At 43.9% G+C, this 72,089-nt stretch overlaps 1 protein-coding gene across 1 annotated transcript; it reads right to left on the bottom strand.

Annotated features, from left to right (window-relative positions):
• Window positions 1-4,079: 4,079 nt before the first annotated feature.
• Window positions 4,080-54,588, bottom strand: stil (STIL centriolar assembly protein). Its single transcript, XM_079506570.1, has 19 exons — window positions 54,334-54,588; window positions 51,964-52,042; window positions 51,142-51,264; window positions 39,757-39,872; window positions 37,678-37,895; window positions 34,459-34,718; window positions 32,519-32,602; window positions 30,297-30,383; window positions 29,562-29,727; window positions 28,691-28,785; window positions 27,539-27,671; window positions 25,987-26,873; window positions 22,601-22,865; window positions 21,263-21,395; window positions 20,351-20,585; window positions 18,115-18,211; window positions 15,943-16,157; window positions 14,636-14,910; window positions 4,080-6,574 (listed from the first exon to the last, which is right to left on the bottom strand). The coding sequence occupies exons 2-19, from the start codon at window positions 52,038-52,040 to the stop codon at window positions 6,297-6,299; spliced, it is 3,744 nt and encodes a 1,247-aa protein (XP_079362696.1). The 5' UTR covers window positions 52,041-52,042; window positions 54,334-54,588; the 3' UTR covers window positions 4,080-6,296.
• Between the last annotated feature and the right edge of the window lie 17,501 nt (window positions 54,589-72,089).

Here is a 72,089-nt window from a genome sequence, read left to right on the forward strand (position 1 = left end):
GTGTTCAAAAAGACAAAACTCAATGTGGATCGAGACAGAGGCAATGTTGTGTCACCCAAGAACATTATACTCCTTACTGTTTACTCACAATGTAGATAACATAAAGGATCTTGCTGACTACTACGCTCCCTATAATACACTTATGGTTTGGAAGGATGTGAGGAAATACTTGAAGATTCCCAAATTCATGTCAATCTACTCATCACTCAGACTAAATCCAGACTTTCCCGCCCAACTGCAAAACATTGGATTCTCTGATTGGAACGTAAAGGGCATTGCCCACATTGCACACTTATATACGGCTGCAATTCGAAACTGGCCCCTGTAAAATCGGAATCCCTCAAACACGGACGCAAGGCCGACTTGGGGACCCAACACAGCTCCTCCAAGGAAAACAAACAAATTAACGGAGCTGAACGTGAATCCCCCCCACCGCCCACCCCTTTTTTTCCCTCACTGTATATGTTTCTTTTCCCTTTTTACCTCCTTTATGATGAATTCCTGTTCTGTCCTTTGTCTATATAGAAGTGTCTATTTGTACGTCTCTAAATGTTTTTGATGATTTGAACATGGTGGACCCTTTTGGAAACAAGTATAATGCTTAATTGGGTCGTCCACTCACAGTTAACAGCCTTTGTATTGAGTTTGTGCTTGAAATGTACTGTAATTCTGCAAACTGTTAATACATTTTTCAATCAATCAATCAATACCCAGCGTATTATGAAATCGTTTCAACAACTAAAAGAAGAATTTAATCTTACAAATAGGGACTTCTTCAAGTATCTCCAAATCAGACACTTTTTGGAAAGTCAGAGGAGAGAGGGGAAACTACGTTTTGAAATGACAGAAATTGAAGTTATTTATTAGCCCTGATGTCAGTAGAAGGGTCATATTTCAGATATATATCATATACTGACTAATATTGGTACCTCCTCCTATGACTCACTGAAACGAGTATGGGAGGAGGATATTGGGGTGACTTTTGACCCAGAAGAATGGATCTTCATCTGTAACAAGATATTTCCTAAATGTACCTCTATAAACATCCATGAATTAAATTTAAATTTTTTCAACAGAACGTATTACACACCTCTCCGTCTTCATAATATGTTTCCCAACACCTCAGAACTTTGCTTCAAGTGTCATAAGGAAGTAGGTACTATTATGCATGTCTTCTATGTGATCTAATTCAGCAATACTGGAAGAAGGTCCATTTTCACACTTGAACCATGACAGTGGTTTGACCTTGGACCCTGACTCCACCCGTTTATTAGACATGCTGACATATCTTGCTAAAAGATGTATTCTGTTATTGTGGTCCACCCCCCAAGTACCCTCAGCTAAAATGTGGCTTACGTCAAGCCTCTACTTTCTTGCCTTCGGAGAAACTCACCTATGACCTTCACCAAAAGACAGACACATTTTGGAGCATGTGGTCACCCCTATGGAACTACATGGAGCATGGGGTCACCCCTATGGAACTACATGGAGCATGGGGTCACCCCTATGGAACTACATGGAGCATGGGGTCACCCCTATGGAACTACATGGAGCATGGGGTCACCCCTATGGAACTACATGGAGCATGGGGTCACCCCTATGGAACTACATGGAGCATGGGGTCACCCCTATGGAACTACATGGAGCATGGGGTCACCCCTATGGAACTACATAGGGAATTTGGATGCCACAGAAGAGAGAACGAATGAGAATGTCCCACTACGCTAACTGTTATCTTTATTTTGAACGGTGCAAAAACATAAACAAAACTAAAATGTATTTCTGTTAACACAACCCAAGGACCCCCCCCCCCCCCCCCCCGCCCTTTTTCTTTTTTCTTTTCTTTTTACTTTTCTTTTCTTTTCTGTTTGTTTATTATTTCATTTTTAATGTTTTTAGTTATCCTTTGGACGCTGATTTATATGTTGTCTAGATTTGTTTTGGCATACGATGACCAAATTCTGGGATAGAAGACACTTGATGTATGTACTGTATGCTGTCAAAATGTAAAAAATCAATAATAAATTACAAAAAAAGTATTTATTAACAGTTTGCAGAATTACAGTACATTTCAAGCACAACTCAATACAAATGGACGACACCATAAAAGCATTACACTTGTTTACAAGAGGCTCCACCATTTTCAATTCATCATAACATTTAGAGACGTACAAATATACACTTCTATATAGCCAAAAAATGGAAATCATCATAGAGGAGGTAAAAAGGGGGAAAATATATATACAGTGAGGGGAAAAAGGGGGATTCAGAATTTACGGGGGGCAGTTTCGAATTGCAGCCGTCCGTAGGTGCCCTTTGAGAGCGGTTTTGAAGGAGTCAAGGGATTTGCATGTCTTAATGACTGTTGGTAGGGCGTTTCACATTTTGGTGGCATAGGAGCGAAAATAATTTAGTCCCTTGTTTGTGCCGAATCTGCATTGCAACCTAATGCTTGCAAATTCAGTGACTTCTTTTAAATCAATTCTAAAAGCCTATCTCTATGTTACGGCCTTTTCTTATTAGTTTCTGCCTTTGTTGTGAGGTTATTTGTTGTTGCTGTTTATTCTGCTATACTTATTGTTATGCTTACCCAAATACCCATTGATTTTCTTGTGTTGATCTACAGTATGTATGTTGTTTTAACCTGCATTGAAATTTGCTGCTCCTGTAAAGCACTTTGTAACTGTGTTTGGAAAAAGTGCTATATAAATAAATTCATTATCATATCTCACCCCAACATATAGCTCTGTATAGTAAAGAAAAAACGATCCATGTGTGGTCTGGTGATGCAGTGGAGGAGTTGAAGTGGTGCCTCCTATGTACAGACACATCAGCTTCTGTGTGTGGATTCAATAATACCCCACAAAACCATTACAAAATATCCAAACAATAAACCCTATATCACGAGGGGAACTTTTTTTTTGTGAGGGTACCTAGCGACTGGTACCTAGCGACTGGACTGTGTCTTTAACACAACCGATGCCGCCAGCATCTTTCAAAATAGAAGGTGCTAGAGTGCCAGCAGAGATGGAAGATTATACTCTGAAAGGTCCCCCCCCCCCATAATCTTCCGTTCGTACCTCACACTGATCACCTGTGCTGCAGGTTGCAAATCACCCGTGGCTTCCTGTGAGCGAATATTGAATTCATAGGCGACCATTTCCAAACTCGGCTTGTGATTGGTTGTCAGTGGGGTAGGGAGCGCTTAATCCGGTCGTTTTAATGCATCCCTCACCAACCTTAATCCTGCATTTTAACGCATCCCTCACCAACCTTAATCCGGTCGTTTTAACACATCCCTCACCAACCTTAATCCGGTCGTTTGAATGCATCCCTCACCAACCTTAATCCAGCAGGGTAAAACGAGCGCACCCTAGGTAATGCTGGTCGCCTATGAATACAATATTCGCTTCCTGTGAGGAAGCTACCGGGAGAACATGCTAACTCCACACAGAAAGGCACTTTCGCCAAACGCGTCCCCCAGGAAAATCGAACCAAGGGCCTTCAAGCTGTGAGGCGACTGCGCTGCCGCGCCCTATATATGCATTATAAATGCAGTTCAGTTAACCCATTTCGACTTGAGACCAGATTCTACAAATGTCTTCTAAATCATGACAGTTTTCTGAAAATCCTCTCTTTCTATGTCAGTGGTGCTCAAACTATTTCATGTCAAGAACCCCTAGAATTATATGCAATTGGCCGCCAAATATGTTGTTCTAGGGATCCCCGAGAAGCAAGGATTTGAGTTAAAAATGTTCGCTCTGAAAGAATATATATTCAAAGATTTGCACCACATTTTCAGCATTTTTCTAAAATAGAAGATGTACAAGCTCATAGCGCCTCACTCGGTACCACATATGAGCTTATAGATCTTTCATTTTTCAATAGCTAAAGTTTAAAATAAGTGTTAAAACTCCAAAAGGGGTTCCCGTCCAGAATGGGTTAAGGTTTATTGAGTTAATCTGGAAGCTCTTCTAGTAGACAAGACAAATATAAACATATTATGAATATTTGTATTTATTTGAAAAAATCATAAATAAACTGTGCAAAACAATCACGTCACATAAACATGGACTTGGAACATTCAAAAAAATAGTTTAATACTAAAAAATGTCTGACAGACTGTAGAGTATCTTCTTCTGTATTCAGCTGCTTGGTAAATGATAGTATGAAGTATGTCAATAACTGTGTGATAATGATCTAATAAATAAACTGCAAGAATCACTTTACACAAAACATGGAATATGAAACAGAACTGGTTAAAACAGTTATGTATGATTGACAAGCAGAATGTGTGTGTGTGTGCGTGCGTGCGTGCGTGCGTGCGCGCGCGAGTGGGCCAACTCAAACAGGGTTTATGAACCAGGAGGTGAGGCACACACATCAGATTAATAATAATAATATTATGAATAATAATGTCATAATTCACATGACCACAACACAGGTTCGAACCCCAGACAGCCGGTTATATCCTTGTACTTGAACCGCTCACCTGAAAGGACCCAAACGCTCAAACATCAAGCCTAAGTTATGCTCCACAGAGTGCCAAAAATAGAAGATCTACAAACCATCCGTGAAGTCAACTAAGCTGAACGAGTCTAGGGCAGTGATTTTTAACCCCGTTTCTATAAATGCCCATTATTTATTGTATTGGGCATTTGAGCCACGGACCACCATTTGATGACATTTAGCCTCTCAGTCAGACCCCAAACGAAAGAATATTTTGTTGTCGTTTGATACGATTTTGTCCACAATTCCATGCTGTATTGATGAATCATAGGAGAGATTCCAGGCAAACATTGATCAAAATAACAATCATTCTACATTCTCTAATTGTGCAGACTTCTTGTACATTAAATAATGCAGATGTTTAACAATAATTTAACTCTTTGAGACCACATAGACCCTCTATAGTTAGCAAAACAGACCCGAGTTAAACTGTAGCCTACTTGGCTGTGATATTTTTCCACCAAAAATAGCAGATCTACAAGCTCACAACGTGACTCGTATATCCTGTATTTGTATCTATATATCTGCTATTTTTGGTGAATGTCTCCCCCCCAATAGGAATGCTGAGGTTCAAGTATAAAAGTTATTTTCGCAGTATGTCCAAAAATGGAAAAAAAGGGGAGGGGGGGGGGGGGGGATTTACTGTACATATTAACATAGCGTTGATATGACAAAAGGTTCTATAAAGTGACAATGTAATCGAGGACGTGTGTCGCGGATGAAAACAAAATGTCATTTACAGACGTGTTTGAGAACCTCTGGTTTTTGAACCAAGACCCAGGTTCAAAAACCTCTCAGCCGAGACCCGGCTGAACCCGATTAAGACCTGATTCTACAAACCGTCTTCGAAATCCTGACACACTTCTGAAGAACGGATGTTTCTATGTCAGTGGTTCTCACACCTTTTCATGTCAACAACCCCCAGAATGGTATTTGGCCACCGACCCGACCCGACCCCCCCCCCCCCCCCCCCCCCCCGAAGCAAAGATTTTTTTGTTAAAAATGTTCCCTGTGAATTGTAATATAAATATATATTCAAATATTTGCTACACACTTTCACGATTTTTCAAAAATCACCAAGCTCTTAGCCCATGCTATGAGCTTGTAGATCTGCTATTTTTCAACAGCTAAAGTATAAAAGAACTCCCCCAAACTGTCAGTAATTCACATTAAATCATAATAATTCACATTACAATGTCATGGGATAAAAAAAATAGCCAATTTGTCCTTGAGCAAAAGAACTCCTGCACAAACGCCTAAAAATATCCGCCCAAAGTCCTTGTGAGCTTGTAGATCTGCCACTACTTCTTAAACATTTGTTTTCTAATTTAAGGAATTTCTTAAGATTTTTATTTGATTTCTTCATAAAATTACTGAAAAACAAAAGAAACATCGAATTTTCATTAAAACAAAAAAAATGTTGCTTTTTTGGGGGCAACATTTGTTTTTGAAAATGTTTTGAAATAGTAATCATTAAAAACAAAATAAAAAAAGGACCCATACAAATTTGGACAGCGCCCCAAAACCCAGGGAATCAGTGTTGTAGAACAGTGGTTCCCCAGAATTGACACTCATCAGCCTGCAGACCCCCATTTGAAAAGACATGCCAGGGATCCCCATAAGGGTCCATTTGGCTCCAAACAATCATTTAGCTGGGGACTCCCTGGAACTGCCTCAAGGACCCCTGGGGGTAACCGAACCCCATTTTGGGAACCACTGTTGTAGATCGCATATTCGGCATGGATCAGAAGAGCTTGTAGATTCAGATAGTTATTGGGTTTGTAGATCTAGAATAATTTGGGCAGCTGCCTGAGTCTGCTAATGTCCAGGAAGTTTCCCATGGATCCGTCCGCGTGGGGAGACCGACGCCCCCTAGTGTCCGCCGGGAGGAACTGACGTGTCGGCGTATCATCTCTGATTGGCCGCCGGGGGGGGCGCTCTGACCTTTTGACGGGTACTTCTTCCTGCCGTAGCTCCTCCCCCCCTTGCGCCTCCTCCAGGACTCCGTACCTCCTCATGTACTTCCTGGTCGCCAGGGACATGTCGCTGGATGATGACATCACGTCTGGGAAATAAAAATACAAATATTAAATAGCTTTATACACACATGTCGCTGGATGATGACATCATCACGTCCACACTTCATTGTAACGATGGGGTGACGGAGGCGTTGCCTAGCAACCGGACCGCTTCATATATGGTGTAAAGCTTTAGGTACGAACATGTTCGTAGCTGGCAGATAAGGTCCCATAGACAGGGGATTCATATGTTCGTAGCTGGCAGGAAAATAATCAATATAGTTTTATAATTTTATACTGAAGACTGATCAAAATAAAAAATAAACATTTAACATTTAATAACACTTCATAGTTCTATACAGGGAGACACCATGGCAAGAAATAAAAACATTTAATATTTAATATCACTTTATAGTTTTATACTGGAATCAAACTTGTACTTATAAAGCACGTTTTAAAACCAAAGTGCTGTACAGATCAGTGGCAAAACAGAGATAGGCAAGAGAACACATAATGTAAACGAGAAACACAATCAGAAATTATGACAAAAATATAAGCATGAAAGGTTTAAAATAAGCAAAACAAAAAAGAGCTAAGATAAAGCAAAACCTAAACTGGACTCAAGAGGGATTGAAAGCCAGGGAGAAAAGATGAGTCTTAAGGTGAGACTTAAAAACATCAATAGATGGGGCAGATCGAATATAAAGGGGCAAGCTCTTCCAGAGCCTGGGAGATGCAGCTGCGAAAGAGCGTGCGCCCCCCTAGTGCTCTTCTTGGTTATTCGGCCCTCTAGCAGTACCTGATCAGCGGAGCGCAGGGCTCTAGCCGGGGTGTAGGGTTTCACGAGCTCGGAGAGCTACTCGGGGGCCAGCCCATTTAAAAGAAAATAAGGACTTTAAAATCGATTCTAAAAGAAACCGGGGGCCAGTGAAGGGAGGCCAGCACGGGGGTTATGTGTTCTCTCTTTTTAATAAGCGAGCAGCAGCGTTCTGGACCAGTTGCAGTCATCTAATTGCAGACTGTTCGATGCCAATGTAGTGAATTGCAGTAGTCTATCCTGGAAGAAATAAATGCATGGATTGCGGTTTCTAATTGTTTTGGGGGGAGATATGGTTTGACCTTAGCAAGGAGAGAGTGAGGAGAGTGATATGGGTTCGAAATAGGAGAAATAAGCAGGGCAAGTCGATATGGCTGGGTCAGAAACGGTGTAAGTATGTAGAGACCTGAGGTCGTCAACTTTTGAAATGAAAAAGGTTTGAAAATCTATACAAAGGTTTAAAGAAGGGGCAATAGCAGGTGCATCACGGGGGTTCGTAAGGGAATTGAAAATGTTGAAGAGCACCTGAGGTTTATTACCGTTTTTGTTAACTAGGTCGGAGATGTATTGTATTTTTGCTGTTTTCACTGCTCTCAGATAGTCAGACAGACTGTTGCGTAAAATGTCCAAGGAAACGTGGAGCCGGTCCTTGCACCATTTCCTCTCTGCGCGCCTACACGTGCGCCTGAGAGAACGCGTGGTGTCATTTAACCATGGCTCAGGGATGGCTTTGGTGCGCCGGTACCCGAGCGGCGCAATAGAGTCTAGTATGTCGGTGCATCTAGAATTAAACATACTGAGAAGTGTGTCAACGTTGGAAGTACGGGGAGGCATTGAAACTTTGGGAAAATAATGATGCGGTTAATGGGTTGATTTTGCGCGTGCGGCGAATGCGAGGAGCTGGTTTAATTGCAGAGTAGGGAATTGTGGCAGTAAATAAGATGGGGAAATGATCAGAAATACAGGGGATGGGGAAAACATCAGTAACAGAGACAGTTAAGCCATATGACAGTATAAGGCAAATGGGAAGAAGGCAATAGCGGAAGGGCGATACTCGATACTGTTTTTTTGTTTGTTTTTTTTACTTGGAAAAGCAAACATGATGTTTTCATATATCCAGTTGCTTTGAAAGCGCAAACTTGTCAACCTGGCCCTATTGTTTGTTTTGCTTGTTTTTATTTCCATCTAAAAGCAAGAATGGCAAGTGGCAATGTTTCTATATACCAAGTTGCTTGGATGTCGTAAATGTGGCAACCTAGCGGGAATAGTATACTGTACTCCACTGTACTGTACTCCACTGTGCTGTACTCCACTGTGCTGTACTCCACTGTGCTGTACTCCACTGTGCTGTACTCGGCGGTACTGTACTGTACTCCACTGTACTGTACAGTGCTGTACTGTACTCGGCTGTACTGTATTCCACTGCACTGTACTGTGCTGTACTCCACTGTACTGTACTGTGCTCCACTGTACTCCACTGTACTGTACTCCACTGTACTGTACTGTATTCCACTGTACTGGACTGTACTCCACTGCGCTGGATGTCGTAAATGTGGCAACCTAGCAGGAATAGTATACTGTACTCCTCTGTACTGTACTGTAGTCCTCTGCACTGCCCTGTCCTGCACTGCGCAGTACTGTACTGGAATGGACTGTACTGTACTCTACTCTGCTCTGCTCTGCTCTGCTGTACTACACTGTACTGTACCCCACTGTATTGTACTGTACTCCACTCCACTGTACTCCACTGTACTGTACTGCCCTGCCCTGTCCTGTACTCGGCTGTACTGTACTCTACTGTACTCGGCTGTACTGTACTGTACTCCACTGTACTGTACTCGGCTGTACTGTACTGTACTCCGCTGTACTGTACTCCACTGTACTGTACAGTACAGTGCTGTACTGTGCTGTACTCCACTGTACTGTACTCCACTGTACTGTACAGTACAGTGCTGTACTGTACTGTACTCGGCTGTACTGTACTGCATTCCACTGCACTGTACTGTACTCCACTGTACTGTACTGTACTCCACTGTACTGTACTGTACTCGGCTGTACTGTACTGCATTCCACTGCACTGTGCTGTACTCCACTGTACCGTACTGTATTCCACTGTACTGTATTCCACTGTACTGTACTGGGCTGTACTCCGCTGTACTGTAATGTACTCCACTGTACTGTACTGTGCTGTGCTCCACTGTACTCCACTGTACTGTACTGGACTGTACTGTACTGTACTCCGCTGTAGTGTACTGTACTCCGCTGTACTGTACTCGGCTGTACTGTACTGTATTCCACTGTACTGTACTGTGCTGTACTCCACTGCACTGTACTGTACTCTACTGTATTCCACTGTACTGTCCTCCACTGTACTGTACTGTACTCCACTGTGCTGTACTCTGTTCTGCTCTCTTCTCCTCTGTTCTGCTCTCTTCTCTTCTGTACTGTACCGTACTGTATGGTTCGGTACCATAACGTACCGTACCGTACTGTATCATACTGAACTGTGCCATACTGTACTATACGGTACTGTACAATACTGTCCCGTACTGTGCCTTACCATACTGTACTGTGCTGTACCGTGCTGCGGTGCCCTGTGTATGTGTGCGAACGTGCATGTGTGCATGTGTGTGTGTGTGTGTGCAGTGAAAAGGGGAGGTGCCGGGGAATGAGAAAGTTGTGATGTAATTTGCATCACAGCAAAATGTTGAGCAATAACAGTGTGTGTGACAAAAGTAATATTTGTACAGTAAATATGACAGTTGCGTGGATGCAATGTAGTGCAGTTGGATTCTGGGACCGTGCAGATTTGTTTTTGCATGGAGAGATGTGTGTTAACAGTGTGGTTTGGTAGGAGAAGGAGCACGGATAAATGGCCATGTGCTTGTGTACCCCCTGTCCATTAGGTTAGAAGGATATATATAGTGCTTGTTATATTTCGGGGGGCGATAAACCAGTGTGCACAGAACTAGAGAGGACAGGCTTATTTTGAACAGCTGGAGTTCAAAGCTGGAGACGCTAACCTCAGGTTGGATTTGTCGACATTGAATATTAGATTTGTATACTAGGGCCAGGCCCCCGCCAGTGCTGGAGGTCCTAGGCGAGTTGAAGAAAGAGCAGTGGGGGGGGGGGGGGGGGGGAGATCAGTGAATGATTTGAGATCACCAGGAGTAACCCAGGTTTCAGTTAGAAAAAAGAAATCGAGGTCGCGGGTGGTGGCGAAATCTTTCAGCCATGGTGCTTTGTGTGGTGGGCCTATGGATCTGGTATTAAAGAGGGCCATCCGAAAGTTGGTGTCCGAGGCCAGGCAGATGGAGTGGCGCATCTCAGGGGGCATAGGTACAGTAGGCATGCCTAACACCACGTCTAATAGACGGCGGATAGTTGCGCGGTCTGCTTAAAACCGGAATATGGGAGGGTGGAGCGGTCTGGGTTAAAAAGACAGAATGAAAAACAGGTGAATTAAGCGGTCTGATTAAGACTGGGGCATGGGGGGGGACGGGGCTGCTTGGGTTAATTTAGAGGAAATAATTAAAACTTGAGTGTTACATGTGGCAGCAGAGAGAAGGAGAGAGATTGAGTTTATTGGGAGAGCAGCAAGACATCTAACCTGACTCCTACTTAAAGTACTTAAAGTACTGCCAGACGGTTCCATAGACAAAACAAAAGTAATTTGCATTTACTGTAAAGCTGAATTCAGTTACCACCGTAGCACATCTACATTGAAATACCACTTGTCGGCCAAGCACACCGCTGATGCAGAGAGCCCTACGCCCCCTTCCTCAAGCCAAACTACGTTGGTTAATTTACCGAGGAGACAGCTGGACAGGTCCACCACCCGCAAACTTTCAACATCAGTCGCCAAATGGGTGGCTACCGCTTGCAGGCCGATTAACATTGTGGAGGACGAGGGTCTGCGTGAAATAATACGGATCGCATCCAATGACTGGACGTACGAACTGCCTTGTAGAACCACTACTGTGACGAAGATCCACAACTTGTATGAAGAAGAGAAAGCATTTTCATGTCAAGGACCCCTAAATCGACATTTATTAGCCCGCGGACCCCCATTTGAAAAGATGCCAGGGGCAGGGACCCCCATAAGAGAAGCTTATAGCTGTGATTCTCAACCATTTTAATTTCAAGGACCCCCAGTTTGACATGCATTAGTCTACGGAGTCTAATTGGGAACCACTGCCATACACAGACTTGTACACTGAATAATTATTCATATAGAGTTAAATTAACACTGAGGTTTTTTTTAATCTTAATTGACAAAGCACTTGTTAACTGTTAAGCTTTAAGTTCTGTTCAGGGAAAAACCGTATAGGACTTAAATTGTCAGAACTGTATTTGGTAGTCAAAGTTAAATCCAACATTGCCCACTTTATTTATTTGAATTGTATTGGTATCTGGTCATAATGGCTGCCTATCTGTCTTGAGAAGCCAGAAGTGATAGATAGATAGGCCTATAGATAGATGGATAGATGGATGGATGGATCAATTGCCTTTCCTAATGACTAACTTAAAAAAAAAAACAGGAGCGGGATGGGAGCGGGAGTAATTTCGAGCGGGAGCGGGATGGGATCAGGATTTTTTCCATTCTACAGGAGTGGGAAAGGACAGGATTTTTTTTTAACTCTGGCCCAGGATTGGGACAGGACAGGATTCTTTCTGTGGGAGTGGGACAGGACAGGAGTGAAAATCCACTCCCGTGTCAGTCTCTAGTGGGGACTTATGTCCCCACTGTGATGAAAACGGAAGAGAGGCACTTCGCCCATGCGTGCGCAGAGCACTTTATCCAAGTAGCCCAGCAGTGGGACATTTTAGATAAAGTTAGCACGCTGACCACAGACAGTGCACGTAACATGATCGCAGCGGCCAGGGAACTCCCATTTGAACATGGCGTCTGTGGCTCAAGAGGTAGAGCAGGTCGTCCAATGATCCATGGGTCGGCGGTTCGAATCCCGGCTCCTCCTGTCTACATGTCGAAGTGTCCTTGGGCAAGACACTGAACCCCAAATTGCTCCCCATGTGCTGGTTGGTACCTTGCATGGCTTCCGCCGCAATCGGTGTATGAATGTGTGTGTGAATGGGTGAATGTAATGCACAATCTATGTAAAGCGCCTTGGATAAAGGCGCTATATAAATGCACCATTTACCATTTACATATGCCGTGTGCTGCACATCTCCTCCAACGTGCCATCACGGTGGCTCTACAGAACAGCCCATTTGACAACGCGTTGGCAAAATGCAGAAAGGTGGTCGGCCATTTCAAGCATAGTCCACCAAATTCAGCAGAGCTTGAGGAACAGCAACTGGAACTTGGACAAAAAAAAAGAGGCAATGGTACAAGACGTGTCCACTAGATGGAACAGCACCCTGGATATGATCACCCGTGTGCTGAGAAATAAAGATGCACTGATAGCTACCCTGGCCCAACATGCAACCAAGGTCACTATGCCAACAGCTCCTGAGCTGGATAAACTACAGAAGTTGAAGACTGTGCTGCAGCCTTGCAGGTGAATTATTGATACTCTCATACTGAAAAAATGGTGTGTATGTGTGTGTGTGTGTGGGGGGGGGGGGGGGGGGGGGGGGGTTGAGAGAGTGAGAGGATGGAGGGGGGGTGGGTGAGAGACATGGTGAAGGGGCGTGCGTGCGTGCGTGCTAGCTCTCAGCTTTGAAGTTCCTAACTTAAATGTTTTTCTTTTTCTATATTATTGCAGGTATGTAACTGAACTTTTGGAGGAGAGAAGTTTGTTCAATCGTGCTGCCAGCCTTTCGTCATCTATCCAGAAATATGGAGGTCTCTGAGGATGACCCAGCATATCTGGTTACATTCAAGAAGAAATTCGCAGCAGACATGGAGCAACGCACGGAAAAAAACAAACATCCCATGGCTGAAGGTTGCGACTGCTCTGGATCCTAGATTTAAGGACCTCAAGTGTCTGAGCAAACCTGACAGGGCTGAGGTGTGGAGTTCCATCACTGCCTTGCTCAGGCAGGAGAGACCTGCACAGCCTGAAGGAGCAGCGACGCCTGAGCCACCTAAGAAAAGATCAGCTCTCTCTCTCTCCTGCTTGACTCGGATGCTTCATCTGATGAAGAGGAGGACTGTGTGGGGAACTGGGTGGCCCGCTACAGGGCGGAGCCCACTGTTGCCTTGGATGACTGTCCACTGCAGTGGTGGTCCGACCATGAAGGGGCACACAGCATGATGGCCTGCCTTGCACGCAAGTACTTGGCAACACCTGCCACATCCGTGCCACGTGAAAGGTTGTTTTCTCTGTCTGGACATGTTGTTCAGAAGAAGCGCGCGTCCCTGTCATCTGAAAATGTCAACAAGCTTCAGTAACTCTTAGTTATTGTTGTTTTTGTACTGCAGGCTGAGAGAAAAGATGGAGGCTGGGTTATTCAGTTTCTATAGCCTAACTGCACTACTGTAGCTGTGTCTTGATTAGCATTTCTCATGTTCTCATGTTCACTTTGTCTGAGAGAAGAGAAGAGATGGAGGCTGGGTTACAGTCAACAGTTGTTTACTATAGGCTATAGCCTAACTGCACTATACTGTAGCTGTGTCTTGTTTAGCCTCGTGTTTTTGTTAATTTTGTTTGTGAAAAGAGAAGGAGGCTGGGTTATTCAGCTTCTGCTGAATAAAACAGGACAGCTGTTTACTAAAGGCTACAGCCTAATTGCACTATATAATTTGAGCGACTGTGTCTGTGTCATATGCACTTTATTGTTTTGTTCAGTTATTTTGTGCATCACTTTTGTTTTGAATGTGAGAGTCATCATTTTGTGTTAACTGCATGGCTGCTTATTGTACTTTAACAAAACAACAAATGTGGATGAATAGTTCAAGTGTAAAGTTGAACAACACAGTAACACACTACATTGTTACTTGATTGTGGACAGTAGGCCTATTTGTCATTGTTCCAATAAAAAAGACATATGCATTTTTGGCATAAAGCAAAGCATTTGTCTCTGTTCATGTTGAAGTGTTAAAAACTTGAAATATATCTGTTTAAGTTAGATTTAGAACATAAAAAATATGCGATTAAATATGCGATTAATCGGCGATTAACTACGGGCAGTCATGCGATTAATCGCGATTAAATATTTGAATCGACTGACAGGCCTAGAAAGAATATATATTCAAAGATTTGTGCCACATTTTCACGATTTAAAAAAAATAGCAGATCTGCTCTTTTTCAAAAGCATGCTAAAAACACCAAAAAGGGTTCCCGTCCTGAATGGGTTGAAATATAAACATAAAAGCGGTGCTTACCTCGCGTCGAGGAGGAGGGGGTGGAGAGTAGGGCGGGCCCGGGCGAGGAGTGACTCCGCCCCCTCAGTGATGGGAGGAGCCTGTTGAGCTGCGCGTCGGGGATGCGTCGCAGCGCGATGGCGTTCCACTCCAGAGTCATGTCCGCGCTGGCGCCCCACAGTGGCGACGAGGCAAACACACTGCCGCCGCCGGGCTCCACATCGCCCCCCAGTGGCGAGACGGGAGGACTGAGTCTGGACGAGAGAGCTAGTGGACTGATGGACGCCAGAGGGATGCTGGGGGGCACGCACGCACACACACCAAAAAGACGGAGGTTATTGATATCAAAACCGATCGCATCGCTCCACAGCCTGGGAGCGCCTGTTCGCAACATTCGATGTTGCGTAACAGTGTGACATCATCGAAAATGTTCCCCCCCCCATGTTTTGCAGAGACTGAAAATCTTAAAACGTTAATAACTCTTGATCTAAATCATACCGTCCAATTCTAAGAAAAGATCATGTCTTAGACGGCCCACCGCGGTCCAGTCGCTAGTCGCGGTAGATTTAATCATACCTCCCGTTGTTGTCGATCGCCTCTAGAGTGTTTTGGCTACATCTAGCTGCTACAGCCACATCCGGAACAACATCCAGTCCGTCGGTAAAAGTGCTCCGCTACTATAAATCGCCAGGCGCTATGATTTAATGGATTAAATAACCCCGGGCAATCGGAGTGTTAACCACTGTGATTAATGCATTGAAACAACACTATTTTAATATGTTGCATTATTGATAAAGATTATACATTTGAATAAAAAGTCTTTGGTCCGTCTAATAACGTCCTCTATGACTCTGACCAAAACTATAAATCCCTAGTCGGGGACAGCGCTGATCCCAAGCCTAGCGCGTGTGTGTGCATTACGGCTCTGAAGGCCTGTCGGGACCAGTCACCAGAGTTTCTGTACGTCAGTGGTTCCCAAACTTCTTCATGTCAAGGACCCCCAAATTGACACTCATTAGCCCGCGGACCCCCATTTGAAAATATATGCCAAAGACCCCCATAAGAGAAGATTTCTACAGCTCTAGCAGTGATTCTCAACCATTTTTATTTCAAGGCCACCCTGTGGTTTGACCTGAAATAGGCTACTGGCCCCCATTTAATGGCATTTCTATCTCTGGGACAGTCCCATAAGGGTCCATTTGGTTCCTAACTATCATTTAGCTGGGGACTCCCTGGAGGTCCCTCAAGGACCCCTGGGGGTCCCCGGACCCAACTTTGGGAATCACTGCTGTACGTGACCAACGGGCCTAGTATATGTGTGTGTGTACCTGGAAGTGTCCTGGGTGATCAGCTCAGGTGGGACTCCCAGCTGCTCTAGCTGCCTGACGGTGGCGCTGTTGATCCCCCCCGCCGTGTCTCCTCCTCCTCCATGAAGCTCCTCCTCCTCCTCCTCCCGGCTCCGCCTCCTCTCGATAGACTCCTCCTCCTCCTCCTCTTCATCCTCCTGTCTCTCTGAGCAGTGCAGCAGGCTGTTCACCTGGTTCTACATACAAACATTCAAGCATTCACAAGCAAATAAATAAAAGGTAGATCAATTATTACAATTGAGAAGAGCACACTGTGTGGCTGAGGAGGTAGAGCAGGACGTCCAATGATCCGCGGGTCGGCGGTTCGAATCCCGGCCTCTCCTGTCTAAGCGAGACACCGAACCCCACATTGCCTCCAATCAGTGTTGTTTTTGTCGACTAAAACTAAGACGAAAATGTTTCGTCGACTACCTTTTTTCAGAGGAAAACTAAATGGAAACTAAATGAAAACTAAGCTACGATGACAAAAAGTAAGACTAAATATACTTGTGAACATAAAAATGTTAGGAAGGGACTAGTGGACAAGAGATCCAGTAGTCATTATACACTTGGTTGCATGCTGAAAATAGCCTATCTACAAGCTCACAACGCGTCGCAAGTGTAAAATCAGCCATTACGACGGCATCGACTAAATAAAGATAGATTTAGTCGACTAAAATCTTATGACATTTAGTCGACTAAAACTCATCATCATTCATCATTTTTCGACCGCAGTCGAGATCGTGGATTTCACAATATCACGCCAGACTTTCGGGCCTTCATTGCCATCCCCAGTTCCTGCTTACTGATGCATGTGTCCCTAGCGATGACATCAGGGAACGACAGTTTTCTACCTCTGGTCTGCTTTGAGGCAGGACTCCAGAGAAGAAGGGAAGATATAACCTTATTGTCAGCTCTGTAGCAGTGGCCGGCAAACTGTGTTTTTCTGGATCGGACTAGTGAAGAAACAAGGGGAAGGTTGCCATATGTTAGATTAGTCGATGGGTGGCTCTTCCAAGACAGATTTTGCGCTCTCATTAGAAGGCGGGTGTAAGTGCCATCCAACCGTTTCTCTAGATTCTAAATATTTTTACTCTTAACATCTTACTAAGCTGGGATGACCAGATCTTATGCATGCGTCATTGCAGGCTGACCAGGCCATACCCTTCCTAGTTTGAAAGTCCTTTTGGGAAGAAGATATATATGAACCCAAATACTTGTAGTCATCAACCTGTTTCAGAGGAGTGTTGTTAAGTGTTTTTATAATGTGGTTATTGTTGGATTTGCATATATTTACGTATTCAGTTTTCGTCTCGTTGAGATAAAGACCAACACAGTTGGAGGCCTGCTCAAGAGACTGAAGGAGAGCCTGAGCGTATTCCAATGATTGACTGATAAGCGCGATGTCATCAGCGAAGTCAGTGTCGGTTAGGTATTTAGCAGGATGACGAGAGCTTCTATAGGGTTTAGTTGGTAGCCCTTATCATTGATAGTATCAACTGACATACGAAGAACATAATCAACAACAATAATAGGTGCAAGTGTGTCGCAAGTGTGTCGACTAAAACTAGACAAGACGCGCGAACGTTAAGTTAAGTTAAGTTTTTTTTAAAGTTTTTCCTTTTAAAGTTTTTCCTTTTTAAGTTTTTTTTTGTTTTTTAAGTTTTTTTTTTAAGTTAAGTTTTTTGTAAGTTAAGTTTTGTGTGTGTGTGTGTGCGCGTGCATGTGTGTGTGTGTGATACAGCTGCGCCCTCTGGTGGTGGGCGTGTGGTGTTACAGCGTGACAGACACACACACAGACAGGATCTGCTGGGTCTCATAGTAAATGCTCACTGCGTTCGCAACTAACACTAATACATTCCAGGTGACTAAAACGTGACTAAATCTAAATTAAAACTATACAAGAGACTAATGACAAACACTGGCTCCAATGAGTGGGTCGGTGCCTCGCATGCTAGCTCGCCACCGTTGGGTGTGTGAATGTGGGAAGTGAGGACGCTAGGCGTCGACTGTTCGCCGCTTCACCTCCCAATGTGTGAAATGAATGAATGAACCATTATAAAGCGCGTAGTAGTGCATATAAAAACGCTATAAAAATGCAAGCCGTTACTTTGTGCAACTTTGTGTGCAGCGCGTGCGTGCGTGTGTGCCTACCAGTAGGTGATGGTAGAACTGCTGGGTGGAGTCTGGTGGAGGGGGGGAGGGGCGCTGGTACATACTGGCACTCTCTCCTAATACTGGTGACTCACACCTGTGCGCGCGCGCACACACACACACACACACACACACACACACACACACACACACACACACACACACACACACACACACACACACACACACACACACACACACACACACACACACACACACACACACACACACACACACACACACACACACACACACACACACACACACACACACACACACACACGACTTGTGCTTTCTTTTGAAATGTACCCATTCTACATACTGTGAAATAAAAAAAGAAACAATCAATGAATTGAGGCACACGACCCGGGGGCTAACATAAACCACTATAATGGCTCTGTCGCTTTTGTTTTGTGTATTTCTCATGTTTGAAGGCAGCATAATCCATATAATATCGGAATCGGTCAGAATCGGTATCGGCAGATATGACCATACAAATAATCGGAGATCGGTCATAAATTTAAAAAAAATGATATCACAACTGAAAAAATGTGTATGGCCAAGTCCTATTATGTGATTTGTGAAACAGTGTGAAAGGAGCCCTACCCACACTAGCACGGTTTCCTAAATAATTAACCCAATATGTAGAATGATGTTTTACGGTAGTAATATTGTTCCTGTTCTGTTCTACATATCAGATTGAGACTTAGTAGGCCTGACGTAAAAAAAAAAAAAAAAAAAAACGTTCGCTCTGAAAGAATATATATTCAAAGATTTGTGCCGCATTTTTCGATTTTTCGAAAATAGCAGACCTACAAGCTCGTAGCGCGCCACTCGGTGGCGCGCTATGAGCTTGTAGATCTGCTATTTTCCATTAGCTAAATTCTAACATAATGCTTTAAAACACCAAAAGGGGTTCCCACCCAAAATGGGTTAACCATTGCTTTCATGACATATCCGAAACATTAAGGTTTTAAGGAAAATGGTTCAGTTTGACCACTTCAAATGCCCCAATCTTAACACGATGGACGCCAGATCGCCTCGCAACCCGTCAGATGACGGGTTAAGATTTAACCCCGGAGGTCGCCATACCCGTCAGATGGCGTGTAGTAAGGGTTATATTAGTACCATGCAGCCGAAGCTCAACACTAACCTTCCGTGCTGCCCAGGCTGCTAGACAGCGCCCACATTCTTCCCATCGTGAGGAACAATGCGCGCGCCTCCCATAAGGATCCACTCATTGTCGTTTCTTTGTTTGTTCTTCGTTTTCTCCGAAAAAATACTCCAAAGTTGTTGTTTTAGTCCAAACCGCCCGGCTTTCAGATGTAAACAGTGATTTATGATCGCGCCAGCCATGTTACTGCTTGTTGTGAAACCCGAGACATGTCGGTTGCTGCTCGAAAAGGTTTTTGCGCCTCTACTCGTTGTATTGGGCTGTATTGACGGTTCCCTCAACACATAATCCACTTTCCTCTGGCAGCAGCCAGGATCTCTTTCCTCTGGCAGCAGCCAGGATCTCTTTCCTCTGGCAGCAGCCAGGATCTCTTTCCTCTGGCAGCAGCCAGGATCTCTTTCCTCTAGCAGCAGCCAGGATCTCTTTCCTCTGGCAGCAGCCAGGATCTCTTTCCTCTGGCAGCAGCCAGGATCTCTTTCCTCTGGCAGCAGCCAGGATCTCTTTCCTCTGGCAGCAGCCAGGATCTCTTTCCTCTGGCAGCAGCCAGGATCTCTTTCCTCTGGCAGCAGCCAGGATCTCTTTCCTCTGGCAGCAGCCAGGATCTCTTTCCTCTGGCAGCAGACAGGATCTCTTTCCTCTGGCAGCAGACAGGATCTCTTTCCTCTGGCAGCAGCCAGGATCTCTTTCCTCTGGCAGCAGCCAGGATCTCTTTCCTCTGGCAGCAGCCAGGATCTCTTTCCTCTGGCAGCAGAGGAAAGAGAAATATACCTGGCTCCCTGCGGTCATTTCAAATGGCCAGCAGGAGGCGCTGAAAGAAGCCAATCTACAAGCTTGCAATGTGTCTGCTCGATGCATTGAGAGCTTGTAGATCGGCTATTTTCCCTGGCCAACATGCTTCCATAGAGAAATGACTGAAATCAGTCATGGCGACTGAGAACTTTAAGCCATGCATAAATATAAGTCTTTGGCAGGCAATTAATAAATAATCCTGGACTTCATAAGATAGATACATCTGTTTATTAATTATTCCATCTATATGTTCTGACAAAGCACATCGCTTACCTGGGATGGGGGGAGGGGGAACAGAAGCCCGGTTGGTGGGCTCGGCTGTCACTCTCCTCGGCTCCGCCCCCCGACCACCCATTGGAGGAGACGGGGTGTGAGTTGTTAGAGGAGGTGGGGCTAGATGACGAGGCCTTGCTGCCAATGGAGGAGGAGCCGCCTCTGGGACCCGCCTCCCCCCTCTGCTCATTGGCCGAGGGAACGTGGACAGGATCTCCCCAGAACAGACTGGCTCCTGAACGCAGCAGAGGTCATCATAAGGCCAAAGGTGACCATGGTTATTATAAATAACAAAATAATAACAAAATAAACAAACATTGTCGTTAACCGAACAATAAAAAACTAAATAAAATAAAATACGATAACTACGGAAACTGTATTGTTTTTACAAAACTAGCTAAAACAAACTGAAAGTAGACAAAATCCCTTAGTTTTAGTTTTTCTGAATATATGTTAAAAAATCACACCCGTGTGAACTGAGTGGTGTAAGGTCTTATATAGCCTGATCAGCTGTGGTCTGACGTAATGAAATCACACCCGGGTGAACTGGGTGACCGTAGCAACCATGCTCATTTTTTCTGCACAGACAGACTAACACAGCCAGTTGTAGGAGTGGTTTACACCACTCAAAAAGTGAATATGTGTTAAAATAGTATCTTTTGTTGAGTTTTTATTAAACAATAGGCCTCTGACATTTTGGAATCCTGCACCTGACAAATAACCCAAAGTATGAAAAACTTTAAACTAATACAAACTAAACTAAAACTAATAAAAAGTAGCAAACCAACTATATCTAACTGAATTAGAAAAACAAAGTTAAAACTAACATAAAATAAACTACAATGAAAAATCAAAAACTATGATAACCTTGAAGGACACATCATTAACACTTCTAACTTTAACCACACATACCCGTTCCCACGGCAACGCTGACAGTGCTTCTGATTGGCTGGTCTGATGGTTGACTGTTGTCATTGGCTGTCTGCTGAGCACTGCTAGACATGTGATTGGTGGGTTTGCTCTGTGCTTCAAGCAGCATCTGGATCTAAACACACAAACGATAATCCATTATTAATCCATTTTGGGCGGGAACCCCTTTTGGTGTTTTAAGCATTCTGTTATACTTTAGCTATTGAAAAATAGCAGATCTACAAGCTCATAGCGCGCCACCGAGTGGCGCGCTACAAGCTTGTAGGTCTGCTATTTTTGAAAAGTCGTGAAAATGTGGCGCAAATCTTTGAATATATATTTCAGAGCGAACATTTTTAACTAAAATATTGGCTTCTGGGGGTTCCCTGGAACTACATATTTTGAGATGGGGGGGTCCGTGGCCAAATAGAGATAATTCTGGGGGTCCTTGACATGAAATAGTTTGAGAACCACTGACATAGAAACATCAGGATTTAGAAGACATTTTGTAGAATCGTCTAAATGGTTTAAATGTAGGGTAAGAGAATAGTATTCAAGAATCATAAGTGAACTAAGAACCTAGCATCTGTCTAACAGTAGAATATCTGTACAATGAAACGATGAGAATACACTATAGTGTGCCGTCTACATAAAATGCTATCTAAATTAAATTAGTTGAACCTTTGCATACGCCTGTAAGGTCGTCGAGGCTAGGGGAAGTGCTATGGCAAGTGCTACGGGCTAAGATGGAGTCTGAAGAGGTGGGTTTTCAGATTACGGCAGAGCATTGGGAGTGAGTCTGCAGCTCTGATTGCAACGGAAAGTTTGTTCCATAGTGTTGGAGCCAGTAAATGAGTTAATTGATGTCTGATAATCCCATGTGGGACGGGTCAAGATATTGTCGGGACACGGAAATGAAATATTCATTAACTCCTTGACACCCGAGAGGCAGAGAACGAGATAAACTTACCTTTGCACAGGTAGCCATGCCCGAGAGAGCGAGATTTGATTTATTGGCATTAATGCAGCGTTTACATTAGCATTTTTAGCTAACCACCGCTACGCACGCCGTCTTTATTGGAATTATGGCTCAAAACAAACCAAGAACATTTCCGGCACGTAATAAATCATTAACCCCGCCTCCCGCTGATGAAAACAGTGATCGCAGCACTAGTAGGCCTCATTGGGCCTCCACAGACCCCGGGGTCTAGATACATTTCACTTCGAACAAAAACAAAGACCACCCCCCTTCTCCGCTCATGTTACATATTTGGCTGGCACCTGCTACGGTAGCAAAGCTCTACCGTCCTCTGGCGTTCAAGGAGTTAATTCATGGTATACCTGAGCCTGCAGTATCTTCAGCTGTCTGTCCTGCTCCACTAGGAGGCGATAGGGGTCAGGGGTCAGGTGGGCGTCTCCTGATGAGTGGTGGGTGTGGCCAGGAGGAGGTGGGTGGAGCAGAACAGGATGAGGAGGAGAACTGCAGTGGTGTACGATGGGAGTGAAGTCACAGCCAATCTGGGCGGCGCAACACTCACAGGACAGCTTCTGATTGGAGGAGAAGGCCGGGGTGCTGTGGATCTGATTGGAGGAGAAGGCCGGTGTGCTGTGGGATACATCACAATCACATTTATTGTCACGTCACAGTGGGTGAAATTTGTTGTGGTGCGTATTTCCCATCATGTCATTTTTTTTCCAATAAAAATAATGAAAGAGAAGAAGAGAGCGACTGTCTTCCCACAACAAGTGCTGCCTCTTTTTCCAACATGCATGTTCATATTATTATTATTACATTTGCATGTTGGTACCGCATGTATGTGCTTTTTCCACAAGAACTGTTATTGTCTCCACCAGGCCGAAGGCATGGGGAGAGAGTATGTTTTGCACTCCGTCCGTGTGTGTGTGTGTGTGTCCGTGTGTCTGTGTGTGTGTCCTTCCGTCCGTCTGTTACCAGCTAATCTCCGGCACCGTTAACCCGGTTGATGCCAAACTTTGCACACACACTCCCTGGATGCCAACGATGAACCTCTGCCCCACATTTTCCAGAACGGCCTGTTATAGCGCCACCAGGAGGCCGCTTTGTGCAAAACAAGTTTTTGGACAGTACACCTACAGATTTTGTCCAAACATCACACAAATTGGTACACAGTCTCTCTAGAGCCATTCAACGAAACAGGTCTTTCAGATTTCTCAGACTCCATCCTGATTGGCTAAGATTGGCTTCCAAAGTTCGCAGGAGTGCTCAGTTTCAAACAAAATGCTGCAAATCATGAACACATCATGTGATTTCCGTGAAATTGTGCACACACATTCCCACTAGGCCGAGGAACAAATGCCACATGAACATTTTCAACTCAGCCTCATGGTGGTGCTATAACTGGCCGAAAAGTGTTTTTACCTCTAACTGCATGGATCTGTGGATAACTTTGTATGCCAACTCCCTAGAGGCCAAGGAAAAACCTTTGCCTGGAATTTTTCACATCTGCTCTTTATAGCGCCACCAGGAGGCCGACATATGTAAAACACATTTTCTAATATTACTCCTTCAGATTTTATCCAAATTTCACGCAAATCAGTACACATGTTCTCCATAGTCATGTGATCAAGACGGGTTTGTTTGATTTATCATAATCCACCCTCATTGGCTACGATTGGCTTCTAAACTTTTCAGGAGTAGCCTGCTTTGTACCCGTTTTGTACAAATCGCCACAACTACTCAACGCAGCGTCCGATTGCGGTGAAACTGTGCATGCATATTCCCACTAGGCTGAGGAAGAAATGCCACTTGACAGTTTTCGAATCAGCCTCATGGTGGCGCTACAACAGGCCAAGCGGCGTCACACACACACACACACACACACACACACACACACACACACACACACACACACACACACACACACACACACACACACACACACACACACACACACACACACACACACACACACACACACACACACACACACACACACACACACACACACACGTTTATATATTACTCCTACACATTTTGCCAAACATCACACACTGGTGGAGACCTGTGCCCGGAAGGGCACTTTTTCTAGTTTATGAGTTGAATCGGTGGGGTGGGAGTGGCTATCTTTGGGAGAGCTTTTGTTCCGTTTTGTTCTGTGTGTATAAATGCATGTACTGTTGTATTGTTTGTGTACTGTATGTACTGTTCATTTGTGTTGAGGACCCCATCTAAAATGAGATGAGACATCTCAAGGGGTTTATCCTTTCAATAAAGGTATATAATGAGATCAGACAAGAACGTTTGAGAGGTTGTACCACAACAAGTCCAGATAAAGGGTTTCCTTTATGTGTGGGTCTAAAGCCCAAACCACACCACACCACACCAGTAGGGACTTCTTGGGACAAAACCGTTTTAACTCATTTAGACCTGATACGTTTCTACAAATGCTTTCTAAATCTTGACAGTTTTATGAAAAACCTGTTTCTATGTCAGTCGTTCTCAAACATTTGTATGTCAAGGACCCCCAAAATATATATGTAATCGGCCCCCGAATCCCATCTGAAAATATGTTGTTCCAGGGACCCCCTCAGAAGCAAATAGTTGAGTTACAAACGTTCACTCTGAAAGAATATGTATTCAAAGATTTGCGCCACATTTTCAAGATTGTACTCGGTGCCGTGCTATGAGCTTGTAGATCTGCTATTTTTCCAATAGTTAAAGTATAACATAATGCTTAAAACACCAAAAGGAATTCCCGTTCTGAATGGCAGGGCCGGGTTTAACACCTCTGAGGGCCCCTGGGCACTGAAGCTCGAAGGGCCCCCCCTTCACGCGCGCGCGCAACATTTTTGCGGTCGCCTACCCCCCCCCCCCCCCCCCCCAGAGTGACAGCCAATCTAGCGCATTGTTGCTGCTTTACACACAATTGCACTTTTTAGCTGCCCTTCTCACCAACAATAAAACACTGATCTTTTTAGACACCATTTATTTCATTCGGATTAGCAGGGACATTTTCTGTGGAGCTAAAAAAGCACGTGCCCAAAGTGCCCATATGGTAGATCCGGCCCTGCTGAAAGGGTTAAGGTCAACCACACCTAACCACACCTAACTAATTGCAACTCAGTGAGTTGCATTGGTGTGGTTGACCTTAAAAACCGTCTCATCCCGACCCTTTGGTGGAGTTTTTTTATTTTCTCCCCTGTATGGGTCCACGAACGCAAGGACAACACTAGAGACGGTCGCGGCCACACAGCCAACTCAAGGTATGGCCACTGAGCCAACTTGGGGACCCAACGCAGCTCCTCCAAGGAAAACAAACAAATTAACGGAGCTGAACGTGAATCCCCCCCACCGCCCACCCCTTTTTTCCCCTCACTGTATATGTTTCTTTTCCCTTTTTACCTCCTTTATGATGAATTCCTGCTCTGTCTATAGAAGTGTCTATTTGTACGTCTCTAAATGTTTTGATGATTTGAACATGGTGGACCCTATTGGAAACAAGTGTAATGCTTAATTGGGTCGTCCACTCACAGTTAACAGCCTTTGTATTGAGTTTGTGCTTGAAATGTACTGTAATTCTGCAAACTGTTAATAAATTCTTCAATCAATCAATCAATAAAAATCGTGTGTTTTCTCACATCAGATATTGACAAGCCTTTGTTTGCTACAAGTCTGTACAACTAAAACGTTTTTCGTTTTGTTTTACAAGGTCCAAACATTTTTTAAAACATAATTACACGTTAAGTACCTGTGGAGGTGTTTGGCCTGGGCTAGGGTGGAGGCCGGGGTGCTGCTGCTGTGGAGGTGTTTGGTTAGGGTGGGGTTGCTTCTGCAAGGCGGGGCGGCTCTGCCCAGACTCCTACAGTCTGGGCTGGGCGGAGAGCGCTGTGCGGGCGTCTGGGCCGGGTGGGGGTGATGGGTGGGTGTCTGGGTAGAGTGTGGGTGATGGGTGGGTGCTTGGGTAAGGTGGGGGTGATGGGTGGGTGTCTGGGTAGGGTGTGAGTAATGGGTGGGTGTCTGGGTAGGGTGTGGGTGATAGGTGGGTGTCTGGGCCGGGTGGGGTTGATGGTTGGGTGATTGGGTAGGGTGTGAGTGATGGGTGGGTGTCTGGGTAGGGTGTGGGTGATAGGTGGGTGTCTGGGCCACGTATGGGTGATAGGTGGGTGTCTGGGTAGGGTGTGAGTGATGGGTGGGTGTCTGGGTAGGGTGTGGGTGATGGGTGGGTGTCTGGGCCGGGTGGGGTTGATGGGTGGGTGTCTGGGTAGGGTGTGGGTGATGGGTGGGTGTCTGGGCCGGGTGGGGTTGATGGGTGGGTGTCTGGGTAGGGTGAGGGTGATGGGTGGGTGCTTGGGTGGGGTGGGGGTGCAGAGAAGGTCTATGTTTGAGGTGGAGGGCGCTGCTAGGGAGCGGATTGGTCAGGGCGGGTTGTTTGGGGAGGAGCCGACTGCCGGGGGAGGAGCTAGCAGAAGGAGGCCCATATTTGGCCGTCGTCGTCTGTCCAAACGCAGGCGTCGGCGACTTCCTGAGGGAGGGGGGCGTGGCCTCGCGCCACTCCGCGGGGTTGTGGGAGGGGCCTACGAAGCTGCTGTCCAATAGCAGAGAGAGTTCTGGAACCAGAGGTTGGACTCGTGGAGTCTGAGACACAAACAACACAATTATTTTGTTTATCGATCGTACCGTTTGCCTGTATGTATTCATGCTGTAGGTAATGAATGGCATTTAACCCATTTAGGACTGAGGCTTATGAATCCTGACAGTTTTCTGTAAATCCTATGTTTCTGTCAGTGGTGCTCAACATTTTTCATGTCAAGGACCCCCAGAATTATCTGTATCTGTACCCGCATCTGACAATTATGTTGTCGAAGCAAAGATTTGAGATAAAAACGTTGTGCTTAAAACACCAAAGGGGTTCCTGTCCTGAATGGGTTAATAATAATGAATGGCATTTTTATATCGCTTTTCAAAGCGCTTTACAATGGTCAATTCAAAGCAGCAAACAGTCAACGCCTAGCGTCCTCACTTCCCACATTCACACACCAACGGCGGTGACCAGTGGAGGCAATGTGAGGTTCAGTGTCTTGCCCAAGGACACTTTGACATGTAGACAGGATTCGAACCGCTGACCCAATGGTTGGCGGTTCGAACTGCTCTACCTCCTGAGCCACAGCCGCAACGCGGTGTAGCTATCGATCGTTTTATTTATTGCTGTACTGGTTGCCTGTATGTATTTTGTTGCAACGCTCTTCGTCTCAGCCCAAAAGAGACCAATGGAACTAAGGTGTGGTGCAGTGGGGAGGTACCTGCTGCGTGGAGGGGTGTGGTTTAGGAGAGGGGCGGGGCGACAGGTCTCCGTCCTCCACTCCCGAGTCCTGGTCGCTGATTGACAGGCCTGGAGGCGGGACACTGCTGATTGGCAGGCCTGGGGGCGGGGCACTGAGGAACACAAAGACACAAGCTGTCGACCAATCACGGCATCGATCATGAAGGACAATTTATAATGTAATCAGACAGTCTTTATAATAATAAAAATCACACCCGTGTGAAGTGAGGGGCGCTAATATATTAAAGTCTAACTCATGTTGATTAGGTGATGTAATGGGGATATAAAACAAACGGTGCCAACACAAACATTAAACGCCATTAACAATAAAGAAACAATATTACGTAATGAGGCATATTATTTCCCTTCATTGTCAATGGCGTTTACTAAGACAAACATTGAACTAAAGACAAACATTAAACCTGTGTATAGGAGGGGCTAGCGCCCCTCAATAACCAGTAAGACGCCCTGAGGGCGAGAAGCGACCTTGCCTTAAAGGGGGGCAGTGTCTTCAGTGTACAGGGTTTGATGAGGTCTGGCAATATATGGACCGTGTCTTGAGTCTACAGGGTTTGATGAGGTCAGATCAACATATGGAATGTCAGAACAGGTCAGCTCCATATATGGAGATCTAAGGGTGGCAGCGGGAACAGTGTCTTGAGTGTACAGGGTTTGATGAGGGCCCAGGTAGGGCCGGGCCTTCATTTTCGGGCCTGTTGAGAACTCTAGTTTTCTTCGGCTGCCGGGCACGGCTGCACTAATAACTTTGGGGCAGGCCCGTCTAGAGTTTAAACGGACAGGTATCAGTCAAAAGGAAGACATCAAAAAAGGATGGATGGATGGGGAAGGATCAACATATGGAATGTCAGAACAGGTCAGCGCCATATATGGATATCTAAGGGTTTGAGGTCAGATATAGAGTTGCTGGCCGGCTCCATATATGCAGATCTAGGTGATGATCCAGTCTTCTCCATGTATACAGGGTTTGATGGTCAGTGTCATGATCTTCATATATGGAGAGAGACGGCCATATATGGAGCGTGTGATGGACTAATGGTCACGGGGCGTAATGGACTTACAATCAATCCTAAAAACTGTGTGTGTGTGTGTGTGTGTGTGTGTGTGTGTGTACCTGGTCACTGTGTGTTCAAACAGTGCAGTTTGCTGGTTGTGAAGGTCAGAGGTCAACTCACACTGCACACTGCTGCCGTCGGACACCTCCACATGCTGGACAGTAATTATATTAATTAGTTACATTAATTACAAATAATGACGTTAAATACATGCATTATTAACACCCTGAGCGCACAGGAGGAAGTTCTCCGCCCTTTCAATTAGTAACGGCCAGCGCTCAGGACGGACATTGATCAAAAGGACGGAAATTACTGATATCAAAACCGATCGCATCGCTCCACAGGCTGGGAGCGTCTGTTGCGCAACACTCGATGTTATTTTCCGGTGGGACGTCATCGAAAATGTTCCATTTTAGCCGACGAGATTGAAAATCTTAAAACGTGAATAACTCTTGATCTAAAATCATTCCGTCCAATTCTAAGAAAGGATTACGTGTTAGACGGCCCACCTCGGTCCCGTCGCTATAGTCGAGGTAGAATTACTCATACCTCCCGTTGTTGTCGATCGCCTCGAGAGTGTTTTGGCCACATCCGGGATAACAGCCGGTCCGTCGGTAAATGTGCTCCGCTGCTATAAATCGCTGGGCGCTCTGATGTAATGGATTAAATAACCCCAGGCGTTCGGGGTGTTAACACACTGCTGCCGTGGTCAGTGCTGCTGCTGGACAGTAATTCGTTTTACATTAACTTATTTTAACATTCAGGGGTTTCCTTTTGTGCGCCCACAGATCGGGTGTAGACAGGAGTGTTCACGCGCATTATTTTCGGACTGCTCATACGTCACATGCACACACGCTCTGTGTAGCTACGCCATTAGTGATATTCTTTGAGTGTTTGTTCAGTAACAGTGTTAAATGTCTGTGCGTGTACCTGGTACAGTGAGAATGTGTGTGTGCTGCTCAGAAGCTGGTACTCCATCTTCTGCTGAGTTCCAGTGGATGCAGAGGATGAGGACGGCTGACACTGGTAGAACTGAGCCCGTCTCTGGAGCTGAGAGAACAGAACCACTAGGAAACACCCGTCCTGTGACAGCACCCTGAACACACACACACACACACACACACACACACACACACACACACACACACACACACACACACACACACACACACACACACACACACACACACACACACACACACACACACACACACACACACACGTGTCAATAGAACATAGAAATCAGCTTCATTTCATTTATCAATAGAACATAGAAATCAGCTTCATTTCATTTATCAATAGAACAGAAATCAGCTTCATTTAATTTATCAATAGAACATAGAAATCAGCTTCATTTAATTTATCAATAGAACAGAAATGAGCTTCATTGCATTATCAATAGAACATACATTAGCTTCATTGCATTATCAATAGAACATACATTAGCTTAATTGTATACATGTATCAATAGATGTATCAATAGCAATCGTATATACAGCCAATCCAACCGTACAAATGCTCTGAGGTTTGATAAATCTCACCACTGAAAAGCGACCGCCATTTAAATAGCACGCACTTAAATATTCTCGAAACGCCCCGAGCGAGTGTGCGACACTAAGAACCAGACTTAGCGGCACTGTGGTCAGGTAGGCGCAGTGAACTCACCTGTCCTGCAGGGCGGCGCTGAAAAGAAACCTGAGGCAGAAGAGCCACACCCGAGGACTCCAGACGTGGGTGACGCCGCTCAGCCAGCTGTTAACGAGGAGAGTAATTAAACAGAGCTGATAACGAGGAGAGAGTAATTAAACAGCTGTTCATTAAGGCCCAGGGTACACGTATATGGATCTTTTGCAAAACGCACATTTCTTTGTGCGTTTGGGCCTTTCAGCCACACGCAAACGGCGTTTTCGGCCACTCAAACGGAGGTTTTTGGAAACGGATAAATAAGTGAAGATTTTCGAAAATATCCGGATCAGTGGAGCTGTGTAGTCATGCGAAACGGAGCTTTTGAGAAACGATGATGTCACCGCTTATTCGCGCATATCATTTTTACTATAATTAGGTGTGAAATGCAGCTTGTGCCTGCATGGAAACTACACAGATATCTATTCAATTGTTCATGTTTATATATCACTGTTAACAACATAAAAACGTATCATATGTTGCATGATTGCATCAACTGCAGCGAGCAAAGGCTCTGCTCTGCTGCATCCAATAATAAATATATCAGCCTACTAGTCCAGTGCAGACTGGTGATTTCATTTGTATTGGTGCCGAGTGGGAAGCACAACCGATTGTTTTAATTCAAAGTGGTATATATTCTGTGAAATGTGTATCGTCATTCAGTGTATCTACAAGCTCCAAGTGTTGCGTCCACATGCAGCACGTTGTGAGCTTGCAGATCGTCGGTGCCCCACTCACCATGAATCCAAGCAGAGGTCCTCACAAGTATAGGTAAAACACTGCCAGTCCTCAGCGAATGGCCCGTTGCGCAAAGAAGTTGAGATTTTACTCGTGCTATATTCAGATAATCTTCAACCGATTGTTATAATTCGAAGTGGTATATATTCTGTGAAGTTTATATTTTCATTGGGTGTACAAGTCATGTTTTTAATATGCCTTTATCAAATTATATAGAGAGATGGTAGGGTACAAGCCCTTATAGCCATGCAGCCTATATGATCTGTGGTGCGCTTGCTAGGCCTACACTCTCAATTAGGGATTTCACTGATGTGTACAACCTTTATTCAAATAGTTTCATTTGTATTGGTGCCGAGTGCGAAGCCAATAGGTTAATTGCGGACCGCTACAGATAAACTGTGGATATTAACCTACCAATAAGGACCCAGGCCAAATGCCATTGCGCAGTAGCCTACACCAACAAGTCTATGCGTGGTGTGTGCATAGCCGCATGTGAAACTATATCGTGCTGTATTTTGCTCTCCATTTCATGGTCATGGTCATGCGAGGAGAGAGAGAGAGAGAGGGTGCAGAGAGAGAGAGAGAGAGAGAGGTGTGAATGGAATCGCATCGTGCGTGCGTATATATGGCACATCTCTCTCATGTTTAGGTAATTAAGGGCGCACCATTGACTGCATGTCACTACATGCTGACAATGTGCGCGTGAACTTGTATTAGCCTACATTATAAAGTGACATTTATTATACAGCTCGAAAATATAGCCACTCTACAAGCTCACAACTGGTTGTGGACACTTCTATAGGTCTGACTCTGCTATTAATTTCTGTGCAGGACTTGCCAAGTCGCCAGAGCAATGGTAAAGTGTCTATCATTTTTAAATTATATGGAGAGAAAGGTCGAGAGTCGGGATCTGGAGATTTACGCACATATACGAAACATATACTTCCACTCACAATTTCGGTGGCTTTTAAAATGCGGTACTTATTCCTTCATTAAAAAATATGATTGGCACCTCATAAGTGTAAATATAAAATCAAATATAATATAGCCTACAATTGAAACCTGCTACTGCAGTGATTTTATCCTGTGTTCAATGCGTTTCTGCGTTTGTGTGTGGACATAGATATCTCTGTCGTATCGGATTTTTTTCTAAAACGGAGGACGAAAATATCCATTTTGCAAAAGATCCAGAGTAGTGTGGCCTGGGCCCAAGACTCTTCAGCTCAGGATTGACCATTAACCAATTATTGCCAAAATGATTGCATTATATAACCCTCCAGAGCAGAGCACAACATAAAGAAAAAAATAACTTAACTTCAGTTGTATGCCATATACTGTATACCACAGAGATAAATACCATACATATCACATATAGAACCCATAAATTACATTATAATAACAAAATCACCCATTTCAGAACTAAAATGCCTACGATAATTTAACTAGAATGAACGTAATGAACTCACACTCCCACCAGAGGCAGACTGCAGGCTTTAGGGTCCATCTCCAACATCAACAACAGTTTACGGTGCTGGTCCATGGTCAGGAACCTGAAACAATACAATAGAATATTAATACAATACAACAGCTTTCGGTGCCGGTCCATGGTCAGGAAACCATAAAATACAATCTATTATTTCATTTGAGAGAATTCCACGCCCACAACTTTGTCCGCCAGTTCAGGTGGACAAAGTCATAGACCATGACGTATGCGGACTTGCGGAGTAAGCGGATTGTGGACGTGCACAATTTACAATTTAGGCATTTATCAGAGTGACTTACAGTAAGCAAGAACACCACAAATACATAGAAATAGTCATCAAGAATCACAAGCAAGCTAAGAACCCAACATCCGTCTAACATTATACATTATAGAGTGCTATGTCCATCTAAATTACTTAAGTTGAGCCTTTGCATACGCCTGTTAAGGTCGTCGGGGCTATGGCAAGTGTTACGGGCTAAGGTGGAGTCTGAAGACGTGGGTTTTCTTTCAGACTACTAGGCGTGAAATGTCGTCCCCGCCTGTGCTTTCTGGCCGTCATACGTCACTCACGTCACCTCTGCGTTTTCAACCCAGCTGGGTTGACTACCATCGCTCCTAAACGACGCCACCACGGATGCACTTGGAGTATCTTTGTCTCTCTCTTATTCACAGAGACAGAGGGCTGTATTTTGTGTGTTATCTGCATGTTATCTTGTTGCACGTTGACGCGCGTCGTCCCTAGTGATTCAACGCATGGAATTCAATGGCCCAAACCACACCAAAGGGTTAAGGCGGTTTTAGCGTTAACTCCTTGCGACCAACCGTTTGGAGGAGTTGCATGGTGACCCTTTGGTGTGGTTAGGGCTTAAGGCCACAACTCTGTTGTTCCGCGGTGGAGTTTTTGAGCTGTATTTTGCGTGTCTTAAGTACCAGGTCTTATTACTTAACTTAAGACCTGGAGGCATGGTCAATGCTCTTTGGCCACTCAGAATAGCCAAATGGCATTGATCACGCCTCCAGGTCTTAAGTTAAGTAATAAGACCTGGTACTTAAGACACGCAAAATACAGCTCAAAAACTCCACCGCGGAACAACAGAGTTGTGGCCTTAAGCCCTAACCACACCAAAGGGTCACCATGCAACTCCTCCAAACGGTTGGTCGCAAGGAGTTAACGCTAAAACCGCCTTAACCCTTTGGTGTGGTTTGGGCCATTGAATTCCATGCGTTGAATCACTAGGGACGACGCGCGTCAACGTGCAACAAGACCTATCACACCGCAGGGACAACGCTAAAACCATCTTTGGTGTGATTAGGGCTAAACACACACCGCTGTCTGCCTTCATTCAATATGTACGCTTTGTGACGATATTCACTGAGACACACCTGAAGTTCTAGTACAATACAACATAGAAATGGCCCGGTGACCCAGATGTGTTCAATCAATCCATTTTTTTGTGGCTTTCGCTTTTATTTTATTTTTTATTTTTTTATGGAGGGACAGACAGTAGGCTGACAGGACATGGGGAGAGAGATGGGGGGGAAGACATGCAGTAAAAGCCGGCGGGATCGCCAGCCTGGATTACCAGCCAAGGTCCCTGTACGATTGAGCCATGGCCCAGGCCATGGATTGCATTTTTAACACGCTTTACCATGCACAACGTGCTTACTCAAAGTGCTTTACTCCATCCATTCACACATTGGGAGGTGAAGCGGCGAACAGTCGACGCCTCACCTCACGACATCCTCACTTCAGGCAGTGTGGGGTTCAGTGTCTTGCCCGAGGACACTTCCACATGTGGACAGAAGGAGCCAGGATTCAAACCGCTGACCCACGGATCATTGGACGACCTGCTCTACCTCCTGAGCCACAGCAGCCCCTGCAAAGGGGAGTCTAGGGGGTCACGACATTAGGTTCTTAGTTACCCCTGGGAGCGTGCAGTGGTGTGTCCCGGCATGGCCAGGCGGCTCAGGGACGTCAGGTTTCGGACCAGGGCCGTGGGGATGAGAGGGAGCGGGCCGACGGGCAGCAGGTCCAGCGTCGTCCCGGGGAGGACGCACGTCCAGCGCAGGCAGAAAGACAGACGGTCGCCCGCCTGTCGGCAGCTCACCTCCGAGCGGAGACACATGACCTGAGACAGGTCCGCCGTGCCCGTCTCTCTGCTGCTGAGACTGTGATGCAACGCCTAGAGACAGACAGACACAGCACCTTAGACAGGTCCACACCCATAGATATTTAGAAAATCACGTGTGAACTGAGTGGTGCAAGGTCTTATATAGCCTGATCAGCTGTGGTCTGACGTAATGTCAGTGACCATAGTAACCATGCTCATTATTTTGGGCCCCACGTACAGGTACACACAAACACGGATACAAACAAAGCTGGTTGTTGGAGTGGTTTGCACCACTCAAAAATAGATGCCGCTGCAGTTCGTTGGTGCGATGTGTGTTGAAGGAGGGGTGGAAGAATTTACACTGGGGGAGGAAGTACGCCGGAAGTGTGGAAGGCACGTTGTGTCACGCTGCCACTTAAGTGATTACTGGCCAATCACAGCACATCTTTTCCGGGACGTAAGGCTCATTCATAGTCTGGATTTTCGGTGGTGAGGTGACCACCGGAGCTGAAATAACGTTGAGCGGTGGGGAGTAAAAACAGAGAGAAGGGCTGGGACGGTGGTTTGCTCTTCACCGCGGCTCGTGACGTCATGTTGTAGTTCGGTGGTCACCTCACCACCGAAAAGCCAGACTATGAATAACGCTTTACAGACCTGAACATGCGCTCTGTGACGCATGCTCATGCTTCCGCGGTGCTTCGCAAGGATTCTCGGGAAGGTTTTGCCCTCCCTTGAGCACATACGCTCCAGAGGCGGAAAGGGCGTCTACGTTTATAGGTCTATGTCTATGTTTATACAGAGAAGATCACTGGGTGTGTGCCAGTGTTGATTCCGTTGACTAAAACTAAGACGAAAATTGTTTGTCGACTGCCTTTTTTCACTGACGAAAACTAAATGAAAACTAAGCTATGATGACTAAAACTAAGACTAAATATACTGACAATTTGGTCAAAAATTAAAAACTAGACTAAAATGAAGGTTGAAATTGAAAGTTGAAAGTTTATTTTTTCCCCCACAGGCTGTCAGAATGTAATTAATGAATAACATTGCGTAATCTGCGCTACGCACTTTGAGTACACTGCACTACTGTATATGCACTTTTGACTGACATATGCCCTAGTTTATTGTCTGTTTTTAGGTTTGATCATGTTTTTTTATGATTATGTTTTACTGTATTGGAGCTTCCCGAGCTTACGTTTTGGACTCCTATATACAGGTTTAATGTTTGTTTTTAGTTCAATGTTTGTTTTAAAAACGCCATTGACAAAGAAGGGAAAATGTACGACTTGTACGTCATCTTGTCATTAAATCATCTTGACATTAAATGCCATTAACAATAATAGAGAATTTAATGTTTGTATTGACACCGTTTGTTTTACGTCACCATTGCATCACATAATCATAGCAACATGAGTTAGACTTTAGTAATTGGCGCCCCTCACTTCACATGGGTGTGATTTTGTATGTATGTGCCTAAACCGTGCACCTGTGCACCCGTGTGCCTGAACCGTGTCAGTGGTTCCCAAAGTGGGGTCCGGCGACCCCCAGGGGTCCTTGAGAGTTCCAGGGGGTCCCCAGCTAAATGATAGTTAGGAACCAAATGGTCTGTAACTCTGAGAGTGTACAAATGGAACCAAATGGAAATGCCCCCCCCCCCAGAGTTCAATGTTAAGGGTCCTTGCTAAAGACTAATTTCTTCTCAATCGCGTTTCCTAATTAAATTAAGTTTACCGTGGCCTTTATAACCTACCTATGCACTATGTTCCCATTTGATATATTGTTCTGTTCTGACATATTTTTGAGTGGTGTAAACCACTCCTACAACTGGCTTTTGTGTGCATAAAAAAATGACCATGGTTGCTATGTTCAAAATAATTTCTGACGTAATTAAATCACACCCGGGTGAACTGGATGACCGTAGCAACCGTGGTCATTTTCTCTGCGCAGAAAAAGCCAGTTGTGAAATCACATCCGGGTGTGATTTCATTACGTCAGATCAGAGCTGATCAGGCTATATAATACCTTACCTTATATAATACCTCACATCGGACAAAAACTCCAGCTGAATCAACTTCATGGTCACAAATCATCACATCAGAAGACGAGTCTACCTAGCCAAAGATCTTTAACGTCAGACATTACGTCAGACCACAGCTGATCATGCTATATAAAACCTTACACCACTCAGTTCACACGGGTGTGATTTTTTTGAGTGGTGTAAACCACTCCTACAACTGGCTTTTGTGTGCAGAAAAAAATGAGCATGGTTGCTATGTTCAAAATAATTTCTGACGTAATTAAATCACACCCGGGTGAACTGGATGACCGTAGCAACCGTGGTCATTTTCTCTGCACAAAAAAGCCAGTTGTGAAATCACATCCAGGTGTGATTTTTACATAATGCTTTACTTTCCTTTTATTCTTGTATTACTCTCGATGTATGTTCTTATGCTCTGTGATGTATTGTGAAGCACTTTGGTTCGACCTCGGTCGTTGGAAATGTGCTATATAAATAAAGTTTGATTTGATTTGATTTGATAACATGAAAAAGTTTGGGAACCACTGCTCTGAGTGACAATAATAGTGAATCTGACAGTTTTACGGTTTCATGAAACCATGGCGGTCTCGTCGGCCAAACTGTGTCACGTGACATGTGCGCTGGGTGCACGCGATTATTGTTAACGGAAGCAGTAGGGAGAATGGCAGCGTCAAAATAAGTCTCAAACTAAGTAGCCTAATGCGACACCCCCAGCTATGGGAACACTTGGATTACTACGGTTGGGTGATATGCCAAAGTATTCAGCCACTGACTGTCAGACGCAAACGCAGCGATCACACTGAAATAATAATCAATCGACTGTACTTGCAGTCTCCGATTACAAAATGTCACAGCCATCAAGTCGATCAATAAAAAAAAGTATTGGACGGTACCACGTTTTATTTGGGGGGCGGGGGTTATCCGTGGTTTTTAAAAAAATTGTAAACTGCCCAACTTTACTGGTTAGGGTTAAATAGATAAAATCGTGGGTACCTTGAAGGCTTCATGGAACTGTGCCTCTGATTGGATGATGGAGTCCGTGTGCGGTTCCGTGTGTGCGTCCGTAACAAACACGCACGGAACGCACACGTCCCCCGGTGCCAGCGCAGTCGGAACCCTCTCTCTGCCCGGCTCTCCAGCGGGACCCTTCCCTCCGGACGGATATCTCCCCGGGTCAAATCGGTCCAGAGTCACCGCCACTCCTTCCTCATCTGGAACACAAACGGCAAAAACGACAAGAAAAACAGTCATGTCAATTCAATGACACCCCCATATCTTCAAAGTCTGATGGGACCCTACAACCACACCCGCTCGCTCTGATCAGCGGGCGATCTCTTCTCTAAAACACCCTGGACAACGCTCCACACGTCCCAGACTCTTCTCCCTTCTCTAAAACACCCTGGACAACGCTCCACACGTCCCAGACTCTTCTCTCTTCTCTAAAACACCCTGGACAACGCTCCACACGTCCCAGACTCTTCTCCCTTCTCTAAAACACCCTGGACAACGCTCCACACGTCCCAGACTCTTCTCCCTTTTCTAAAACACCCTGGACAACACTCCACACGTCCCAGACTCTTCTCCCTTTTCTAAAACACCCTGGACAACGCTCCACACGTCCCAGACTCTTCTCCCTTTTCTAAAACACCCTGGACAACGCTCCACACGTCCCAGACTCTTCTCCCTTCCCTAAAACACCCTGGACAACGCTCCACACGTCCCAGACTCTTCTCCCTTTTCTAAAACACCCTGGACAACGCTCCACACGTCCCAGACTCTTCTCCCTTCCCTAAAACACCCTGGACAACGCTCCACACGTCCCAGACTCTTCTCCCTTCTCTAAAACACCCTGGACAACGCTCCACACGTCCCAGGCTCTTCTCCCTACCCTAAAACACCCTGGACAACGCTCCACACGTCCCAGACTCTTCTCCCTTTTCTAAAACACCCTGGACAACGCTCCACACGTCCCAGACTCTTCTCCCTTCCCTAAAACACCCTGGACAACGCTCCACACGTCCCAGACTCTTCTCCCTTCTCTAAAACACCCTGGACAACGCTCCACACGTCCCAGACTCTTCTCCCTTTTCTAAAACACCCTGGACAACGCTCCACACGTCCCAGACTCTTCTCCCTTCCCTAAAACACCCTGGACAACGCTCCACACGTCCCAGACTCTTCTCCCTTCTCTAAAACACCCTGGACAACGCTCCACACGTCCCAGGCTCTTCTCCCTACCCTAAAACACCCTGGACAACGCTCCACACGTCCCAGACTCTTCTCCCTTTTCTAAAACACCCTGGACAACGCTCCACACGTCCCAGGCTCTTCTCTCTTCTCTAAAACACCCTGGACAACGCTCCACACGTCCCAGACTCTTCTCCCTTTTCTAAAACACCCTGGACAACGCTCCACACGTCCCAGACTCTTCTCCCTTTTCTAAAACACCCTGGACAACGCTCCACACGTCCCAGACTCTTCTCCCTTTTCTAAAACACCCTGGACAACGCTCCACACGTCCCAGACTCTTCTCCCTTCTCTAAAACACCCTGGACAACGCTCCACACGTCCCAGGCTCTTCTCCCTACCCTAAAACACCCTGGACAACGCTCCACACGTCCCAGACTCTTCTCCCTTTTCTAAAACACCCTGGACAACGCTCCACACGTCCCAGGCTCTTCTCTCTTCTCTAAAACACCCTGGACAACGCTCCACACATCCCAGACTCTTCTGTCTTCCCTAAAACACCCTGGACAACGCTCCACACGTCCCAGACTCTTCTCCCTTTCCCTAAAACAACTAAATGAAAACTAAGACTAAATATACTGACAATTTCGTCAACAAATAAAAACTAGACTAAAATGTGAGGAAGGGACTAGTGGACAAGAGATCCAGTATAAGTCATTTTACACTTGGTTGCATGCTGAAAATAGCAGATCTACAAGCAACGAGCTGGTAGAACTGCTATTTTCAGCAAGTGTAAAATTAGTCCTTACGACGGCATCAAGGCCCGCCAAAATACATATGTAGGTACAGGTAGGTAGGTATAATAATAATATGTATAATTCTCACCCAGGTCCACAGAAACGGTTCCCAACAGGAAGCAGCTGAAGCGTGACTCGTTGCTCTTCCTGGCGTGACGATGAGCCAGACGTAATGTTTTCTCTGATACGATGACTCTGGGGTTTCTGTTAGATACAGTATACACAGAGAGACAGACTGTGAGGCAGGCAGACAGACAGACAGACAGACAGACAGACGTTGCTGTGTCGTCCCCCCTTTTTTATAGTATTTTATTTCTGTAAATTTGTGAAATATACACAGGTTTAATGTTTTGGGCTCCTGAACATTTCCATGTCAAGGAGCCCTCTTGGACATTGAGCTTCGTGTGTGTGTGTATAAGCCATGTTCGCTGTACGGAAAAGTATAAATTGATCTTAAACATAGCAGTGTGTCTGTGATGCTCTGAGGTATAAATGGACTTAAGCATAGCAGTGTGTCTGTGATGCTCTGAGGTATAAATGGACTTAAGCATAGCAGTGTGTCTGTGATTCTTGTGATTTGACTGCTAACTGATGCCACCTACTGGTATTTACTGTGCACTGCACCATGTGCTGTATATTATTTAACACCAACAGCATTCCATGCCCTGTTACAGAGGCTGCTGAATGCATGGAATAAAGATAAATCAAATATATACACATAGGCTGCTATATGCATGGAATAAAATACAATCTATTACTCAGGCTGCTATAGAGCGGCGCGTTCTGCCCCCTACCAGGGACCAGGAAATGATTCCCCGTTCATTTTCCTCATAGACATTTCAAAAAGTATTTATTTAAAGACCTTTTAAGCCTTGTACAAAGCCAACTCGAGTTGTGACAAATCATGACAACAAACACAATTTTTCGGGCCAAACAAATAATTAGAAAGAAGAAGAAAACACTTTATTTGTTGTTTTTCTTATTTGTAATTATTTGTTCGGCCCAAAATGTTGTGTTTGTTGTCATGATTTGTCACAACTCAACTTGGCTTTTTCCGTGGCGTAACCGGCTTTAAAAAAAATACTTTTTGAAATGTCTATGGGGAAAAATGAATGAGGAATTCACTGCGACGCTCCATATGCATGGAATAATAAAATACAATCCATTACATAGGCTGCTGTATGCATGGAATAAAGCTAAATAAAATATCAAGACTGAAAATGTAATGATGTTGTTTTTGGCCGACCAGTGTAGTGGCAGAAAATACTACACTGCCTGGAGCAAGGCTTCCACCTGTTGATTGTCTGTCAAGATGACCTATTATTACCCAAGACCCATGTTTAGTCTTGTCCACTGACCACACCTCCAATGTATTTGTGCTTCTTCATTTTGTATAAGAGAGACTCATTTGAACAGGTCGGGAGGCTTGCATCCGTGCACCTCCCTGGGCTGGTACAGACCACTCCTTGTAATAAACGTGACATTGTTTCAGTCCACTCTCTACCTCGATTATTTCTTAAAGTCTCTGTTAGGAGTATTGATAATCCCATCACAATTATGGCGCAGTGAGCAGCGTGTTTCTACTGTCCGTCAGCATTCTCTTTTTCAGATGATAGCGCTGTGCATATGGATCTGAGATGCTGGTCCGACAGGGACAACACCTAAACGAACTTTGGGGTAAGAGTGTTTTGACTCAATGTACAACATTTGGTATTTTGAGGCTGTGATCGTTAGAGATACAGCCGTACAAAGTACTAGTTCATCGTATTCATCGTATTTAAAGGAGTGGTGACAGTCCCTCCTCATCGTATTTCATCGTTGCCGAGTGGTAACAGTCTTTTATAGACATTTATATAGTATTCATCGTATTTAAAGGAGTGGTGACAGTCCCTCCTCATCGTATTTCATCGTTGCCGAGTGGTAACAGTCTTTTATAGACATTTATATAGTATTCATCGTATTTAAAGGAGTGGTGACAGTCCCTCCTCATCGTATTTCATCGTTGCCGAGTGGTAACAGTCTTTTATAGACATTTATATAGTATTCATCGTATTTAAAGGAGTGTTGACAGTCCCTCCTCATCGTATTTCATCGTTGCCGAGTGGTAACAGTCTTTTATAGACATTTATATAGTATTCATCGTATTTAAAGGAGTGGTGACAGTCCCTCCTCATCGTATTTCATCGTTGCCGAGTGGTAACAGTCTTTCATAGACATTTATATAGAAAAACTATAGCCTATATCAGTAGGATAGGGAATAGCATAGGAAATCATACAGACAGCGTCCACCGTTATTTTCTTTCTTTTCTCTCCTGTTGGGACCAAACAGCCCACAGGGAAGATTAAAAGAGAATGGTGAAACAGCAACTTGTATAACGCGTAAGACTCGAGCAGCAGGTATGAATGTGGAATGTGGAATGTTGAGTATGGAATGGAAGTGTGTGGGACGTACGTGTGGATGAACGGAAAATACTATTTTTGTGAAAAGTCAAATGGTGATTTCCTAGTATAAATGTGGCGTTGTGAACAAGTAAGTATGAAGAATGTAGTCCTGGTATTTTAGTTAAGTGTCACCACCCATGGTTAGTAGGACAGCAGTTAGCAGTTGTCAGCGGCAGACTCAAAATAGCAGGTCTACCCAGTAAGTGCTGTCTTGTATTTAAAGTAATTAACAAACAGTAACGTGGTTAGCTGATCATCATGGTCATATGTATTATCTTATTACGTCTTATTATAAAATAATGACAATATAACAATTTCCCAGAGATAGGCAAGTTGAGTGTAATTGGGCTTTGTCACTCTCTATATTTGGACTAAATAGATAGGTAAAATTATACTCAAAGCATGAAATGTATAGGTAGTAAGTAACTCCTTACAATAGGCAATATTTGTAACTGTCATCACATTTTTTCCCAGTCAAGACAGGAACCCCTGTTTTTGTTTTTCCTAGGAACCTTTCGTTTTTGTCGCTATACAGAATATATCGGTATGGCATTTTTTGTGGAAAGATTAGAGAGGTCCTCAGGGAACTTAAGATCAGATTCAAGTAAGGGTCGAGCTGGGAAGTCTGGTGAGTGTAATGTTACTTATACATACACGATATAGGAATACTCTGTAGCAAGTAAATGTCCAGAATTCAAATGTAGGCTTAATAGTAAATTAGTGTTAGCTGTGGCTGTATTTAAGAAACTATAAAACTAAAACAATTTAGCAGAATGTCTCATTTTTAATTATAAAATAACTGTAAAATAAGCAGATCTACGAGCTCACAATGTGTTGTTCTTGTAAATTAGTTATTTGCAACATGGAAAAAATGTATATAGGGCTGGAGTGGTTAATGTATGATTTGTAATAACCATACTCTACACAGTAACCAGTAATTACAGTATTCAACTACATGCGTATGAGTATTACGGTCCCATATACGGACAGGTCATCCATTAGGGAAGACATGGTTTGGAGTTGTGTTGAGTTGATCATATGGACAAGCGCAATTCCCTCATGAGAGAACTTGCATTACCACGTAGGAGCATTTGAGTAATAGTATTGTGTGAACCTAAAAAGTGAGACACAGAACTCATACGTTAGTGTGAGTGACGTGCAATTAGATATGTAAAGGGTATTATTGGCAAAGTTGATTCACCAGACATAGAAATCAGTAGTACTGTGTTTTACGGAACCTGATTACTATGGGACCATTAGATGGATCGCCTATCGCATCGCACGGCAAGTCACATGTACAGTCAGACTGTTTCCGCACTTTGATGTCTGAACAGTATGCGTGTGTTGGTTTGGGGCCCAACACAGGCGGGAATTGACTATTTCCCGAATTACATTTTGGGAACATGGACATGCAGGCACTTGGACAGAGGCATGAGCAATGGAGGACTATATGTGAGGAAAGGGAACATTCCAGGGATGAACTAATGACTGTCTTTTTCCTTTCATGTGATGGAACACTGTACGTCCACTCTGTGGCGAGGTACGTGCGATTGCGGTGGTGGGCCATTGGTGATGTCATAGTGAGTGGGTGAGTAGAGAGTACTGCTTTTTGGGGTCAATCTGATTCAACTTTACGACAGTGTCTCAAGACATTTTACGTGTTGAGCAGCGACCCCTGCTACATGCCTAAATGAAGCAGTTTTACGACGGGGGTAACAAGACACTGTCCTTTAAGCGGGGGGAATCGTCAAGCTTGATGAGATACTTTTTTGGCTTGTCAATATGATCATACAATTTTCCTATAGTCAATAGTCTATCAGACAACTGAATTAAGGGAGTTTTAGGACTCACAAATCTTGTAGTAAATTGGTCTTAATTCAAACGTAATATTAATGAGCAAATAGGGCAAATCAGACAACCCCACAGCCAAATAGGGGATGATTCCCAGATTTAAAATGCGTAAATACTACTGTAGCACCCTTAAACAAAATAGGTTCAGTTGAGACATAGATATGGAACAGTAAAGTAAGAAATAAGTTGTTGTCACCAACAGTGGATGGCATGACGTCATGTCTCCCTCCCATGCGTGCCCAGGAGCACTGAAGAATATATATAACACAGGCAGATAGATACCGTATACTACTGAGTATCTCATATTGTAAGTAAGACTCACATATCAAGGGGTACCTAAATCATTGGGCTTGACTAGTTCACCAGCCCCCCCCCAACGCCTAAGGCGAGATAGCATAGGCATTTTCAGTTCAAGTAATGTGTGGGACACGCAAAATGTAAACTTGTCCGCAGAAATAGCCTGATCACAGCTGTTAAAATAACAGTGGGGGCTCATATTGTTCAGTTTTCAGTTCAGTTTAGTTTCTCTAATTTAAGGAGAGTTTCACAGCATGACATGTCACTTACGCCAACCAGGTGTCCATTTGCACCCCTCATTTCAGAGTAGCAGTGTGAGTGACAGGCATCAGTGTTTGGGGGGGGGGGGCAAGAGAAGGTCCCCTAATAGGTGGATAATTCACACACATGGCAAATGCCCTGTTGACTCATTTTTGTTGTCAACATTTAACTAATAGGCCTGTACTCCTATCTGCTGTAATCAGCTAGAGAACGGGGTCAGGCATTTCACTTTTTGATTCCAAGCAGTGATGTAAATAGATTCTCAATGCTTTACTATCTTCTAATTTAACTATAGATGTGTTTAATTGATTCTAGATGTGTCCAGTAATTTTTTAATTTCTTAGAAGAGTAATTTGTACTGTTAGCAACACTACCAGTGTTGAAAGTGCGAGCTTCATCTTTGTACATAGAATATGGCTTGTAATATCCCAAAAAGGGGCGTAAACAGTTGTCGCTTCGAGCCGGCATCCTTATTTGTATGATAAGCTATGAGGTTCAATTTGAATGTCTAGTTGATCATGGTGTTTATTTATATATCAATAAATATATCAATAATAGTGTAAACCATATACAGCAGAGTCATGTACATACTAAATACTATTTTAAGTTACGAGTCATGTAAATACTAGCATTTTATTTTAAGAAATCAGTTGAGTGAACCCGTGGATCAGCTATTTTCAATGAACAAGATTTAACAGTTAAAAACCATTTAACCAAGTCGGCTTTTCTACTTACCGGAGAAAGTTTATTGTTAGTGTGTGTTTTTCAAAATGTATTCCTAGATGTGTTTATCCTTAGTTTATTTCTTTATAGATGTGAGATCATTTTATTTGAAGTTAGGGAAAAAAAATGTACCGAAAGATAGAAAAGGATTTTAAAAATAGCAGATCTGCGTGCACAAAACATACCTAGCACGTTGTTTCAATTATAGATAGACTGGCAGGAGGAAGTGACGAATAGGGTAAAATAGCTTAGTGTTAATAGGATGTTGATGCTGTTAAATAGCTTAGGTAATATTAAAAATGTTTAAAGTAAAGCGATGGTTCTAGCAATTATGAGCAATTCTATGGATAAATTCTATCTATATCCGACAGAAGTGCTCAGAGGGGGGACATGTATAGTTTAAGAAGTGTATAGGTTATGAAGTATAGTTTAAGTTGAACATAATTTAATTCAAAATTCATTTTAAGCATTGGAACATAATTTATTCTTGAGTCTATGGCGACATATTGTCAAACCTCTAAAACTACATTCAGTAGGCTGCTGAAACAATAAACAAACAAAACCTCTACGGCATTTTAGATTGCATGTCAAATTGTAGATGTACCGAGTAGAATTGCGGGCCCACATTTGTCTGAAAGATCTGATGAGTAAATTAATGACTAGACTACACATGGGGAAGTTTTTTCACTCAAGTACTACACTATATTTAAATATTTATAAAATACTGCAAAACCATACACACACACATAGTGCAAACTGACATATGAGGAAAGTACCCAGTCCACATATTCTATACAGTATAAGGTCCAGCGACCACATTCTAACTGACCTCAAACAAAGGGTAAAACGTAGGTAGTCACAGCAGCAGATTACATGTAAAATCTCATTCCCCATTGACCATTCAAATAATTTGGCCAATAGCTTTTTGAAAAACAAAAGGTAAAAGGAAAAAAAAAAAAGGTAAGATGATAGTGTATGTAAAATAGTTTGTTTTCATGTTCTCGGTCAAAACCGGTTTAAGTCACTCTTAAGTGCACGTCTGTGAACGTATTATTGTTAGAAGGAAACTTTATGCGTAGGTTCCCCCAGTGATGAGTAGTTCGTAGGCGGGGTCTCGGCTCTACCTGCAGAGTACCACACATGCACACAGCATCCCCAGCATCTGAATTGCAGCAAATGTTAGTGCAGCCCAGATGACATACATCATGATCTCTTTTAGTTTCTTCACAACTAGAACTTCACATCCCTCCGGGTAGAGGTCTTCAGTATGAGCAAGAGATCCAGTGCAGGCTTCTGTATTACTTTTGCAGCAGCTAATGGGGACGCTGTTGTTTTTAGTTTCATTAAACCAGCGAGTGTTCATCCAATCCGAGTAATTGTGGATTCCGTAGCACTGAAGCTGTCTCTGCACATAGTCGATGGCACGGCTCGGGGCATCACTGTTGGCGCCATTGTACTCGTCATACACGTTCCGAATGGAACCGTTAACCTCATCTTCAACCTTTGTTCTGTAAATATACCCAAGGAACAGCCCGCAGACAACAGCAACAACCATGAACAACCTGAACCCCTCAAAAACAATCAAGGACAGGGGGGAGCAGTTGTCACAAAGACTTTGTCCAAGGAAGCTATTTCCATGGGCACAGCACTCAGAAATAGACACATATTCTTCAACAGTACATGTGCAGCGACGCTGGACACCTGATGAACTGAAAGACATCATGAAGGACCTTCCAGACCACAAAGTCAACGTGGAGCGCTGGTGTGCAGCTGTGTTAGACTTGATTGAGATGTATGAGCCATCGGCAAGAATGCTCGAATCTGTATTTCGCAAAGTCTTTGGATTAAAATGGCTACATCTCAGGGAACATTTTGATGTGAATGGAGCACAAAATCACATTGTCACTGGACAGCTGCTGAATCACGGTGGTCTTTTTGACAGCATCAAAGCAGCATTTCCAGTACCCACTGATTGGCAAAAAATTCACAGCACTAAGCAATGGCCTGATGAAACCTGTGACACCTACAGAAATAGACTGGAGAACTGCTTTCAGAAGCACTGTGGTGTGCCACTAGACAACCCCGCTTTCAATGACTTGTTAAAAGCGCAGACAGGTGGGGCCCAGCCGGGGGTCAAGTGGCGACCTATGGGTTAGGCCACTACACAGATTTGGTGTGATATGGAGCGAAGTAGAATGAAGACCTACGCAGTGGCAAGTGTGGAGAATGAATGGCCCGGGTATGTGTGGAATGTGATGTTTATCGAGTAGGCCTATAAGTAAGTAAAATGTTTTAAGGTATCACTGTGTACAACAGTGTTATTTTTTAGGTGAAGTCATTCTAATGAAAATTGTTCTTTCCTACTTTCCAGGACTGGATGGTGAATCAATGAGATGGTCTAAATGTGTTGACAATTTAATGAATATCTTCCTTTCCCAGTGTGCATGGCATGGTTAATATGGCGATATTGACTAACTCACTAAAAACTTAGAATAATTCGTCTAGGGAGAGTGTTGTGATACAATGCAATTACAGGAGGAAGGACAAAGGGAAAAATGAGTATCTATAGACATTGCATCGACAAGGTAAGAACTCCCACACGATCTCATACATTATTGAAATATTTATATTGACAGGAGGATACTAGTAGTGATGAAATACAGTGTAAAGATGCAATAATGTGTAACCTGTCAATGTAGCTAATAACCATAAGAGAGGGAGTTAACCATAAATCAGACTGTGAAAGATTGTGATCAACTGTGATCAAGATAGATCTTAATAAATTCCTAATTATGTATTATCATCTGGGGAAAAGTATAGAACAAATGTTTTAGAATAGGGGTAGTGTGTTGTTTTGTTTTGTTTTTCCAGCTCTGCAATCCAATAAATTAAGAGAAACATATCAGGAGATGTGTTTGAACAAGGAAAAAACAAACAAACAAATGAAGACAACCAGAGAAAGCACTGAAAGGATTTGGGTTTGTATGATGGGTAAATATACACACATACAGTGACGTCAGTCTAGTGTTATATGAATTACAATTTAGGCATTTAGCAGACGCTCTTAATCCAGAGCGACTTACATTAAGCAATAACAAAAAGCATGGCATACATCACATGTATAAAAAGTAGTTATCATGAATCATGCGTAAACTAAGAACGTAACATTGGAGTATCTATGTAAACTATACATACTATACTATATAATATATTATACATGTGTACTATAAAGTGCTATGACTACATAAAGTGCAATTCTAGAGCTGTCTACATAACAAGCTGAAGCTGAAGACAATTAATGTAAAATAATAATAATAATAATAATAATATTGAAATGAATTTTGTATAACCACCTTTTTAACCACGGGGGAAATAATTCAAGTGAACAAAATTACCTGCAAGTTGTTCTCCCTCTAAGAAACCTGACAGACATATAAATATGTCACATGGGCCAGTGACACCAATGAGAGCCAAGCCACATCATCATGTCCGTCCAGAGACTCCAGACGTCCCTACAAGGCCCACACGCATTCAGTCCCCGCAGTCACCCCCCAGTGACAGCGATGGGAGCCGGATAAAAGACGAAATACTGGGCCCACCATGGGGAAAAAAGACTAAAATGCCATGCCACAACTTGTGACAGAAACATAAGGAGAGGAGAACATTTGCGTGGAGGAGAAAACCACGAAAAAAGACTACACCTGATGCTGGCTTATGAGTGATCGCTCAAGACAAATCGAGGGTCGTAGGTTGGAATTTCCCAATAAGAAGGAAAAGGGTTTTCGCCCCTACCAGCCATCAGAAGTTGTGTGTAATAAAAAGAAAATTATCATGTGGGTGGACATTGAATACACTTAAATGTAAACCTTTCTTACTCTAGGAGATAGTCCATATATAAGTCATCTTTTTGTAGTAAATTTGCAGACAGTATAGTATCTCATGTTCCTTGGTATAAATTAATATGAGACATTTAATTTACATATTTGAAATGGTGGAATGTAGTGGCAGAAAATACTACACTGCCTGGAGCAAGGCTTCCACCTGTTGATTGTCTGTCAAGATGACCTATTATTACCCAAGACCCATGTTTAGTCTTGTCCACTGACCACACCTCCAATGTATTTGTGCTTCTTCATTTTGTATAAGAGAGACTCATTTGAACAGGTCGGGAGGCTTGCATCCGTGCACCTCCCTGGGCTGGTACAGACCACTCCTTGTAATAAACGTGACATTGTTTCAGTCCACTCTCTACCTCGATTATTTCTTAAAGTCTCTGTTAGGAGTATTGATAATCCCATCACACCAGCTGAAGAAAACATGACATTTCTGAGACCATTCATGTTCCTGGAAGATGCTTCTAAACGTGTATTCTATTGCTATAGTTTGATCACTTAAAATACTCTTTCATCGTAAAATAACTAATGGCCGAAAATAGCCAATCGTGCGACGTGTTGTGAGCTTGTAGATCTGCTATTTTCGGTGCTTTCACAGAAGGCACGCTGATGATGACATGTCTATGACGTAAGACATATGTAATTTGGACCTGGTTTCAGTGTGAAGTGAGTGAAATTACAGTTCAATATGTCTAATTGAAGTGAACAAAACACGAAATAAAGTGCCATGGAAAAATGCAATGTGATGTTTTGGGAGCTTGTAGGTCGGGTATTTTCTTTTGGATCATTTATTCAAACTGTTCAACTTTTTGACAATCATGACATGTCCAAAATACACCTGCACAATTTATCTCAATGGATTGTATGTGAATTAATTGTGTTTAGCTGTGGCAGGAGAGGATGACAGACAGACAGGTTTTGTATTGTATTGTAATTAGAAGAGAATTAGAAGAACCATTTGAAGACATGTACCCTCTCAGACCCAAAACTAATTGATGTTGGTACCATTAGGAGAGATAAAACAAACCTTGATCAAAAATAACAATTCTTCTACATTCTCTAATTGTGAAGGCTTCTTGATAATGAACTGATGTAGATTTGTACCAATAATTTAACTCTTGAGAGCGTAAAATTAAACCAAATGAACCCGTACGGGTTAGTGCTGCAAAATAAATCGAAAAAAGATCGAGATCTAGATTCAGACACTTGTGCAATCTCATTTTGTGAAGATTTGTGCAGCACCAAGTTGGCTGTCCAATTAATTATAGTTACTCTTGTGTTTTTGTTAATGTTTTTTGAATAATCGAATTTATGGAAAAAATGAGAATCGTGATCTCAATTCTTGTGGAGGACAATCGAGATTTACATTTGAGCAAGAATCGTGCAGCACTAGTACGTGTCAATTTGTTTTACTTTTACGCTCTCAAGAGTTAAAGATCTATAAGGGTCTTTTTGGTTACCACCTGGAACCCCTCAAGGACCACTGGTGGTCCCCGGACCACTGGTTGAAAGCCACTGTACTAGAAGCTTGCGCACCTAACGCCACGCAGTCCGTGTTGTTGTTTCTCCATGAATAGTGTGTGTCCGAGTGAGACGCGCACACACACACACTAGATATAGAGATAGGAAAAGTAGAGCAAGGATACAGAGAGGTAGGGAGAGCGAGCATCACCGCAGTTCTAGGAAAGCCCCGCTGTGAAGAGACACAGAGCTGGGGTTGAAAATGCAGAGGTGAAGTCAGTGACGTATCATCACGGCCACAAAGCACAGGCATGGACGCCACTTCTCCCATCTGACCTTGTACAGTTGACCTTTGGTCTTTGTAAAGGTGCTGTATTAAATAAAGTTTGATACTCTGATACTCCATACTGTATGTGTCACGGTGTGTGATTGGACAACTGAACCAGCGCAAAGTTATGCACTCCATGGGCACAACTTATAATAATAATCAATTGTATTGATTAGTAGGACAGACAGACAGACAGACAGTGTATGGTATAGTGTACCTGTAGTAAGACAGGTGGACAGACAGGGAGTCTCCGGTGGGACTGGGATCCCACAGAGAGGTCCTGCTCTGGGGGAAGGTCAGTGTGGAACCGCCGCCGCCAGGCCTCTCTGGAGGAGAACTCCTGGAAGAACCAATACACAACACCATTACATTATACACTGTACAACAACACACTATTACACTGTAGAACTACCACACTATGCGGCGGTGGCTCAGGGGTAGAGTGACTTCCCAGTTCGAACCCGGGCTCCCCCAGAGTTGGTGCCGAAGTGCCCTTGAGCAAGACACTGAACCCCTAATTGCTCACGATGTGCAGGTTGGTGCCTTGCATGGTTTCCTCCGGCATCGGTGTGTGAATGTGTGTGTGAATGGGTGAATGTAATGCACAATCTATGTAAAGCGCCTTGGATAAAGGCGCTATATAAATGCACCACTTTACACTATTGCACTGTTGTATGCCAGAGAGAACACCTGCTCTGGGGGAAGGTCAGTGCAGAGTTGCAGACTAGGAGGAGAACTCCTGGAAGAACCAAAGCCAAACACTATTAAGGTCCTTTCAGACGAGGAGCGTGTGACGCAGACATCGTCGCCTGGATCATGAGGTGCGACAACGCAAGCATAAAATACAAAAGTAAAGATCAAACACAATCCAGGTCCAGTCAGCAGAAAACGAGCACGCGCCCACATAAATACACTTGCATTGTCACCCCTTGACTTCTCCACGCGTTACACCCCCCAGCACACTCAAATGATAATGCACCCTCTTATAATTATAAAACCCTCACCTCATATTATTATTATTATATATTATTACACTCACCTCATGATAGTTTTTGTAGTTAAAACAGTTTCCAGCACATGAGACGGCAAATCCTGTAGATTCACCCGACAGCTCATATCTGATGGATGAATTAAACAATATTAAACAATATTAACATCCTGAAAGCTCTGGGTTGACCAGATCCAAACTGTTCATTTGAGGGACAGAAGTGTCTTTTGGGTGGGACAAGTGGGGCGGCACATGGCAACTTATTAGTCTACTTAAGTAGCTATTAAATGTCTTGATGTCATATTCGACTATAGGCCAAATATTGGCTCATTTTGTTATTAACCCATTTTGGTGTTTTAAGCATTATGTTATACTTTAGCTGTTGAAAAATAGCAGATCTACAAGCTCGCCACCGAGTGGCGCGCTACGAGCTTGTAGATCTGCTATTTTTGGAAAATGTGGCGCAAATCTTTGAAATATATTCTTTCAGTGTGAACGTTTTCAACTCTTCTGGGGGGGTCCCTGGAACAACATATGAGATGGGGGTCAGCGGCCAAATACATATAGCCTAATTCTGGGGCTCCTTGACACGAAATAGTTTGAGAACATTTGTAGAATCGTCCTCAGGTCTCACATTTTGTTTTAAATGCTAATATTGGTCATTGCATGATGGTATGGCCGACTTGGCACTGTAGCCTATAGGGAGATATTTCTCATGTTATTTTAACAGGCTTAAAAACACATTGCAGGAAAAGAGAAACAGAACAGAACAGAAAGCCAACTATTAGGGGACTAACTATTAGGGCATTTGAACACGTTCACATGTGAGACAGACAGACGTTCACAATGTGGGACAGACAGGGTCTCAGTGTGTGGGACGCCTGAAAAGTCTTGGAAACGCAAAGCGAAATGAGGGACTGTCCCAAGCAAAGGGGGACATCTGGTCCCCCCCTCCCCTTTTTGAGTGGTGTAAACCACTCCTACGACTGGCTTTGTTATTTTACGTGTCTGTCTGTCTGTCTGTCTTTCTGTCTGTTCGTACCAAAAAATGAGCATGGTTGCTACGGTCACCCAGTTCACACGGGTGTGATTTCATTACGTCAGACCACAGCTGATCAGGCTATATAAGACCTTACACCACTCAGTTCACACGGGTGTGATTTTTTCATTACTGTACAAGTTTTTCCTTCTTATTTTTTACTTTCTTTAACCCATTTAGGCCTGAGGCCGATTCTACAAATGCCTTCTAAATTCTAAAAAACCCTATGTTTCTATGTCAGTGGTTCTCAATATTTCATGTCAAGGACCCCAAGAATTATCTGTATTTGGCCACAGACCTCCATCTGAAAATATGTTGTTCCAGGGACTCGTATTGACTCGTGCTTTCGTTTGAAATGTACCCCGTTCTACATACTGTTCAATCAATCCATTTCAATCAATCAAACCCTACTGACAGCTGATATCTGACTGAATTAAACATGAATTGAATTGAAATGAATTAACATTACAAAAAAGAAACATTAAGCCGCAATGTTGTGCGTGGGACAGTCCCTCATTTCCAAGACTTTCCAGGCATACCACAAATTGAGACCTGTCCCACATTGTGAGAATTTGTGACTGACAGGCATCAGTGTTGAAATGCCCTAATAGTTTGTCCCCTAATACAGTGGTTTTCAACCACAGGAACGTGGCCAGGGTGCCGGCCCGGTTCCGGGGAGCCGCCCCGCATCCTAAGCGGTAGAGAAATGACAGAGTTACCGTGTGGGGGTCCCTCTACTGTCACTGTACTGCACCACACCAATTCATCATAATATACAGTTTGTGTGTGTGTGTGTGTGTGTGTGTGTGTGTGTGTGTTAGGCTGAGCAACAGTGACACTTGGTTGTGAAAGCCAACCAAAAGCTATATCGTGCTTGGACAGACCCAGTCACCCAGCCAGGGACAGACCCAGGGACCCAGCCAGGGACAGACCCAGGGACCCAGCCAGACCCAGTCACCCAGCCAGGGACAGACCCAGGGACCCAGCCAGGGACAGACCCAGGGACCCAGCCAGGGACAGACCCAGGGAACCAGCCAGGGACAGACCCAGTCACCCAGCCAGGGACAGACCCAGTCACCCAGCCAGGGACAGACCCAGGGAATCTGGGACACGCATAGCTGTCTATAGGAGTGGTTGGTTGCACTACTCAATAAGAGGAGAAATATCCGGCTTCTAGGCTACAGTAACAGTACCAAGTCGGCCATGCCACCCATGACCAAATTGAGCATTTTTAAAACAAAACGTGAGACGCCCCAGAGGGGTTTAATAATAACAAAAAATGACAGGTCGAATATGACATGAAGCAGGCATATAACGCCCGTCCCGTATAAACACAGAACAGAAGACAGAACGTTAGTTTAGCAGCATAAAGGAAGTCTTACCGTTAGCCTCTTAGCTTAGCATCGTGTAGCATCATAATAAAGTAACTATAGTGCTATGAAAAAGGTTTTAACAGCTGCGGACCAATATGGGAGTTTCCACACGGCGTGTCGTCCCGCTTCAGAACGAGATTAACCGTTCGTTCATAAAGTTACAAATGATTAAAGTATTAAAACTACAAACGAATCATAACAATACATATAAACTCATATATAAACAACACCGCGCGAGAGACATTGATTATGGCGCTGTTTACCGGCGGCAGAACGTTCAGCCAATCAGCGGAAACGACGGGCGGAGCGCTCAGCCAATAGGAGCAAAGTTAGTTGCTCTGGTTCCGGGTCGAAAGCCCCACCTACTTACTGCATCCGGTGGCCTATTCCCCTCTATGCCTATTCCGCTCTAGACCGGATCCGGAACCAGCAGGCTGGCGGAGTGAATGCATACCAATGACGTCATTACCAGTGAAGCGCTTCGGTGTTGCCAGATTTTGCGAGAGAAAGCAAGCAGCAAAGGTGGATTAAAAACCACACTGGTTTTCAACCAGTGGTCCGTCACCGTCCGTGGACCAGCAGTGGTCCTTGAGGGGGTTCCGGATGGTCCCCAGCTAAATGATGGAAGAGTTGGTAACCAAATGGACCCTTATTAGATCTTTAACTCTTGAGAGTGTCAAATTAAACCATGCATTTTACGCTCTCAACAGTTCAATTATTGTTAAACATCTGCATTATTAATTTACAAGATGTCTACACAATTAGAGAATGTAGAATAAAAGAATAATTGTTGTTGTTGTCTCTCGTAATAATGGTACCAACATCAACACAGCGTGGATGGAATTGTGGACAAAATCCATCTATTCTAATCTAAGTCTTGGGTCTGAGAGGTGGTCCGTGGCTCAAATGCCGAATAAATGGGCCTTAATGAATAAGTAAATAATGAATTAAGTGTCGGAAACACAAACTTGTTTTAATGGCTCAAGAAAGACCCAAAAAATAAATTAGACGTTCGTCCGTGATGACCCAAACTAGTGAAACTGTATGTATTGGAGTAGGCCTATTGGAGTATTGGAGTACTTAACTGGAGTATTTCAGATTTTCAGTACTTTTTACTTCTACTCCAATACATCTCAATAGGCTATAATTGGCTATTGTACTTTGAACTGCACTACAAGTATTTGAGAACTTTAGTTACTAGTTACTTTGTAGATTTTGATTACAAAATGTGCATTAACATACATTAAATAAATAAAACATGTAAGGGGGGAAAAAGTATACATATGTTATGCCAATACTTTTGTAGCCTAGGCCTACTTTTACTTAAGTAGTTTTAGAATTACAGACACTTACTTATAACAGAGTATTTATACATTGCAGTATTGATACTTTTACTTAAAGTGAAACATAAACATAAAGTGAAACCTTTTAATTTCCAGCACTGTTGGTTGTAAAACAATATGTTGTTTCCATAATGTGTAATATGTGTAGTGATGACTGGTGTTCACCACTAGGTGTCCTCGTTGATCTGTTTCATTCTGTTTCATTTCTGACCGAGGCTAAGCCATTGAACTTTTTTCATTTTCGTTTCGTTTCATGTCATATCACATGAAACGAAACGAAAATTAACTAAATTAATTAATGTTTCATGTGAAAGCAAGGAGTCATAGCTTCAAATTGACATATTGGTGGTTCAGTTTGACCCACCAGATATGGCTAATGTCAAGTTGAGAAAACATGTTTGAAAGGTTCACTTCTGTGGACTCCTTACACCTATAGTTATAGGCTATATGTTAAAGCATTTATTTCATATTTACGTGTCATTTATTTCAGACATGCTTTATATGTGAAGAGTCTATGCTTTTAAATAATTTTGGATTGGAAAAAATTAAAACGGTGCCCACTGGCCAAGTGGTCCATGAAGGCGCATGCATGTAGGCTATGGGCTTTGGCCTGACAGCGTGTCGCGTGTTCGAGTCCCGTTCATGACAACCTTAGCTGCATGTCTCTCCCCTTCTCTCTCTCCCTCTTTGCTGTAAGTCTTCACTTAATACTATCAATAAAGGCAGAAAAGCCAAAAACAAATCTTTTAAAAAAAGGGTGAAAAGTGAAAAAAGGTTTTTCTCCTCTCCTGAACAGTTAGTTTTGCTGCCATGACTGTCTCTGTATTTAAAAAGAGTCACCATTGATAGTGAGCAGTGATCCAGTGATTTTCAAACTGCTGTGCCCACTCCAACTGTGTGCTTTCCCCATTTGCAACACTTGCTTTGGCAATGTAAACGTATGTTTTATCATGCCAATATGAGCTCCTTTGAATTTAATGGATCCAACAGGACATGGTCGCTGGTTCCAATCCAACAACCAGGTCAATATAGAGGGCTCATTATTCTTAATAACTTTAAATTCTTAAAGTTTGTATTTAAATGACTGTGCGTGGAAAAACACTGTCGCACTGTGACCAACACTAATGTCTCCACACAATTCAATTCAAATCAAAGGGCTTTATTGGCATGAGAAAACATACATCCCACACACACACACACACACACACACACACACACACACACACACACACACACACACACACACACACACACACACACACACACACACACACACACACACACACAATTCAAATAGCTTTATTGGCATGAGAAAACATACATCCACACACACGTACACACATTTGAAATGTTGAAGTACAGGAATACCTTGTACAAAGGACATAAACACTGCCAGTGCAGTTTGACAGTGGGAGAGCAGCCAGTTACAACGTGCATGGACGGCAAAGCATCGTTACATACAGTACAGCTGACATGTCGGACACAGGACAACAGACATAAATCATGGATAAAGGAAACAACGCCTCCTCCTGATTTGATTGAGCGGCTTCCTATAATGGCTGAAACTGAGCAGTACCTCGCTAACTGCTTGGCTCTCCTTTTGGAAAGGCCGGCCATTTGTAAGCCCCTCACAACCAACTTATGCACATGCCCTAGGCTGCCAAAGATAACAACTAAAAGTTTACATCTGTAGCCTAGCTGTGAGATGGTCTGCACTAGCTGCTGATACTTCAGCACTTTGGTTAGAAAGGCTTCTTCCAGGCTATAGTCAAAGGTACAGCCGACCTCGAGAATGAACACCTCTCTATGGTTTTCATTTACAACAATGACATCAGGGGTGTTAGCTGAAATGTTAGAGAACACAGAATCATCATTACACAGGTTAAACATCCTCGGCTTCACAGTAGAATGCTTATAAAGCATGAAATGAAATGAAATGAAATCTATATTTACCCAGGGTATCTGGGCTAAGCTCAAGAACTTGTTTCCAGCCAGGCCCTGCTCATAGAACACATTTCATCGTAGTGGTTGATGCCTTGTTCAAGGGCATTTCAGCGGTGGTAATTTTAACGTGTCGGACGGCTGATTCGAACTGGGAACCTTCCGGTATCTAGACCGCGCCGCTATCCGTTCGGCCACCGCTGCCACATGATGGCGGACCGCATGATGGCGGACCTGAAAATGGAAGAGATGTCTTTCGATATCAAATCCACTATTCTGTCATGCCTACTTATGTAAAGGCCCCTGTAAACATGGCAGCCATTTAAGATGTGGGACATGGTTTCAGCTATTTGTTCATGGCCATGATGGATACAGTGAGGAGCATGATTGCCTGGAAACCAGATGGAGAGATTAAGTTTAGAAGGTAGAACCTGTAATCTCGCTTTCAAAGTAAAAACAACAATGCACTCATCAATGGCGACATTTTTGAACACAGAGTGAGAGAGGGAATGGTCCGCAGCAGGAAGACACGCAGTCTTTCCTTGTAATCTCAACTCAGTCCAATGTTGTCGCTGTCTTTGTTGTTGTGCCCATAGGAGGCGACCTCGGGCATTAGTCAGTGGAAGTTGATGCTCCGTTCCACACACAGTCATAGTCGCTCTGACAGAGATACTGTGGTCAGATATAACATTCTTAGACCCTACCCACTCCAGGGTAACGTCAGCCCAGCAGCACATGTCATTTAGGTCTGGCCAGTCCGACCACACACCAAAGCCAGGAGAGCGACTGTCCAGCTTTCCATTGGGTTTCCTCTTGAAGCCTAGGAAGCTAGAGTCCGAACCACTGGCCAGGGGGACCTTGCGTCTTTTTAGGTCCAAGAAAAGAGAAGAACGAGCAAGCCTTCTCACATACTGGTCATCACTGTTCAGCATATTCAACAGATGGGAGAGACACGAAGCAATATAAACCCATTCAAAATTGGGGACCCCCAGACCACCCTCACCTTTACTGTGGAATATAATGTCACGTGTTGTGTGTTGTGTGTTTAGGCCAGTCCATTGTCTCTCTAACTGTACAGTTTTGTCAGTCAAATCACATGAGTTTCGTGGAACATGTACATTGGAGAATAAGTGTTGTACTTTGGCTAATGCCATTACTCTGACTGCCTCCAGCTAGTGAAAAAAGGTTTTTCTCCTCTCCTGAACAGTTAGTTTTGCTGCCATGACTGTCTCTGTATTTAAAAAGAGTCACCATTGATAGTGAGCAGCGATCCAGTGATTTACAAACTGCTGTGCCCACTCCAACTGTGTGCTTTCCCCATTTGCAACTCTTGCTTTGGCAATGTAAACGTATGTTTTATCATGCCAATACGAGCTCCTTTGAATTGAATGGATCCAACAGGACATGGTCGCTGGTTCCAATCCAACAACCATGTCAATATAGAGGGCTCATTGAGCAAGGCAGCAGATAACCTCACCTGCCAACTTATTCTTAATAACTTTAAATTCTTAAAGTTTGTATTTAAATTACTGTGCGTGGAAAAACAGTGTCACACTGTGACCTACACTAATGTCTCCACACAATTCAATTAAATTCAAAGGGCTTTATTGGCATGAGAAAACATACATCCCCACACACACACACACACACACACACACACACACACACACACACACACACACACACACACACACACACACACACACTCAATTCAATTCAAAGAGCTTTATTGGCATGAGAAAACATACATCCACACACACACACACACACACACAAACACACACACACACACACACACACACACACACACACACACACACACACACACACACACACACACACACACACACACACACACACACACACACATGCACTAGCCCTATATCGTGGATATATTATGGGGCAATTTGCATTGCAAAGGCAGATTAAGACTGGCAGATTAAGATGAGGCTCTCTCTCTCTCTCTCTCTCTCTCTGGATAAATAAATAAGTGAGAGAGGGACAATGAGATTCTTCCACCATCAGAGTGTTTTGCCTCCAGCTGTGTGTCCGTTCTGGATGGAGTCCTGCTCGGAGATGTGAGCCAATCTGAACAGGCACAATCTGATGCATAACACTGAGGTAACGCCATTAGAACATGGTAACAATCTGATGGATAACACTGAGGTAACACCATTAGAACATGGTAACAATCTGATGGATAACACTGAGGTAACACCATTAGAACATGGTAACGATCTGATGCATACCACTGAGGTAACACCATTAGAACAGTAACAATCTGATGCATAACACTGAGGTAACACCATTAGAACAGTAACAATCTGACCCATAACACTGAGGTAACACCATTAGAACAGTAACAATCTGACCCATAACACTGAGGTAACACCATTAGAACAGTAACAATCTGATGCATAACACTGAGGTAACACCATTAGAACAGTAACAATCTGACCCATAACACTGGAAGTAGCCTATCTTCACCAAACAGCAGAACACTTACAATTTAGGCATTTAACAGACATGTAACCTACGCTCTTAATCCAGAGAGACGTACAGTAAGAAACATGATGCAATACAAATACAATACAATTCAGGCATTTAGCAGATGATCTTAATCCAGAGTGATTTACAGTAAGCAAGAACAACAAAGTCGGGGACTGCCCATAGATCCGAAGTCTATGGGCTAGTCCGAACATGCATTAAGGTAATTGGCAAATATGCGCTGCTTCCGTGCTTGTGGTTATGTTTCTCTAAATTATATTTTTGGCCTTTGCATACGAGAGCAGAGAAAGGCTGTTTCTTGTTAATTTGCTGCAGACTGCTATTAAAAAAACACACTTCCCACAGGTCTCCCACTGTCTGTAGCACTAGCAGAATACCCACGCACTTCCCACAGAGACATGGACGTCTACTCTGCACGCACGCACGCACGCACGCACGCACGCACGCACGCACGCACGCACGCACGCACGCGCGCGTAAACACACACACATGCCCGGGGAGCCAGAACCCCATGTTTTCCCCGGTATACGATTCGTATTCTATCAACAGGGCAGTTTGTTTAATGGAAGCTAGGGCACTCCTGCTAAAATGAACCTTTTCCCACTTCAAGGTTCTGTATTTCTTTGTCCAGATGGCATGAGCAGCATGGAGCGTTGGAGTTTGGACGGCCCCGTGTACCACCTGTTTCTAAATGTCACATAACGCAGGAGGCAGCAGCACGTTGAGTTATTGAAAATGAGCGCTTCCAAACTCCGACACTTTGGCACGGAATGTCTTGACACGAAGTAGCTCATAACATGTCTACGGTGGACTTTTATGAAACAAACACTTTGCAGATAGAACGAGGATAATTCAAGCTTAGCTCAGAATCAGAAGGACATCAAACAAAGGAGATCAAACAAAAACACAAAAAAAAAGCTGCATGGTTGGAGAGTTTAATGTTGTTTAATACGTAAGGGATAGCCTAATGTCTGACTTTGGGAATCTGGGATACATCACTGAGGATGTATCCCAGATTCTGTATTTTCGTTCTGAGATATTCTATTTATATAGTAACTCATAGGAATAGACTATGTGAGAACCAGGTATAGTCTGGTGACCACCGGAGAGACGGGTGACAGCCGGAATGTAGACGGCACCCCGGGAGCAGTATGGGTTAGCGCCCCAGCCTGCATCCTCCGTGAGGAGGAAGCCCAAAAACCTTCGATGAGGCCTTTAGGAGGGCCATTCGAGCCGCAAGCGGAGCCTGCAGTACCACCGTTGCCCAGGTGGAGCCTGCAGAACCATTGTGGCTCAAGAAACCACCACTCCTGAATGAAGTGTCTGGTGTGAGTCTGGTGCAACGCACAGATCCTGGCGGTACTCCTGGTGAGAGCAGGAGTGGACCTGGTGAGACGTAGGAGGGGCCCGGACAGGAGTCAACCCACAGAGCCGTCCCTCCACATGCCAGAATTGTACCTCCCAGTCCCGGCAGAGTAGTTCCGGAGTGGTTCCAACGGATTGTGTGGCCCTGGTCTTTCCCTAGTGGGCTGGTCGAGGGTAACTACTGGGACGTAAGTCGGGACTTGATCACCCCGGCTGGGTCACCCGAGTGAGGGGTATGATGTTCGCGAGACCCGAAACCCGGATGACCTTGGGATACATCACTGAGGATACATCCCAGGTGCATCCAAGCGATGTATTTTCGTTCTGCCTAGGTGGTCATTGTAGGGAGATAATTCACCCAGCAGGTGCTCCGAGGCTTTGATTAGCCAGCGGTCTGTTAAGCGTTGCAGTCCCAGAAGAGAATTCCCCATTAATTTTCCCCATAGAGTTTTCAAAAAGTATTTATAAGACGTTTACGGACAAAGCCATCTCTTGTTGTGACAAATCCTGACAATAAACACAATGTTTTGGGCCAATTAAAAAATTGGTAAGAAGAAAAACTAAACCAAAGGTATTGTACCCTGCCTTTTTTTCCTTCTTTCTAACTATTTGATCGGCCCAAAACATTTTGTGTTTATTGTCAGGATTTGAAAAATTAACAGGGAATTATCTTCCGGGCCTGTCGTCGGTCGGGGGCGGGACTATAGAGTGGGGAAATAACAGACCACTGAATTCAGCGATTGACCAATCAGAATCTAGCATTCAACCAAGCTGTGTAATAAAATCAGATAAACATTTCTGTTTGGATGTATGGGCTGTCATCAGATGGGACTTTGCTGTTTGGATGAATGCAAGGTACGTATATGAAAAATAAGGTAAAGGCACCTACGTCATTTTCGCTATCATGTGATTCCAGATGGCAGATTCGTCGCACCATGGGAGCCAAACTACACCCGGAAGTTTGGTGGAATACATTGGACACTACACTAAACACTATTTATAATAAATACATTGGAGTCAATGAGAGCTCAGTGACCAGCTCATGAACAAACACTATTTATATATAAAATACATCGGAGTCAACGAGAGCCCAGTGACCAGCTCATGAACAAACAACACTATTTCTGTATGACTGAGACCTTTGTAAACTAATCGCTTCTGGAAAATAACAGAAGACATGTAACACAATATTGTCTGCTCAGTGTTGCTTTTCGATGTGTACACTGTGTAACTTTACAGAGGTTATCTAAAGAGCACAAAGTAGTACCTGTTAGATAAATTCTGATATGTTGTTTACACGTCATGTCAAGTTGGTCACTCCATCATATTCTGTTGTTCACCACAGATAGAACTTTGGCCCAGACCGTGTTCCATATAGGTCATATTTTGTCATCTTGCCCTTTTATCATCATTTTACTCTTAGCCTACTGCCTGTTTACTCCGAGTTGTTCTCCTTATCCTATTTATGTCATGTCACCATCCACGTGCCTAATCATCTCAGCCCTATATTATCCTTTATATTATTTTATCATACTTATATTATGGGTTTCCTGACGCCAAGTTCAGATTTACTGTCTCTATTAGACTTTCCCCAGTCAAGTTAACTCGCATACTGAGAGGTCTATTTTGATTTGAGACTACATGTATTTGACCTTGATGCCCATTGAGAAAGTAGATAGCCGGCCATTTCTCTGTTAAGAGTTCACAGTGCAGGGAAAGTTATCAACAGGTTGCCTGGCAACGCCAGCGTCCACGCTCTCCCGGCTTGAGGCGACATCGATGATACCAGTCTCATCATCCATGTGCTGGTCCAATGAGTGCTCGACAACCAGCACCACCGTGGGATATTGCGGAAATTAACTATCTCAAGCCAATGAACATTTTATCAACAACTGACGTCAGATGCACTATTAATGCCAGTAACATACTGTGAAGAGTTAGGTTCAGTTCGGATCCATTTTGGAACCATTTTGAATACTTTTAATTATATGATGTAAATACTATTATCTGAACCATGTAGTACATTTTCCTCTGTAAATTGACTTTATATCTACTAAAAATATAGTTAAAACCTTAAACTTCCTCTCAGAACTTTATTTTGTCTGTCTCCAAATTCATTTTTTAAGGTCTTTCTACATTTTGGAACCATTTTGAATACTTTAAATTATATGATGTAAATACTATTATCTGAACCATGTAGTACATTTTCCTCTGTAAATTGACTTTATATCTACTAAAAATATAGTTAAAACCTTAAACTTCCTCTCAGAACTTTATTTTGTCTGTCTCCAAATTCCTTTGTTAAGGTCTTTCTACTTTTTATGGTACTGTGGCTGTCATTCAAGATTTAAAGGGCTACTCACTCATTTTTAAGGTAAATACAGCACGGTATTTGGTCTCCCTGCTGGGTTATTGAAGGTACATATTTACAGTACTTTCTAATTAGCATTACAGAATAGATATAATTTATTTTTTATCTATTAGTACCTTTCTGCTGAACAAGTATCGCGAGACTGTCCACCGCTTCCTGTCTGGCAGCCAAATATTGGCAATACCTCTAAGACAGAAACGATACCTCCCTCCCGGTGTTTATATCCTCAAATAAAATGATGTACTGTGCACACTGTCCTCAAAACCACACCTCCAGTTGCTGTCATAAGAACGGGAGGTGCGCTCATGATAACGGCAGCAGAGCCTGTTTGTGCACGGCTGCACGCGCACCTGCAGCCCATCAAGTATAATTTATGCTTCGTCCCGCATGGTGTTGTGCACGCAGACCTCTACACTCACAACAGTAAAGCAAAGCAAAGTTCTTTGTTTACCCAGGGTAAGTGGACTAAGCTCGAGATGCTTGTTTACAGCCACGCCCTGCTCATAGAACATTTCATGGTTGGGGTTCAATGCCTTGCTCAAGGGCACTTCAGCGATGGTAATTTTAACGTGTCGGTCCGGGGATTCGAACTGGTGACCTTCCGGTATCAAGACCGCTCCGCAAACCGTTCGGCCACCGCTGCCACCAGCATCTGCGATGCGATGTGAGCTTGTATATCAGTTGTTCTCTGTGCGCAATACTGTTGGGCTTTGAAGTATAAATGTCTCCTAGGGTGCATCTCACTAGCCAACTCACAAGAGGAGGTTGAATGGACTGAAACCAGCGCTCCCCAAAACAACAGGTTTGGAGAAATTGATTACATGAAACAGTCACCCGTGCGCCCAGTCCCAATGTTTGTAAACAAAGAATTGGTCTATAAACCACCACTATACACCACTTTACTATCTGTAGCTACCAAGTAACAGATAGCTAGACCTACTGCACATGTAAACAGAGCTGTTGCATTTAAACACACTTTAAAACCCATTTAGACCTGAGGACGAGTCTACAAATGTCTTCTAAATCCTGACAGTTTTCAGTCAGTGGTGCTCAAAAAGGACCCCAAAAACTATATATTGGCCGCCAACCCCCATCTGAAAATATGTTGTTCCAGAGACCTCCCCCCAGAAGCAAAGATTTGAGTTTAAAACGTTCGCTCTGAAAGAATATATATTCCAAGATTTGCGCCACATTTTCACAATTTTTCAAAAATAGCAGATCTACAAGCTCAGAACGGGTTAAATCTGAGGCTTTATTGTATACTATTTAAATAGTATTGAGAAAATATGCTGCTATTGGTCCTGAAGTGACATACACTCAGTCAGTAGGCGTTCCCGTAAGACTTCCGGGTATGATGATGATGATGATGATGATGATGATGATGATGATGATGATGATGTGATGTCACGTGCATATTGTACAAATCACTCCAAATCAGTGGTTTTCAACCCTTTTCATAACATTATTATTCAGCATTGGAGCCACGGACCACCATTTGATGACGTTTAGCCTCTCAGACCCCATACACATTGAATATTGTGCATTGGATAAGATTCCATGCTGTATCGATGTGGAGACCATATAGGAGAGATAACAGGCAAACGATCGAAATAACAATTACTTCTTGTAAATTAGGACTGAGGCAGATTCTAAAAATTCCTTCTAAATACTGACCTACATTTTCTGAAAAACCTCAAATATTTATATAGCAGCTGTGCAGAACCCCAAAATGGGTGCCCGCCCAGAATGGGTTAAGAATATGTTTAACAATAATTGTACTCCTGAGAGCGTGAAATGAAACCAAATGGATCCGTACGGTTCCATTTGGTTTAATTTTACACTCTCAAGAGTTAAACATCCATAAGGGTCCATTTGGTTATACGAACCCTCCATCATTTAGCTGGGGACCAGGGACGTGCACACATAGACATCAAAGGGGGCTTCAGCCCCTGCCCTTTAACCTATCTGTAAAACAACGGCCCTTAACCAGACCATGAATGCAGCATTTCCTTTCCATGCCATGCTGGAAGGCAGCATTCAGGAGAATTGATTTTTTTTCCCGAAGTCTCCTGAACTTGAACACTGTATTTTGCGTTGAACAAATGTGTTTAGAAATCCATGTCGTTACACCTGATCTCCACTAGCTAAAGAGTGCTGCGGGTTGCGCCCCGAAAATAGCAGATCTACAAGCTCTCAACGTGTCGCAGCGCGACGCGTTGTGAGCTTGTAGATCTGCTATAGATCCTGGAAACCCCTCAAGGGGGTTGAAAACCACTGCTCCAAATGATACCCAGTCAGTTTGGGGCTCTTTACAGTCAGGTTTCAGGTTTTTTCTTTTTTTTTCCACGATATTTTTGGGGCTTTTTCTGCCTTTATTGACAGGACACTGTGTCAGGTTTCACAGCTTCTTGTTACCACGGTAACAGCAGTGTGTTTGTTGACCTAGATGAGGACAAAGTCTCCAGGCTGTACGCGCGCGCACGCACGCACGCACGCACGCACGCACGCACGCACGCACGCACGCACGCACGCACGCACGCACGCACGCACGCACGCACGCACGCACGCACGCACGCACGCACGCACAACGGTTACGCAGAACAACAGATCGCCATGGAAACCAGCTCATTAGTATTCATGTGGACGACCGGGGCCAAGCTGGAATCGGTGGATCTGATTGGCTCAGGGCCCGGAGCAGGAGCACCATGGGGACATACTTCCTGGGAATTGTGCTGCGTGCTGTGTGTGTGCGTGCGTGCGTGCATGCGTGCGTGCGTGCGTGCGTGCGTGCGTGCGTGCGTGCGTGCGTGCGTGCGTGCGTGCGTGCGTGCGTGCGCGCTGAAAAGTATACCAGTTTTGGACAGAGATGACATAATCCAAAGGTGCTTTACAATGTGGGTTGCGCACACACACACACACACACACACACACACACACACACACACACACACACACACACACACACACACACACACACACACACACAGTCACTTTGACACTAACTCTGGGAGAGCCCGGGGATCGAACAGGAAACCCCCCACCACTGCCCTCCCTACATACATATATATATAGAACTTGACCTCTGCGATAAAAGCCATATGTGCAGAGAGTTCAGTGTGTGTGTGTGTGTGTGTGTGTGTATGTCTGTGAGTGCATGTCTGTGAGTGCATGTGTGTGTGCGCACGCGGTTGTTTCAACATGTGGTGTTGTGTGTGTGTGTGTGTGTGTGTGTGTGTGTGTGTGTGTGTGTGTGTGTGTGTGTGGTTTAGTTTCAACATGTGGTGCTTGTCTCCGTAGAGACAGTAAAGGTCAGAGGTCAGTCCAGGCCAACAGGAAGTGAAGGGGTTAATGTGTTTGACTCACTCGGTTCAGAAACAGAAGACTTAAAGTCAGAACGCTGCTGCTACACTCCTTATAACATTGGTTTTTATACTGACTTTTTATACTGAAGTACCACCTCAGAAAATATTTGGCTCTCCAAGTACCACCTTAATAACTGATGTTAAAATACAGTAGCCTGGCTAATAAGCCAGACTCAAATCACGTGGTCGTGTGGTATTTGAGTCTGGAGATGCTGTGTATGGATCTTGTTTCCCGGGGGGCGGGTTCAAACATGTTCTCTTTGACGCAATTGGTCAGAGCTACTGTCAGTCAAAGGTCTCAATCATTGAACGTGCTGCTGCTCTCACAAAACTCTGTCTAATCACTAATCAGCACAACTGATAATATTTCCAAAATGGTAAAAGGTGCATTTATTTATTCATCCAAGGCGCTTTACATAGATTGTGCATTACATTCACCCACACATTCCTACACCGATGGCAGGGGGAAACCATGCAAGGTACCAACCTGCACATCGGGACTCGGGAGCAATTAGGGGTTCAGTCCCGGGTTTGAACCGGCAACCCTATAGTACCAAAAGTACACGCCGCACCGCAATGTGTAGATCTGTAGATCTGTAGATCTGCTATTTTCAAACAGCCAATGATCAAATAGGGATGAAGTAGTTAATATAATTACAATTTAGGCATTTAGCAGATGCTCTTAATCCAGAGCGATTTACATTTAAGCAATAACAAAAAGCAAGGCATACATCACATAAAAGTAGTTATCATGAAACATGCGTAAGCGAACGTAACAGTGGAATATCTATGTAATGAAACTATTGTGGCGACTGATACACAACTCAGGAGCGGAGAGTCAGGTTTGCCCATTCACTAGGGCATTTATTGAACATAAATTCAGATATCAGAAATTAACTTGTCTTTCTTTCTTTCAGGGGAATGCAGTCAAAGGTAACAAAGTTAATTTCCAGGGTCATAAGGAGGGTCTTCGTCGCTGGACTTCGTCGCTGGACGTCACAGGTGAGTTTGGATTACTTTCACAGAAGATTCTGGTAAGTATTCCTGTAAGGGATTCCACAGGTCAGTATAGGAGGTAGATACAGGTTTATCTCAGGCCTAGCGTAGCTCTTAGCTCAGTCCTTCCTCCTCACAGGAGGGGTATCAATGGGTCTATTCAGACAGGTGGATAACAGCCAATAAATGCCCTCAGAACGGGGTTAAAGATTGATAAGTATTTCTACTCAGCATGTACTTGAGTAGATGTACTCCTTCGGTGTAGCTGTGGTTCCTTTCCTTCCATTTCCATAAGACGATAGTCACTTCATAATAGCCGGTTTAATGCATGCGCCTTTCGGCCACGGAGCGTGTGCCCGGTATGTTGCCTGCGAGTTAAATACAGAGAGGATGCACTCGTCAGTATAAGGATTTCATCATATAACATAGAATGGTATTTGAAATAGTGGTGACTCGCGTAGCGCCCAATGCTGTTGCCCTCAGCCTCGCCTCGTCTCTGGAGAGTGGATCTCTTACGCCAGGGCTCCACCGGACGCGTTGCGTCTCCGTCGCGTCGCGTCAAAAAACGCACCGGTTCAATTTTAATGCACGCGTCGCGTCTCCGTCAACGCGGGCAGTGGAGCCACCCTTCATTGATTAAAAAGGGAACATTCCCTGACGGTGACGGAGACGCGACGCTGACGCGCCCGGTGGAGCCCGGCCGTTAGTGAGGCAGAGAGTTTGTCCCTTTATACTGCTGTGCTCAGGTGCGCTGATGAATGCAGGTGCGCCTAGTTGTCTGAGCTGATGATGTGGGAAATATCTGCTGTCAATCACGCGACCCAAAGGGCGGTGGCTTATCGGTGCTCTCTGCCTCCCTCTATCTCCAGAGCGGCGCTTGCATGTTGGGCGATAATTAACCATTGAGACACAACACTATATATAAACTATACATACTATACTATAAAAAGTAAGACGCGTAAACGCGGGAAGCAAACAAAGCTGTTGTGGCAGTGAGTGCTATGACTACATCAAATGCAATTCTAGTGCTGTCTAAATAATTATAATAAATGTATAATAAATAATGATGTTAAATTATATATTATATAATATTCTAAACCTACAGTACAACGTATATTTGCCTCTGAAATGTAGACTGGAGTAAAAGTACTGAAAATTGGAAATAGTAAAAAATGTACTTTATAGTTCTTACTTTAAAACCAAATGTACAACAGATACATAATTAAATACATGAAACATTAGGTCTAAAAACACAAACTTTGTGTGAACCGGTTGACCTGGCAGTGTGTGTGTGTGTGTGTGTGTGTGTGTGTGTGTGTGTGTGTGTGTGTGTGTGTGTGTGTGTGTGTGTGTGTGTGTGTGTGTGTGTGTGTGTCATGTGGTGGTGACATTGTGAGTGCAGACAGTCTCTTTACCCACTCAGCTCAGTTCTGATAACACGCACGCACGCACGCACGCACGCACGCACGCACGCACACTGCACACGCACGGACTGCACGCACAGCGACGATAGTCAGAGGATCAGTGAGTGACATCATCATACCGAGCGATTTCTCCCCAGTGAGTGACACCCACGGCCACAACGCTATAAGCGTCCATATATTCTTCACTACATGTCAACAGCACCGCATGATCTATAAATACACTGAAGAATAAAGATTTGAAACACTTGAACCCTGTTCACCTGCCGCCTGGAGCTCCTCAGTAACGTGTCGCCGTTCCGACCGTTACTAACCCTATCGCAAACCCTAAAGGACCACTTCACCACTTTTCAACCTATTTTCATATAGGTCCTCACTAATAATCATGATAAAATGGCACAATCTGGTCTGTGTCTCATAGGAGGGCAGTTCAGAAACCCGTCCACCAGTGACATCATCGATGGGGAATCCAAGCCAATAGAAACGGCAGGCTTTCTAGTCCTGAAAAGTTGCAATGCGTTAATGGAAGCCATCGTTCTCACGATATTACAAATATAAATATAAATGTCTAAGGAAATCTTGTTTAAAAAAATATCTGCCTAACGATGATGTCACTGGTGGACTGGTTTCTGAACTGACCACAGCCCTCCTATGAGACACAGACTGAGTAGGAAAAAAATGGTGGCATTTTATCATGATTATTAGTGAGGACCAGTTATATGAAGATAAGTTGAAAAGTGGTGAAGTGGTCCTTTAACGCGAACCATAACCATTACTAACTAGGGATGGAGCTTGTTCATGTTTATTGATAACGAGCACCTTATCGATCAGGCTTATCGAGCCGGGTTCTTATCGAGCATTTTCTATTATTTTGTGGAAAGACGGGAGACAATCAATTCTGAACAGAACCAGTATATTTTACTATAGGGCCTTCAAATACAGTACTTTTCCAACAGACGGAAGGCAATTGACCTTTTTACCTATAAAATAATGTTAAAGAAACTGTTAACTAGTGTTCCTATGTAAAGCGCTTTGGGTATTTAGAAAAGCACTATATAAATTTGAGCTATTATTATTATTATTATTATTAACTGGTTAATATGTGTACCGTCACTTTAAAAGCGAAATGTTGTTTACCCGGACAGCGCTGGTTGGCAGGTATCAATACATTTTTAGACCGACATGTTTGTGGCAGCATGGATTTATTTCTTGATCGTTTCTTGTCTTGATTGTTTAAACATGACGGCATGGGCCTCTCTGCTCGATAACAGGCTTGAAAAGCTCAAAGCTTATTGATACCGGGTACTCAATAAGCTTGTTATCGGATTTTTTCGGGTATCGGTTATCGAGCTCCATCCCAATTACTAACCCTAGCCCAAACCGTAATGCGAACCATAACCGCACACATAAGCCACGGAGTGAGTCTTAACCGGCCACGTTGGACTATAACGGGCTGTCTCCAGGTCCTCAGGGCTCTGTGCTATGGCCCCCCTGTTTTCACACCACATATCTTTGACCATGCGGTCGCTCTGCCCCCTCGACACAAACCTTCACCTCGCTCCGTCCATCGCCGTGCCAACACTTCCTGTTTGTCTAAAAACAAACAAGGAAGTGGTGCTAGCGTTGCGATTAACGTGACGGAACGCAGAGACACAGTGGAATCTCAATACCTCAGCTTTTTAATGTCACCGCACGCACAGGCGCACGCACGCACAGGCGCACGCACGCACGCACAGGCGCACGCACGCGCGCGCGCACGCACGCACGCACGCACGCACGCACGCATGCACACACGCACACACACACACACACACACACACACACACACACACACACACACACACACACACACACACACACACACACACACACACACACACACTGTGTTAGCATGGTGATTAATGTGTCGGAGCGCAAAGCCACGGTGGAATCTCGATACCTCAGCTTTGTACACTACACTAAACCTTGTATCTCCATAAAATAATAACAACATTAACAGTAGTGTGCTAGCAGTGTGATTAATGGCACCTAATAAACCTTGTATCTCCATAACAGTAAGCTAGCAGTGTGATGAAGGCGACGTGGAGACGTGGAATCACAATACCTCCGGCGTTTTTAATGTCACGAAGAAACCTCGTATCTCCATAGCAACATTGTTTTAGCAGTGGGATTAACATGACATTAATGTCACCAATAAATCTCACATATATACATTACTGTCACCAATAAATCTCACATTACTGTCACCAATGAACCTCATATCTATATACATTAATGTCACCAATAAACCTCATATATATGAACCAATAAACCTCACATATATGCATTACTGTCACCAATAAACCTCGTATCACTGCATTACTGTCAGGAACAAATCTCGTATCTTGAAGTCTTGGTCATTCTGTTCTCGCGATTGTGTTAAACTTAATAGTGATCAAACCACTTTAAAGTTCAACTT

This window comes from Electrona antarctica, assembly GCF_951216825.1.
Source record: "Electrona antarctica genome assembly, chromosome: 7".
In the NCBI taxonomy this organism is placed as follows: domain Eukaryota; kingdom Metazoa; phylum Chordata; class Actinopteri; order Myctophiformes; family Myctophidae; genus Electrona; species Electrona antarctica.

Coding starts and splice junctions, on each gene's coding strand:
- stil (XM_079506570.1), bottom strand. CDS start 52,040: ATGAGCTGTCGGGTGAATCTACAGGATTTGCCGTCTCATGTGCTGGAA. Junction 30,384..32,518: donor AGTCTGCCTCTGGTGGGAGT/GTGAGTTCATTA, acceptor CCTCGTTAACAG/CTGGCTGAGCGGCGTCACCC. Junction 18,212..20,350: donor TCCCCCTCCCCCCATCCCAG/GTAAGCGATGTG, acceptor GCGCGCGCACAG/GTGTGAGTCACCAGTATTAG.